The 72,089-nt window shown below is 37.4% G+C and overlaps 1 protein-coding gene and 1 long non-coding RNA gene across 3 annotated transcripts; one reads left to right on the plus strand and one right to left on the minus strand.

Annotated features, from left to right (window-relative positions):
* Window positions 1-34,542: 34,542 nt before the first annotated feature.
* On the minus strand, window positions 34,543-37,005 carry LOC113298762. Of its 2 annotated transcripts, XR_003334363.1 has the most exons (5): window positions 36,737-37,005; window positions 35,909-36,001; window positions 35,614-35,812; window positions 35,083-35,390; window positions 34,543-34,981 (listed from the first exon to the last, which is right to left on the minus strand). It is a non-coding gene; the product is annotated as an uncharacterized LOC113298762 (long non-coding RNA). The 2 variants fall into 2 exon arrangements; XR_003334362.1 differs by having other exon boundaries at window positions 35,083-35,812.
* A 29,561-nt stretch (window positions 37,006-66,566) lies between these two features.
* On the plus strand, window positions 66,567-69,451 carry LOC113293081 (zinc finger protein WIP2-like). The gene is made up of 2 exons (XM_026541847.1): window positions 66,567-67,906; window positions 68,787-69,451. The coding sequence occupies exons 1-2, from the start codon at window positions 66,983-66,985 to the stop codon at window positions 69,270-69,272; spliced, it is 1,410 nt and encodes a 469-aa protein (XP_026397632.1). The 5' UTR covers window positions 66,567-66,982; the 3' UTR covers window positions 69,273-69,451.
* The last annotated feature ends 2,638 nt before the right edge of the window (window positions 69,452-72,089 follow it).

The following is a 72,089-nucleotide window of genomic DNA, read 5'->3' on the forward strand; positions in this document are numbered from 1 at the left end:
ACTTAACGCACAACCTGTGATATTTCTATTATATAACAAAATATAATGCGGAAATGAAATAACCCAGACACTAGAAGTTTTGTTAACGAGGAAACCGCAAATGCATAAAACCCACGAGACCTAGTCCAGATTTGAACACCACACTATATTAAGCCGCTACAGACACTAGCCTACTCCAAGTTAACTTCAGACTGGATTGTAGTTGAGATATAATCAATCTCACATTGATCAAGGTATAGTCACGTTCCTTACGCCTCTAAAACCACGCCGGATTCTGCAACTTGATTCCCTTAGCTGATCTCACCCACAACTAATAGTTGGTACGACCCAAAGTCTAAGACTTGATAAACCAATCTGTCTCACACAAAAAAGTCGATAGAATAGGTAATTCTGTCTCCCACAGATAAACCTATGAGTTTTGTTCCGTCTTTTGATAAATCAAAGAGAACAAGAACCAATTGATATACCAGACTTATATTCTCGAAGAACATCCTAGAAATATCAATCACCTCACAATAATCTTAATCGTATGGTAGCGAAACAAGATATTGTGGAATCACAAACGATGAGACGAAGATGTTTGTGACTACTTTTTATCTTGCCTATCGGAGAATCAATCTCGAGAAAATATTAGAGAAGATAGTACGAAATACGATAGAACAAGGAAAGATCAGAACACCCAAATACAGAGAAAATAGTTGGGTCTGGCTTCACAATCCCAATGAAGTCTTCAAGTCGTTAACCTACAAGGTTTCGTGAAAAACCTAAGGTTAAAGGAGAATCGACTCTAGTCGCAACTAGTGTCACACAGGAGGTGTGTGGATTAGATTTTACAGTTGCTAGAGTTCTCCTTTATATAGTTTTCAAAATCAGGTTTTGCAATCAATGCTACTTTGGTAACAAAGCATTCAATATTCACTGTTAGATGAAAACCTGATTAGACTCAAGCTAATATATTTCAACCGTTAGATCGAACTTAGCTTGTTACACACAAATGAAAAGTGACTTCAATTAGATATGAGTAACCTTACCTAAACGTATGCACCTTGTTGGCTCAACAATAGTTAACCGAAGTTATACATATGAACACTTTCATATCAAACTTATTCATCTTAACCACAACTAGTTCAAATGACTCAAATGAAACTAGTTATATAGTTGTTCAATTTTTTATATTCTCATAAAAGTATACAAGACACAATTGAAGCAGAATCGATTTTGATTCACTCGAATCAAGTCATGAACATTATAGCCACGGTTTGCAAAAGATTGCATTCCTTATTATATAAATGTATTAGTTCATGAACAAACCTATCTTAGAACTTAACTTACTCAAGTATGCAAACGGGTACACATACTTAAGTAGTCGGACTTGGACTGTGTCCGACAGAATGCGAACGGGTACGCATACTATCACACATCCAAAACAACAGTAGTGCGCGTACGGGTACGCATACTATCAGTAATCTATATGTACTGATAGTTTTGTCACTAAAATTGACAAAGGGGGAGATTGTTAGAGCACATATAAACTTTGTAGCTTCTCATCCAAATGCTTGATGTCCTTGGTTCTTCAACATTACTCGAAATCTTTGTCACTTCCAAGTACTCCATGATTCTAAAGGTGTTCAACTCAACATCATAGTTGTTGAAGATCCATATCTATAACAATCAGAAGACATTTGCTCTCTATCATTTTTATACAATGTTATAATATTATTACACAGCATCAAAGTCCAATTGTATCACAACTTTTACAATAATACTGTGGTGATATGTATCACTCCCCCTTAGTCAATACTTCATCTCACATGAACCGCTCCCCCTTACATAATGATCCGTAAACCATATGTATTTGTAGTGTGAACTATGCATTAATTCTCCCCCTTTTTGTCAATAAAATGGGCGAAGGTACGAAAACTAGTGCGATCCTAATGAAATTTCCATAGAGATACTTCATGACCAAAAGAGAACAACATATCAACTTTGTTTAGATGCAATCATATAGCCGAAACTAAATGAATTTATTAAGGAGTTTATAAAGATACAAGATAACTCCTACAATATTCCACAGCCTCACTCCACACAAAGATTTGACAATTAAGTACTAGTTCAAATAAGAACTCTCCCCCATAAAATTTCATTCCTCAAAGAAAAACAAGAGCGACCTTACTTTCACAAGAAAAGAACGATTTCTTTGGACATTAACAAATTACTTGAACCATGAATTTATATCCAAAATACTCAATTAAATTAACCACAAGAGAACCCATGATTAATTTAATCGGAAATGCTCGCACAAGAAGACTTACGGAGCCGCACAATATTTACACAAAGATGTGGATCACGGAAAGACCAATACTGCGGAATATTCAAAGGTTCATTCTATTTTTCGTCAATATTTGCATAGAAACATATAATAGACTTAATCTTTGTAAAAAAAAGTTCATCCTATCTTCCATCAATATTTGCGTAATTATAAAATAGGCTTAACTTTTGTTTGTCAAAAGTTCAATCAATCTTTTATCAATATTTGCATAATGACATATGAAAGACTTAACTTTTGACATGTATGGGACAATCATAGTTCACGGACGCAAACACACATATCCCATAACAATTGCATTATATGAAACCATAAAGATTAATACTGCAAAACCATATTCCAAATAAACTTTAGAATTTAAATAAATAAATTTAAAAACATTGCATGATGAAAATCCTTGGAAATAGCTTTGTGTACTCACAATAATGGCTATTCCAAACCCTAGTTATCCTTCTTAAAACACAAGAATAAATTCTCATAAGAAGTTTCCTTGACATTAAGGCCTCTAAAAAAATTCTTTATCGTCCCAGAACTCCTTTTCGTTAATAGCCATGGGAACATAAGGTTCATGAAGAAATGAGTCAATTCCAACAAACCTTTTAGACTGATGTCGAACCAGGGCCTTCTAAATTTAGAGAGTCCTAAAAACAATAGCCTTTATTTCCTGAATCTCCTTTCTTGTTTCCTTCAACTCTTCAAGAACCCCAAAGAACTTCTGTTGATTAAACGGAATAGCTCTTGGTTTTCTCACATTCCTCCTTTTTCTTTTCAAAGTTGAAGGTACAGGAGATTTATCTTTTTCCTTCATGATTTATGGCTTAAAAATCATATTAACATCTTTTCCATCAGGAGACATAATACTTGGATACTCCATACCAGCATGAGATTGTGAGAGGAATTCACAAATCAACTCAACAAGCAATCTTGTGATAAAAAGAAGTTTTCAGAGAAGGAACAAGGAATGTAGGGTTACAAAACCTTTATACACTCAAACGGATTCATGTATGCACAACTCACAACCCTAAAGAAGGCAGAGTTGTCGATATTAACCCTTTTTTTTATTGATTAAATAGAGTAAACCCCTTTTAATATCAATTTAGATATGTAAAGATGGAAGAATTCCAAACCGACAAAAGCAAGACCAAAAAAAAAAAACCAAAACAAAGAAAACATTTTCTCCTTTTCTAAAGCCTAAAGTGTGCAAACTCTTATCTCTTGAACCAGACACATGAGACAAGATGCAAAACCAACACAATTAAGTTGTGCTAGGGTGAAAAATAATATGTCCACCACAACCTTCTTGAATGGAATTGTTAGAACCCTGTTTCTTAGATAGTTTAGACCGTACTATTTTCTCTATAGGTTTAATTGTTTCTTTGGAAATTAACTTCTTCGGGAAGAGAAGATATTACATACCTCAGACGACTTCTGAACAAGTTTGAGCTTGTTTGTGAATCGATTTGCTTTTCGTTGAATTTTATTGACATATCTTATCTTATGTTTGTACTTGAAACATTTGGAGAGTTCATGACCCTTGAGAGTACAATAAGAACATGTCATTATGGAGGATGGTTCAGACGTCATAGATGTGCATGCTGCTAGACAAATGGTAGAACCTGAAAAATTAGAAATAGAATTCCAGTATACAAAGAGAAATCCATTTTATCCTCTAAAGTGGTTAAAGTTTCTCCCGGAAGAATATCGAGGTTGATGAACGTATTGCTCCAATTATCAAAATCAATATTTTCATAAAAAAGTGCAACACTTGATTTTTCGTCTTCATTAGAATCATAGTGATCAGACGTTTCATCAAGAGTTGCAGCAAGACCTTTGTTTCCAGTGTATTTTCTACAATTTGGACACTCATTTACAAAATGACCAAAACCTTTACACTTGAAGCACTGTAGCATCTCATCATCATCAGTATCATCAGCATCCCTGTTTTTAGGAGGAACACGATTATGAAGTTTAACTGATGACTTAGGTTTATCTCTAGTGAACCGTTTACTTATCTTCAAAAGAAGATCTCTAAACTGTCTTGTGATCAAAGAAACTGACTTGTCAAGATCTTCATCCGAAGAATCAATCTCAGAAATATCATCTTCAGATATGCCAACACTTTTACTTTTATCAAGTAGTTTAGCGTGCTTTTGTGCTTTGAAAGCAATATCATTTCCAGATTTGGATACACGATCATGATCAAAGATATTTAACTTCCTAACCAGAGTATTTTTGGAAAGCACATCAAGGTTATTTCCTTTAATGATGACATGTTTCTTAGAATCGTATCTAGATGGAAATGATCTGAGAATTTTCATTACAATGTCCTTTTCAGGAATAGTGTTGCCCAATGCAAAAGATGCATTAAAAATTTCAGACACTTTGTGATTAAACTCATCAAATGAATCTTCATCTGCCATAAGGTTTTCCCAATCAAAATTTAGGTTTTGAAGCCTAACTCCCTTTTCACAGATATTCCCTTCGAATACGGTTTCTAAGATATCCCAAGCGTCTTTAGATCGAGTGCACGTAGTCACATGGTGCTGAAGATATGGGGTAATGGCATGGATGATTGCATTCAATCCGTCATAATTTTGTTTTGCAACAAGAATGTCGACAACATCATAATCACCAATATCCTTTGGAACAGTTACAGTGCCTATTGTAACAATCGGAGGAATATAAGCCATTAACAACGTAAACCCATGATTGAAAATCACGTTCTTGAAGAAAAGCACACATAGCAATTTTCCACCACAAGTAATTTGAGCCATCAAAGACTGGCGATATGTATATAGAGATAACGCCTCTGTCCATATAGTCAGATCGCTACAAACACACACTTATGAGGTCTTGAACGTGTTTGCCTGCTCTGATACCAAATTGAAAAAGCAGGGGTCTAACAACCACACCCAATATTTCATTTAGCAATCTGTATGGACAACTCCAATAGAATCAAGTAGACGGTCAAACTCAATCATTGGAAATATATCCAAGAGTTCGTATACCGATTTCTCAATTCAATCTGCAATCAAACAAATAGGAATTTGCGAGCCCGATTGAATAAGATAAATAAGTTGGACGGTATCACAAACCAATATCCAAGTGTCAATCAATTCAATCAACAACCCAAAGGTCGGATTCAAGAACTGATTGAACTTAACACACAACCTGTGATATTTCTGTTATATAACAAAATATAATGCGAGAAGAAATAACACAGACACCAGAAGTTTTGTTAACGAGGAAATCGCAAATGCAGAAAAACCACGGGACCTAGTCCATATTTGAATACCACATTGTATTAAGCCGCTACAGACACTAGCCTACTCCAAATAAACTTCAGACTGGAATGTAGTTGATCCCTAATCAACCTCACACTGATCAAGGTACAGTCGCGTTCCTTACGCCTCTAGAACCACGTCGGATTCTACGCACTTGATTCCGTTAGCTGATCTCACCCATAAATAAGAGTTGATACGACCTAAAGTCGAAGACTTGATAAACCAATCTGTCTCACACAGAAAAGTCTATAGATTAGATAAATCTGTCTCCCACAGATCAACCTATGAGTTTTGTTCCGTCTTTTAATAAATTAAGGTGAACATAAACCAATTGATATACCAGACTTATATTCTCGAAGAACAGCCTAGAAATACCATTCACCTCACAATAATCTTAATCGTATGGTAGCGAAACAAGATATTGTGGAATCACAAACGATGAGACGAAGATGTTTGTCACTACTTTTTATCTTGCCTATCGTAGAATCAATCTCGAGCAAATCTTAGAGAAGATAATACTCAATATGATAGAACAGGGCAAGATCATAACACACAACTACATAGAAAATAGTTGGGTATGGATTTACAATCCCAATGAAGTCTTCAAGTCGTTAACCTACAGGGTTTTGTGAAAATCCTAAGGTTAAAGGAAAATCGACTCTAGTCGTAACTAGTATCACACAGGAGGTGTGGGGATTAGGTTTCCCAGTTGCTAGAGTTCTCCTTTATATAGTCTTCAAAATCAGGGTTTGCAATTAATGCTACCTTGGTAACAAATTAAGCATTCGGTATTCATCGTTAGATGAAAACCGGATTAGACTCAAGCTAATATATTTGAACCGTTAGATGGAACTTAGCTTGTTACACACAAATGAAAAGTGACTTCATTCAGATATGAGTAACCGTACCTAAACGTGTGCACCTTGTTGGCTCAACAATAGTTAACCGAAGTTAGCCATATGAACACTTCATATCAACCTTATTCATCTTTACCACAACTAGTTCAAATGACTCAAATGAAACTAGTTATAGAGTTGCTCAATTGTTTATATTCTCATAGAAGTATACAAGACACAATTGAAGCAAAATCGATTTTGATTCACTCGAATCAAGTCATGAACATTATAGCCACGGTTTGCAAAAGATTGCATTCCATATTATATAAATGTATTAGTTCATGAACAAACCGATCTTAGAAATTAACCCACTCAAGTATGCAAACGGGTACGCATAATTAAGTAGCCGTACTTAGACTGTGTCCGACAGTATGCGAACAGGTACACATACTATCACACATCCAAAATAATAGTTGAATTAGTACGCGTACGGGTATGCATACAAAAGATCCCGGACTTTAACTGAGTTCGCCAGTACTCGTACAGGTACGCATACCAAGTCTCCCGGAGTTTACCTGACCTCTTGGATCAATATTGTTAGAGCATTGTTCGGTCGAACTCGCAAGGGTTGCTATCCCGGACTAGGATAAAAAGTGTAGTTGAGCTCTAGACTCCACGTTGTTCATCATACAAAGATGAAGAACTACTCAAGGAACTAGTGAAACTTCATTGACTAAAAGGTATGCGGAGACTTGAACTTATCTATCACTCAATATATAAAGATCTTTGACCATGCCTTGAAAGAAAAAAATTCAACAGATTGCTTGAGAAAATATTTGGCACCTCTCTGTCAATAAAACAGAAAGATGAGAAAACTCTTTAAGGTTATGATTGTGGATATAAACTTTTACAATCTACCGTTAAAGATCGAGAAAAAGACTTACGCTCAAAAAGGTCTGAATGTGATAATCTCCTTCGAAATCTTTTTGATACAGGTGTATCCGTACTCCTTTAGGGAAATTAGTTAACCTCAAGATAAGTTGAGGAAGAATCCTATTTTAGTAAGAATTCCTAGTTGGGGAAGAGTTTTGTTTTAGGAAATACTCTTATTTTAGGAAATAGATTCCTAATAGAAGTCCGTGGTCGACTGAGTACGATGAAGGCTATAAATAGAGGGATTTTTCTAATAGCTTAAGACACACAGATACTAGGCACAGAAAACCTAGGAGAAGCTTGTAACAATATTTGTGCAAGCTAGCAAACAGTTTAAGGTTGGTCCACTGTTTAGAGAGATTGTGAGCGTAACAAAGAGAGAATTGTAATTGTTTTCTTGTTCATAATCTAGAGAAGATATTTTCTTCGAATTACTACTTGTGTTCTGTTTTCTAAGTTTCTCGTCTATTATTATTCTGAATTCCATCTGTATAATAATAGTTACTAAGGTATATAGATCATACTTATCAAGTTGGTATCACGAGCAAGGTTAGTTTTTTAGGGTAAATCCCTGTGGTTTATGGTTTTCACTAGATCTCTCTACATAAAACTTGGTGAGGTACTCGAGAAGCTAGAAGACGTTAAGAAAACAAGGGTATCAAGGATGAAAAATTCAGATGATGATCCTAAGGAAGGAGAACCACAAACTATGTAAGAAAAGGTGGCTACGCTGCAAACAGACATGAAGACAATTCAAGTTACCCTTCAGGAGCCGAGTGAGTGTATTTGTTCTCATACACCCAAGTCGAAGACAAAGAAAAAGATTCTGCCTTCACCTGAAGCTTCGGAAAAATATGATTCAGAAGAAGATGAATCAGAAGAAGAGGAAGAAGATGAGGAAGAAAAGAAGAAAAGTGAGTTTATCAAAAGTCCTACTTCAAAACTTCATGGAAAGAATCTGAAAATTGATTTCCGTGTTGATATTCCACTTTATGATGGAAGTATCGACGTAGATAAATTGGACGATTGGATTGAACGTCTAGAGACGTATTTTTCTTTCTTTGAATACGGTTCAAAGGAAAAGATTTATTTCGCGGCATTGAAGCTACAAAAGCATGCTCTAACCTGGTGGAAAGCTTATCAAATACAAAACCAAGGTAAGGGAGTATTGCCGTGGAAAAGATTCAAGGCAGTTGTAAGGAAACAATTTTATCCGGTTGGCTACCTTGAGGAGAGATGGTTCAAGTGGTACAACTTGAAGCAGTCGTACAACCAAACCGTACAAATGTACACTTCGGAATTTCAGAATCAAGCTACGGTTTTGGATTTAGACTTGGAAGATCATACTATCTATATGAAGTATATTTCCGGGTTCCATGAGTATATACGGAATGATTTGAAGATGTTTTCGGTGGACACTATCTCCGAAGCAAGTATAAAATCTAATGCCATTGAAGGAAGGCTTAAGAAATCTGATTAAAAGGGAAATACCAAGGTGAAATCTAGAGTTACCACTGTGAAAGGAGGTGAAAGGAGCAAAGAAGAAGGGAAGTCTAGTGACAAGGAAAGTTTGACTTGCACCCGTTGCAAGCAAACAAGTCACGTAGTCAACAAGTGTTGGGTTAAGAACCCTCATCTAAAACCCAAAGGATTGCAGAGAAAAGAAATCAAGAAGGCAACACTAGTCGCGCAAACTCCAAAAGAAGTCCAAGGACTAACGGAACCCAATTCAAAGCTTTCTCTTATGACAGGTGCAAAAAAAGACTTTTAAAAGATGATCTTAGGGAGCGACTCTTCACAGTGAATATGCAAGTCAAAACATCACTAGTTGATGTTGTTATTGACCCGGGAAGTCTGAAGAATTTACTTTCAAATTCTTTGGTGCAGAAGTTAGGATTGAAGACTAACAAACATCCAAAACCATACCCTTTAAATGGATTCAAAAGGAAGGAGCCTTACAAGTTTCACAGCAGTGCATGTTCAATTTTTCTCTAGATGAGTCATATATTGATGAAGTTACATGCGATGTAGTTCCTTTGGATGTATTCCAGGTAGTACTAGGTAGTCCTTACCTATGAGATAGAGATGCAACTCTACACAGAAGGGAACAAAAGCATACCTTTACAAAAGATGGGGAAATTTTTGTGATTTGAGCTATAGATTCTCATATTGAGAAGCAAGCTTAATCACATCCACTCAGGCTAAGCGGTTGGTGAATGATAGCACAAAGTTCATTCTCCTTGTGATCAGTTCTCTTGAAGAGGAACCGAGTAGAGTATGTTTAGCAGCCTTGACTGCTCAACAAGAAGGCGACCTAGAAAGGTTGAAGTTGAAATACAAGGATTTATTTTCTGATGTCATAGGGTTACCGCCAAAGAGGAGTGTGGAGCATGAAATCATGTTGACCGGGGAGAGTTCTCTGCCTAATATAGGTATTTATCGCACAATCGTCGAGGAATTTGATGAGATCAAGAGACAAGTACAAGAACTCCTAGAATTAGGAATGATCGTGCCAAGTGCTTCACCTTGCGGATCCGCGGTGTTGTTATTGCCAAATAAAGATTGGGGCTGGTGTATGTGTATTGATTTTAGAGCATTAAACAAGATCACAATCAAGAATCGTTACCCTCTACCTAAGATAGACGACATGATGGATCAGTTGGAAAAAGCTTGAGTCTTTACAAATTTGGATTTCAAATTTGGATACCACTAGATGAGAGTTCTAGAAGATGATACATGGAATACTGCTTTCAAAACCTAACAAGGCTTGTTCGAATGGTTGGTGATTCCTTTTGGTTTGTGTAACGCTCCAGCGACGTTTATGTGTTTGATGAATGATTTGTTACGACCTTTTATAGAAGATTTTGTGATTGTTTACTTGGATGATATCCTAATATAAAACAGAACTTCGGAAGAGCATCTTGTTCACGTTGAGAAGGTGTTTAAAGTGTTACATGAAGGCCAGCTGAAGTTGAACGTAAATAAGTGTGAGTTTGGGAAGGAGGAGTTATTGTACCTTGGATTCATTGTTGGTGGTGGACAATGAAAAATTGATCCAAGGAAGCTTGAAGTGATTAATAAGTGGCCTAAACCGAGTACCGTAGCTGAAATCATAAGTTTCTTAGGGGCTTGCACATACTTGCGTAAGTTTATCCGACATTTTTTGAATATAGCGGGGACCATTACATGGTTTGACAGGAGCTAAGGCAAAGTTTGAATGGCATCAAACCCATGAAGACGCTTTTCAGTTACTAAAAAGGAAGATTTTAGAAGCACCGGTGTTGGCGTTTCCTAACTTACAACGTACTTTTGAAGTTGAGACCGATGCTTCTAACTATGCATTGGGAGGAGTGTTGTTACAGTATGACAAAGAATTTTATACTTTATATCAATGTATCAAGCATTGGCGAGTGTATCTCTTAGATAAAGAAGTAGTGGTACATTCTGATCACAAACCATTGGAGTGTCTACATGCATAGACGAAGATGCAACAAACCCGACACATGAAGTGGATGTCTTACTTGATGACTTTTAATATCCTCATTAGGTATAAGAAGGGAGTAACAAACAAGTTGGCAGATATGTTATCTCGACCTCCAGTTCGAGCATTAATGGTGGACATGAGAATTCAGCCAATTGTTCCTCAAGAGTATGCAGAGTCATACACATCCAACAAAGACTTCAAGAAGGTGTTAGAAGGTGTAAAAAGTGAGTATGAACTCCGAGATGGATTGTTATACAAAGGTCAGTTACTCAAAATACTAGAAGATGGAGATCGTTTACAGTGGTTGAGAAAGGCACACACTTCCCGAGTTGATGGACACTTTGGGATGAATAAAACTCTACTTAAACTCCGGTATTATGTCTTTTGTCCAAAGATGCAAGATGGTGTGGCTAAGTTAGTTAGAGGGTGTAAGTTGTGCAACACATCTAAACCTTCCAACATAAAACGTGGGTTATATCTACCATTACCAGTACCATCAAGGCCTTAGGAGAGTATTTCTATGGATTTTCTTGGTGGATTACCGAAGACCAGGTCTGGTTATGATTACTTGTTCGTTGTGGTCGACCGGTTCAACATGATGATTACATTAATTCCATGTACAAAGATAGTAACGGGAGCCAGTGCAGCAAAGCTCTTCTTTGAGCATGTGTGGAAGCATTTTGGGTTACCTACTTTGATTATTTCTGATAGGGATAGTCAATTCCTTAGTCACTTTTGGGATTCTTTATGAAAGATGATGCATACTAGGCTGAGGAAGAATACAGCTTTTCATCCACAAACAGACGGACAAACAGAAGTGGTCAACAAGACTATGGTTCACATGTTAAGGGGATATAATTCTAAGCATCCTAAAACTTGGGATGAGAGTTTACCAAATCTATAATTTGCTTTCAGTAGAGCAGTTCACAGTTCTTCGGGAAAATCTCCTTTAGAGACGTGCTATGGTTAATTACCACCTAGTCATTTTGATCTAGTATTTTCTAGTGACACCTCGAGGGGGGGGGGGGGGAAGGAAGGAAGTGGACGGAAAAAGGAACAGAAGTTCTTAGAGAAGATATCTCAGATTCATACAACTGTTGAAGCACAATTAAAGAAGTCACAAGCCATATACAAAGCAAAGCATGATAAGCATCTTGTGCCTTGTAATTTCGGTATTCGTGACATGCTTAAAATTAGGTAAGGAACGACTGAAGGGGGAAGGTAAGAAGTTGAATCCATTGAGATATGGACCGTTTCGTATACTCAATCAGATTGGTGACAATTCCTTTCGTATGGATTTACCACCTTATCTAGGAATGTACTCGGTCATAAATGTCGAATACTTGAAGTTGTTTGAACCACCATTACTTGATGACGACGACGATGCCAATATGATCTTACCACGAGTATAAGACTTATGGTTTGATAGAGAGGAACCACTCAAGGAAGACTTCATATTGGAGCGAAGAGTGACTAAAACACGACAAGGAGAGAAGGAATATTTTCTAATTGGATGTAAAGGTCAAGTTCCTAGCAAAGCCAAGTGGTTTAACAAGGTAAAAGGGACTCTCGAGTTCCCTAACCTTCATTTTTAACTCTCACCGGAGTTCAAGTTCTTAAAAGGGGGACCCATGATACATGTGTATCCGTACTCCTTTAGGGAACTTAGTTAACCTCAAGATAAGTTGAGTAAGAATCCTATTCTAGGCAGGAAACCTAGTTAGGGAAGAGTTTTGTTTTAGGAAATACTCTTAGTTTAGGAAATAGATTCCTAATAGAAGTCCTTAGTCGACTGAGTACGATGAAGGCTATAAATAGAGGGCTTTGGCTAATAGCTTAAGACACACAGATACTAGGCACAGAAAACCTGGGAGAAGCTTGGAACAATATTTGTGCAAGATAGCAAACATTTTAAGGTTGATCCACTGTTTAGAGAGATTGTGAGCGTAACAAAGAGAGAATTGTAATTGTTTTCTTGTTCATAATCTAGAGAAGACATTTTATTCGAATTACAACTTGTGTTCTGTTTCTAAGTTTCTCATCTATTATTATTCTGAATTCCGCCTTTATAATAATAGTTATTAAGGTATAGAGATCATACTTATCACTCTTTGTGTTGAAAGAAAGACTTGTGGAATATAAAAAGATATGACTCTCAACAAAAATGTTCTAATTACAGAGAACTCAGTCTCCTCGCCGGAGAAAAATCTTTGGAGACCGATCTCGCTGCTGCCATTAATAAGGTAAATTCACTGGAGGAGAATCTGAAAAGATTCAATTCTATCTCTATAAAATTTATCTTCGATGCTTGGAGAATGTAAAGAACATCGTGATACACGTGGTCTGGGATATAAGGGAATAGACACTCCAAGTACTGCTAAGATCAATTTTGTTCAAGCTAATGACAATTCTTCATGTAAAAAAACCTTACCAGAAGCCGACGGTCTTGGGAACAAGGATTTTACTCCTTCAAATTTAACTCGCATAAGAACAATCAAGAACAAATCCTTTAACTGCTATTATTGCATAAATAAAGGACATCTTGAACGAAGATGTCTTTTTCGACTGAGGAATGAAAAACTTCACAACAATCTTGCATGGATGTCTAAAGAAGTAATTAAACCTGTCTCCCATATTTCTGGAGTAAAAGGCAATGTCTGCAATCAAGTGAAATGCTGTGATGAGTCATTTCTAGATTATCATTTTGAGACAAAGAATGCCTACAATTGTATAAGGAAGAATGCCAGGTGGACAACTGAATCTTTGAATTACTCTGAGAAGAGAAAAAGGCATAAGAGAAATAAAGAAAAGCCAAATTCCTTATCTCCTTCTAAATAAGACAGTGAACCCGAGATGTCTGCTCCAGATTTCATTCATATCAATAATCGAGTCTCGGAGATCAAGATCAGCATAAACAGACTCAAACGGAGCATCAAAAAGGCAAGGAAAGTAACAGGTTCAGGTATTCCTTTTCCCCCATGGTTAAATCTGTTTCAACTAATCCTAGTGATTTTTCTGAAAATCTTCAATAAGGAAAGAGAGAATAAGACAATATTCTTGATGAGCAGAATGCTCATCAAAATACAACATGACTACTCGACGTAGCATCCTTCTTGTAATTTGGAAGGATGCTCATAATTCACAAGAAGATTTTGTGTCTTGAGAAAGTAGTTGTTGTTATATTTCATTTTTTTTACGAAACGATGATCATTAAACTGTTGAGCTTTTCTCCGGTACTTTACATGATGTAATGTTTTTGATTTTTCTCTCTTGAGAATACTTCCTTTTTGATTTTCAAGAACTCTATTTTGTTACTTTGAACTAAGGATGTCATTCGTGTTTAGAATGATTCTTGAGTCTTTCAAGACTTCTTATAAATTTGGCTCCATTATTGTTTTGGTCCCGTACCAAGGTAGTAACCATAAGTGCATCTATACCTGACCCACACGGAACGTATACGAGTATCTCTAGGGTTTCCTATGAAACACTCATATATATATATGTATCATGCTCCATTTTGGTACATACACGTTCCTTAACGTCAAAAGGTTGGCCTGATTTATGTGCGCATAATGGATGGATGCAACAAGGAAGACAATGTTGAGAAGGAAAAGTCTATCGAGTTTCACGAGAACCCTATTTTCATAACCTGCTATCATGTTGTTGATCATGAAAACAATCTACCAATTCAGATGTCATCACAACTGGTAGGAAATCTTCTTCGATATTTTGAGGTCGTACATGAACAACTTGGAATTGCAACAAGGAATCTTGAATTTCTGAAAACGAACTAAAGAAAGCAACTGATGAGCTCGTCCATGTTCAATCTCTGGTTGCTGGCTATGTTTAATATTTTTTGCGAATCATGTTCTCTAAGAGTTGTTTTGATTTTGTCTAGGAAATATTCTTATGAGAATTTTATTCTTGTGTTTTTAGGAAGAATAACTAGAGTTTGGAATAGCCATTCTTGTGATTACACATAGCTGTGTCCAACGATTTTTTTCTTTAATGTTTTTTTACATTTATTTTTTTAAATTCTAAAGTTTGTTTGGCAGATGATTTTTGCAGTATTAATCTTTATGGTTTTATATATCGCAAATTGTTATGGGATATGTATGTTTGCGTCCGTGAACTATGAGTGTCCCGTACTTGTTCAAAAGTTATCTCTATTATGTCGGTATGCAAGTATTGATAAAAGATAGAATGAACTTTTGACTTACAAAAGTTAAAGACTTTTATGTCATTATGCAAATACTGATGGAAGAAAGGATGACTTTTGTTTACAAAGATTAAGTCTATTATATGTCATTGTGCAAATAGTGATGAAAGATAGAACGAATCTTTGTCTATTCCGCAGTATTGATCTTTCCTGATCCATATTTTTATGTATATACTGTGTGGCTCCGTAAGGATTCTTATGATGAGCATTTCCGATTAAATTAATCATGGGTTCTCTTATGGTTAATTTTGTTGAGTTTTTTGGATACAAATTCATATTTTTATGTGATTTGTGTTGTCCAAATAAATCCTCCCTTTGTTATGAAAGTAAGGTCACTCTTGTTGTTCTTTCGGGAATGACATTTTATGGGGGGAGAGTTCTTAATTGAACTTGTGCTTAATTGCCAAATATTTATAGGGAGTGCGGCTGTGGAATATTATAGGGGTTATCTTGTATCTTTCTAAACTCCTTGATGAATGCATTTAGTTTCGACTATATGATTACATCTAAAAAAGTTGATATGTACTTTCTTTTGGTCATGAAGTGTCTCTATGGAAATTTCATTACGATCTCACTAGTTTTCGTATCTTTGCCAATTTTATTGACAAAAAGGGGGAGTGGTTTCCATGTGAGATGGAGTATTGAATAAGGGGGAGTGTTACATATCACCATAGTATTGTTGTCAAAGTTGTGATAGAATTGAACTTTGATGCTGTGTAATGATACTATGACACTGTGTAACAATGATTGAGAGCTTTTTTTTTCTCATTGTTATAGCTACGGATCTTCAACAACGATGATGATGCATTTAATATCTTTGGAATCATTGGAGCACTTGGAAGTGACGAAGATTTCGAGTAATGTTGAAGAACCAAAGAGATCATGCATGTGGAAGAGAAGCTGTAAAGTTTATTTATTTTGTATTCCATATATATTGATAATTTTGTCACTAAAACTGACAAAGGGGGAGATTGTCAGAGCACTGCTCGGTCAAACTCTCAAGTGTTACTATCTCAAGCTTGTTTGTCAAGTTTAGTTGCCAAAACTATAAGTCTTTATTTCTAGTCTACTTATAGCTAAGTCTCGGACTAGGATAGAAAGTGTAGTTGAGATCTAGACTCCACGACGTTCATCATACAAAGACGAAGAACTACTCAAGAAAATGGTGGAACTTCATCGAATAAAAGGTATATGGAGACTTGAACTTATCTATCACTCAAAAGTTTATCTACTCTATCACTATATTGAGAAAAAATTCGTATTGCTATATAGACTTCGATTATACACATTTGATATTTCGAGTCGATTTTATCTCGCTTATCTATTTCTCGAAATATGTGTTGGTAAGCTTTTGCTTTGGCCAAGTTCATCTTTACAAGTGACGAAAGTCATGTTGATTGTTTCAATCTTTTGAAAATCGCTTTGATGAAAAATGGAATGTGAATAACCTCTATATAACATCCTCTAAGAATGTTTCAATGATTGAAATAGCAAGTTTAAAATATGTAACTATCTTTGGATATAAGCATATAGTGTTTTTGCACATTAGTGTATAAGTCCAAAACCGGGAACCAAATGTATGCATACTTGTGTGTGTACTAAATGGTTGATGGAGACTAGCATACTAGAGGAAATTTCACGTCCGTGAAATTTTTCTGAGTTTGAAAACCAAAACAAACTCAAATCCGGTTACTCAAGTACGCATACCTGTACGCATATTTAAGTGTGTTACTTTCTAAAATTGGTTTGTTCATTAACTAAAACATTTATATAATAAGGAATGCAATTTGCAAACCGTGGCTATAATGTTCATGAATCGATTCAAGTGAATCAAAACTGATTTTGCTTCGATTGTGTGTTGTATACTTCTATAAGATCTAAGCAATTGAACAACTATCTAACTAGTTCTTTTGAGTCATTTGAACTAGTTATGGTGAAGATGAATATGGTTGATATGAAAGTGCTCATATGTCTAACCATTTGGTTAACTACTGTTGAACCAACTAGGTGTACACGTTTAAGTACGGTTACACAAACCAAAATGAAGGTGTATTTCATTTGTGTATAACAAGCTAAGATTCGATCTAACAATTGAAAGAATTTAGCTTGAATCTAATCAGGTTTTCATCTAATGGTGAATATCAAGGAGTTATATATCAATTTCTCGATTTAATACTTACTCAAGCAAATAGAAATCTGCGATTCTAATTGAATACAAGAGAAATTAACTTGAACGATACCAAAGACCAATGTTCAAGTATCAATCAATTTCAATCAACAACCAAAGGTTGGGTTTACCAATTGATCGATTCAACGCACAACCTGTGATATTTCAATTATATAACAAAATATAATGCGGAAAATAAATAACACAGACACCAGAAGTTTTGTTAACGAGGAAACTGCAAATGTAGAAAAACCCCGGGACCTAGTCCAGATTGAACACACTCTGTATTAAGCCGCTACATACACTAGCCTACTACAAACTAACTTCGATCTGGACTGTAGTTGAACCCCAATCAATCTCACACTGATCCAAGGTACAATTTCACTCCTTACGTCTCTGATCCCAGCAGGATACTACACACTTGATTCCCTTAACTGATCTCACCCACAACTAAGATTTGCTACGACCCAAAGTCGGAGACTTTAATAAAAAAATTTGTATCACACAGAAAAGTCTACAAGAATAGATAAATATGTCTCCCACAGAAATACCTACGAGTTTTGTTTCGTCTTTTGATGAACCAAGGTGATCAGGAACCAATCGATAACCCGGACTTATATTCCCGAAGAACAGCCTAGAATTATCAATCACCTCACAATAATCTTAATCGTCTAGCGAAATAAGATTTTGCGGAATCACAAACGATAAGACGAAGATGTTTGTGACTACTTTTCTATCTTGCCTATCGAAGAAATTAATCTTGAGCCAATTTTACAATTGTACTCAATACGATAGAAATAGCAAGACCATATCACGCAACTACAGAGAAAATAGTTGGGTCTGGCTTCACAATCCCAATGAAGTCTTGAAGTCGTTAACCTACAGGGTCTCGATAGAAACCTAAGGTTAAAGGGAATCGACTCTAGATTATACAACTATTATCACACAGGAGGTGTGGGGATTAGATTTACCAGTTGCTAGAGTTCTCCTTTATATAGTCTTCAAATCAGGGTTTGCAATCAATGTTACCTTGGTAACAAAGCATTCAATATACTTTTTTAGTAAGATTGAGTCTGACTGTCTAGTTGATTCTCTTAAAAGAATATTGGAGTTAGCCCATACAGATTGTTAAGCGAATTATTTGGTGAGATTGTTAGACCCCCACTTTTTCAAACATATATGCAAGTACGCATACTATGTCTATAATCCAATTATGGTTAAGTGTTCTAAACTCTATTTCAATCATTGAAACTTTCTTACAGAATGACAATAGTTGTTTTCACTAACTATTAACATCCCAGCAATTTTCAAGATATTGAAATAATCAATACGAAACATTCCGAGTCTACATCAAATGACTGCATCACACAAATCATGTAACATGTTACCAGGCGTCACATGATCATCTTTTGACTTTCGTCAAGAATATAAGATGAACTTGGTTAAAGCGAAAGCTTACCAACACATATTTCGAGAAATATGTAAGCGAGTTAAACTTAGCTCGAAATATCAAATGTGTATAATCAAATACTATATAGTAATACGACTTTTTTCTCAAGAAGGGAGATATAGTAGAAATAGACTTTTTGAGTGATAGATTAGTTTCAGTCTCCACATACCTTTTGTTGATGAAGTTCCACAAGATCTCCTTAGTAGTTATTCGTCTGCAATCGATGAATGTCGTGAAGTCTAAAGCTCAACTACACAATCTATCCTAGTCTGAGGCATTACGATAAGTAGACTAGAAATCAAGACTTATAGTTTTGATCACTAAACTTGACAAACAAGCTTGAGATAGCAACGCTTGCGAGTTCGACCGAGCAGTGCTCTAACAAATTCGTTCATCTAATTGTGGCCCATTAATAGACTCGTTTCTTGAAGAATTCGTATCTTGAAAGGTAGATAACACGTTTAATTACTTAGCGGAATTCCGATTGGATTATTTTTATACGATTAGACTGATCTTGGATATTTATTTTTGAGATCATCCAAGTACTCTTCTTAATATTCAGGTTCACAGACTCTTGTTTATATACATACCGGTTGAGAAGATGTTAGGGATATAAACTCTATATACATATTTTTAAGGATCATTCAGTTGGTCTACTTGCAATTATGTTAGGTTTTTTCCACAGAGATTTTCGAACGAAAAAGTTGGTGATATACTTGGTACCCCTATGTTTTCAATTCCAGAGTCATCCTTTGTAGATTTAGGTTTCCTCAGAGATACATAATTAGGTATACGACTAAAAGACTTCATTTTGGGAATTCGTGAAGCCAGAGAGGACTATTTTTACCTTAGTTCGTGAATCCTGATCTTGCTTATCTGCTACCGAGGTTTCCGTAATATCTTTCAGGCAAGATAGATAGTAATCGCAAAGTTCTCTTCGTCTCAGAATATTTGATTCCTCAAGATAAATATCTGAAAACTGATCTTTTGAAGATTGTTCTTGAGAGCTGGTTAAGAATCTAGGATGCTCTTCAGGAGTCGTAAGTTCCGGATTTTTGAGATTTGCTAGCTTTGTCTATTGCAAACAAATTTCATCACCTTGATCTTTTGATATCAATGAAAATAAAATAGGATTATCTATTAGAGGCAGATTGGTATCAAAATTCTTGACTTCGGCTGAAGAAAACTCTTAGGATGTAAAGGACGTCAGAATCAGTTTCGTAGAGCATTGCGAGGTTTAAGAGATGTAAGGAGCGTGAATGTAACTGAATCGCTTAGAGGGTGGTTCCGGTCTCAATTACATTCCAGTCTGAAGTCTCAAAGGAGGCTAGTGTCTGTAGCGGCTTAATATAGTTTGGTTTTCAAATTTGAATGAGGTCCCGGGGTTTTACTGCAGTTATGGTTTCCTCGCTCACAAAATTTCTGGTATCTTGTGTTTTTCCTTTTCCACATTATATTGTTTATCTTTATAATTATATTTGCGCAAGTTGTACTTATTCAATCTTAGTAGATACATCCATCTAATTGTGATCGATTACGAGACTCATTTCTTGTAGAATTCGTATCTTGAAAGATAGATAACAAGTTTAATCACTTGGAAGAATTCCGAATGGATTATTTGAGTACGACTATATTGATCGTGGATATTGATTTTTGAGATCGTCCAAGTACTCTTCTTAACAATCTGGTTCACGGACTCTTGTCTATATACATATTGATTGAGAAGAGGTTAGGATATAAACTCTATATACTCAAGGATCATTTAGTTAGTCTACTTGCAATTGTATTAGGTATTGTCCATATAGGTTTCCGAACGAAAAATTTGGTGGTGAACTTGGTACCCTGCGTTTTCAAAATATACGTCAAGTTCACCCATGGATGCTTGGGATAGAAAGAAGACTCTTTATTTATATTCTTAAAGGACATTGAAAATTCGAGGGTACCCAAATATACCTCAAGCTAAAACTTTTCCTACCTATAAGTCCTTTCTCCGAAAGTGATTGTCTATGGACTGAGTCGAGACAATACAACTAATCGGTTCACACTTTGTGTGATCGTCTATGGATACGAGATCGAGACAATACAACAACGAAGTATGTTTACTTGATATAAAGGTTCGGACTTAACCAAACACAATAAGATTGCTTATCAAGTAAATAGGAATTAACGTTTGTGTAATTTACTTTAATTATAATAAAATAATTATAATGAGGAAAATAAAATTAAATGACACTGTAATATTTTGTTAACGAGGAAACCGCAAATGCAGAAAACCCCCAGGACCTAGTCCAGAATTGAATACTCTCAGGATTAAGCCGCTACACAAAATTACACTTAACTTCGTATAGTTGAGACCAAGTAACTAACCCTATAGTTCACCTAGTTCCGTCTGTATTCCCACGCCTCTGACTTATGAGTAAGTCACGTACTTGGAACAATCCCTTTGATTCGTGTTCCAAACAGTAAAGGAACAAGAAATCTGTTTGGTATCAACTCTATTCAACCAAGTGATATGATTCGGACAAAGGCTCTTCCGTTTATCTTAACATAAACTCCTTCGTCGGGTCTAGATCTATCTTATGTTTAATCACCCGAAGGTAATCAATTAAGATTAAGCCAACAACACCTTTAATCCAAAGAACCGTGTTGATGTCGATATACTCAATTAATCAATCCAATCTACCACAAGGATAAACCGATTAGTAATTTGATCCTCTTTTACCCAAACAAGTATTGTGCACACCAAAGATTATAAAACCCAAGTCATATCTTCAATATCTTCTTTGTCTTCAAATCTTCTTAAATCTTCAATAAAAACCTGCACACAATCACTTGAATATCTTATGTTCAATCACGTACAAAACGGAGTCTGTTAACAATGGATTATCACAAGATCGTCTTTAGAACTAACAACATTCTAAAGATCCTTGTCGAAACTCTGAACTAGTTTGAGTGAATCTTATATCAGAAGAGAATATTCTCAAGAATAAACAAACTAGGTGCAATCAGATTTCAATCACCGTTAGTCAATCAAATCAATCGAAAACAAAGATAAACCGCAATTATCTAGTTTACCACCAACGGGTCGTGCTAGAGCTTCTCAATCCCAAAGAACACTTTAAAATGAGCGGCCGTAAGAGATTTCACCTAATTATATTACTCTCCTCTCTGATAGGCGGCTACACCAGTAACAAAGACAAAAGAGGAAGTCTATTGTTACGAAGGATTAGTTTGCTAGAAAGGAAAACTTCGTGTATTTATAGACAAGGAAAATCTAATTAGTAAATGCACATTACTAATTTTATAATTTCCATACAAAGTGAAATTAATAACCTTAATTAAAAGATTCTTAACTTACTTATCTTTGAACAATTATAGAAATAAACATTCACAACACGTGTTCAAAGTTTGTCGACATCTTTACTTTGTAAGCTCTCTTTCACACTTACAACCTTGAAACTGATTTGCCACACTTCCAAACAAGTTTAGAATTGGTTCATCTGACTTTCAAGAACTATGATTGATCAAACCAACATTCAATCACAATCATGGGTTTAACGGTTCTACCAAAACAAGTTTCGGTTTTACCTCCATGTGAGTACTACGCATAGTCACACCAAAGATTCGGCTGACTAGGTACTAGGATCGGTTCCCCACATATATATGGTATCTAAATTATATGTGTTGCACATGTCCATAGGATCGGTTCCCCTTTCTTCTATAAACCTTGCTGCACCCTATACAAGGATCGGTTCCCCTTGATGTACTGCACCCCTTATAAGGATCTATTACCTTTCCCATACTAGGATCGGTTCCATCGGTTCCCTTTCCCTTACTAGGATCGGTTCCCTTTCCCCAAGAAAGACATAATCCGATCATACTACAGGTTATTACTTAATATTGGTTTTACTAATAAAAGTTATACCAATACAAAAGTCAGGAATTTGTGAATAGTTCTACCAAGAACACAACAAGTTGTGAGCGGTTATACTCTATCACACATATCGGTTGTTCATAAGATATGCAATGAATAACAAAACCAATAACTCCTGGAAATTTCCTTTTCGGTTCACAAACAAGTTTATGAACTTACTTCCTTAGAACACATGTAAACATTGTTCCCTAGAATGAAATCCTCACCTCATACCCATACATAATCACAATAGCATTCAAATGATTATGGCGATGTCTTATCTACAAAGTTTAATGGTTAAGCAATAAACCTATTATTTTATTCCTTAATATTATATCTATCTAGAGTTTATATATGCTTCACAGTTATGTTTTCAATATGCACAACTTGAAAGATACGTTAGGGAATGAAACAGTTCAAGTCAAATATCACTAACCTCAAGTGGAAGGATGATTGTTGTCATTGTAGCTCCTTGCTTCTTCACATCTTCAAGACTTCGCAATACTTGTAATGTCTCATATCCTAATGCTTTCAAGCTAACCATACAAATTTTAACTCTAGTACATAATCAAGCGACTCTTAACATGAGTTTTGATTCACTAAAATATGACAACCAAACTTGACATGCCAACGCTTGGTGGGTTCAACCGATCAATGCTCTAACAGACATACAAGTAAAAAAAAATACATTGAATTACATGAAATGAGAAACAAGAATATCTTCCTTAATGTATGCGTAATCTTATTTCCATTAATATCCTTGCTAGCTTGCTTATTGTAGTTAGAGTGTATTAGTCATACATGTCGACACAATATCCTTGACAGATTTGTTGTTCAAACAACAATGGGTACGATGTCGTCTCTACCAACACCAATCAAGTATTGTCGAAGATTCTTCATATACATTAATCATTGTCGTAATAATTTTCTTATTCATCTTGAATACATATTGATATTTCTTCGAAAACTTATCCAACATTTTAAAATCGTTTGTTAGAGCATTGCTCTGTTGAACTCACCAAGCGTTGGTATGTCAAGTTTGGTTGTCATATTTTAGTATCAAAACTCATCTAGAGTCGTTTGATTATTTACTAGAGTCAACTTTGTTTAGCTTAGACTAGAAAGACTAAGAATGTTGAGACGTACAAGTATTACTCTAAAGACCTGAAGAATGTGAAGAAGTAACGACTGTAACGAAGACATCATCCTTCCACTTGAGGTTAGTAATACTGAGTTGACTTATTTCTATTCCGAAGGTATCTTTCAAGTCGTATTATATTGAAAAGATAACATGTGAAGTATATACATAATACTCTTGTTATGACACTTGGTTTTAGCTTTATGATCAAAGTGTCAAGGAATTATATTACGAAGTATAATGCTTATCTTTTGAAAGCAAATACGACATCAGCATAATCTATGTATTTAGTTACTTGATTATGTGTAGGGTATACATGTGATTTCTTAGGAAACTATGTATTATTGCATTGGTTTAAGGAAGTATATTTATGAACTTGTTTCATAATCGAACGGGAAATCATGAGAGTGTTTGTCCGTTTCTTCATTGAATATATTTGGATGACCAATACAAGATGACAAGGTAGAACCTATTGACTTATGTTGAGAATCAAGGTATAACAGGTCATAGCCTATAGTGTTCAGCAAGTTGTAACCAGTCACAAGCTAATTTGGAAAGAAAGATGTAATTGGTCACAAGCTACTTTGGGAAGTAAGGTGTAATCCGTCACAAGCTACTTCGGGAAGCAAGGTGTAACTGATCACAAGCTACTTTGGGAAGTAAGGTGTAACTGATCAAAAGCTATATTGGGAAGCATGGTGTAACCAGTCACAACCTATATTGGTGAGCACCGTATAACCGACCACAACTTATATTGTGTGTCATGGTATAACCGGTCCCAAGAGTAAAACCGAGTTTCCAAAGTTGACACATTCTTCATGTTGTGTGTGAATTAGGAATTAGGGTTTGCTAAGATGAGAAACTTTTAGATGTCTACATTATTTGAACATGTGTACAACTCTTATCATTTATTGTTGAAAGATATTCCTTGATGCTCAAGGTGATCCCAAACCGAAATATTAATTATGATTTTCAAACATATATGTTTTAATTACCAGTAATTAAAGCATATCCTCAGGAAAAGGTTTATTGGTTAATGTGCTAAATATGGTTTGAATTTAATTGGAAATAGGAAAATCGAACTTAGGTACTGTAATGAATATCTTGAGAATATTTTAGGTTTTGGAATTTCCTTGTTTTCCAAACAACCTTGGTCTATAAATACTTGAGTTTGCATCTCTTGCACACCATCCTAAAATCCAGGCAAACTTCATTCGTGTTGTTTCTGGTGGAGCCGTCTATCCAGGGAGGAAAGTACCCTAATTAGGAAAAATCTCTTACGACCGCTCGTTTAAAGACCCTATGGGATCAAGAATCTTTATGAGTACCGTTGGTGGGAAACTATATAATTGCATTGTTATTTTAGTTTTTGATTATTGATTTGATTGACTAATGGTTGTTGAAACTTTGATCGTATTGTTGAGACCAAGTAGGCTACCCCTAGATACTTATTTTCCACAGTATCCACGCGTCTTCGACTTTTTGGTCACGTACGTGAATCTCAAGACAGGAGTCACTATCTCAAGTTACTTTACTCATTTTGATCATATTCCAAACAGTAAAGGAATGAATTTGTTTGGTAACCACTCTATTTAATCTTTGGTTAAAGATGTCTTTGAGTTTTTGACAAAGACTCTTCCATTTAAACTAATAAACTCTTTTGTCGGGTATGATCAATCCAAATTCGAAAGTTCAGACCTAGATTCACAACTATCAAATCGTAGAAAACCACTAAATGATAGTTGCAGATCAATACAACTATATGATCAAATCTACTAATTATAAATCTAATCTTAGTCAGATCCCAGCCGATCAAGATGTGTGCACAAATTCACAAGCTACGAAAACTAATAAGAAAATCTTCTTCGTCTTCAAATATTCAATTGCCTTCTCAGTAACATGCACAACACAAACTTGAATCCTCTTGTGATCAATCATACACAAGACGAAGTCTGTTAACAATGGATTATCACAAGATATCTTTAGATATTATAAGATATAGGCAACTATCTTAAGTCGCACTTGTTGTAATGACTTCAAGCACTCAACTCATTTGGATTGAATTCTGGAACAGTAAAGGACTAATCCATTTCAACAACCACTCTATTATTTTCAGGTTGAGTTACAAAGCTTCTTTCGTTAATCAATATACACTCCTTTGTATCTGTTAGATCAACTAAGATCAAGATTACCAAAATATCAATCTTAGTTCACAAACTATCACTAGTGGAAAAAGAGGTATTTTAGATATTATGCAACAACACAAAAAGGATATTTAAAAACCGTTATGCACATAACGCGTCATTGAATAAAGTCAAGTCGTCGTTATAGTTGGACTATAATTGACTTCTATAAAGACACAACATACCATGACGCTGACTAAAGTCAAGTCGTCGTAGTGGCTGGACATTCGTTGACTTATGTCGCGACACTTGGGTAGGATCGTTACACTGAGAGTTGTTTTTGGCGCGAGTGTTCCCCCCACTTTGTGTGGTTAGGAAAGAACCTCGTCATTATCGAGGAATACAATTTCTTATTTACTTCTTCTCTTTTTATCCTTCCCATCTCTCTCACTTCACTTTTCACTCCCATATCTCTCTCTCGCTCTCTCCAGCTCTCACCAGCTCTCACCCAAACCCAAATCAGAAAAATAACACCATTGAACATATTTATCTGAAATCCTCCATCATCAAAACTTGTTTCAATCTTGATTTTATTTCAGGTAGAGTTAGGGTTTGTAATTTCAAAGTTAGGGTTTTGCAGAAAAAAGAGATTTAAACATTCATTCACCTCTTGATGTTGTCAGGGAGATGATGAAAACTCAGATGTAGGTCCTTAGGTAAGAATGTTCGTTTCATTTTAATGGTACCGTTTTCCCCTTGGTTGTCTGTGTACTATTTGTGTCGCATGAATGAAGGTACACTGAACTTTTTTCTTTGGTTAGCTTGAGGAAGTGGTTTTAAATTATTTTTATCTTCCTTATGTACAGGGAGATTGCTTCTTTTCTTGATACTGTCAGGAATTAGCTGAATATGGAGATGATGAATATTCGGATGGAGATGCCTAGATAATAATGCTCGTCTCTATTAGAGCATTGCTCGGTCGAACTCGCATGCGTTGCTATCTCAAGCATGTTTGTCAATATTAGTGATCAAAACTATAAGTCTTGATTTCTAGTCTACTATAGCTAAGTCTCAGACTAGGATAGAAAGTATAGTTGAGATCAAGGACTTCATGGAGATTCATTATACAAGACGAAGAACTACTAAAGGAACCGGTGGAACTTCTCGAAAAAAAGGTATGTGGAGACTTGAACTTATCTATCACTCAAAAGTCTATCTAATCTATCTCCTACTCTTTGAGACAAAAAGTCGTGTGCTATATATAGACTTTGATTATACACATTTGGTATTTCGAGCCGAGTATACCTCGCCTATCTATATCTCGAAATATGTGTTGGTAAGCTTTTCTCTTCAACCAAGTTTATATTTACCTAGTGACGAAAGTCATGATATGTTTGAATCACTTTGAAAATTGCTTTGAAGAGAAATGGTGTAACAACTATATAACGTCCTCTAAGAATGTTTCAATGATTGAAATGAGAGTTTAGATTACATAACCAATAGTGGACATAAGCATTGTTGTGGAAAAACATTTATGTATAAGTCTTATTCCTTGAACCAAAGTTTGCGAACTTTGTTGATCAAGTGAACCAGAAGAATGGCGTGAGCCAAGTCCGCGAACTCAATCCGCGAACCACCAAAGTTCTCAAACCCGAGAATTTCTGTTGGAGTTGACAAACTATTTCCGTGAAGCTAAGTCTGCGAACTCAGTCCGCGAACCTAGTCCGCGAACCGGCGAAGTTCTCATACCCGAGAATTTCTGCTGGAGTTTGAAAACTATGCCCGGTAACTTAAGTCCGCGAACCTAGTCTGCGAACTTGAGAAGGTTATGTATCTAAAGATGATTTATGAACTTAAACTTAAAAACACTAAGGAACGCAGTTTCCAAACCGTGGATATAAAAGTTCATGAACCGATTCAAGTGAAACAAATCATCTTTGCTTCAATTGTGTTTTGTGTAGTACATGAGATTTCCTTCAATTGAAGACCTCTCTAACTAGTTCATCTTGAAGTCATTTGAACTAGTTATGGTGAAGAAGAACATGGTTGATATGAAATGCTCATATGGATAACCTTTTGGTTAATTATTGTTGAACCAACAATGTACATGTTTGGGTACGGTTACACAAACCTAGAAGCGTGCATTTCATTTGTGTGTAACAAGCTAAGTTTTCGATCTAACAGTTGAGAAATATTAGCTTGAATCTAAATCAAGTTTTCATCTAACGGTGAATATTAATTGCTTTGTTACCAAGGTAACTTAATTGCAAACCCTGATTTGAAAGACTATATAAGGGGAACTCTAGTATATGTGCAAAACTAATACCCACACCTTACGTGTAATACTAGTTTGCGTGCTAGAGTCGTTTCTCCTTTAACCTTTGGTTTTCTTCTTCTAAAACCAGTTTAACGACTTAAAGACTTCATTGGGATTGTGAAGCCATACCGATACTACTTTTATCGTAGTTGTGTGATCTGATCTTGCATCTTCTATCGTACGAGTACAATCATATTGGTTGGCTTGAGATTGATATCTCCGATAGGCAAGATATAAAAAGTAATCACAAACATCTTCGTGTCATTGTTTGTGATTCCACAACATCTTGTTTCGCTACCATACAATTAATATTGTTGTGAGGTGATTGATAACTCTAGGCTGTTCTTCGGGAATATAAGACTGAATTATCAATTGGTTCCTGTTCACCTTGATTATTATCAAAAGACGGAACCTTTTAGGGTTTATCTGTTGGAGACAAATTGATCCTTTAATAGACTTGTCTGTGTGAGACAGATTTGTTTATTATCAAGTCTTCGACTTTGAGTCGTAGCAACTCTTAGTTGTGGGTGAGATCAGCTAAGGGAATCAAGTGCGCAATATCCTGCTGGTATCAGAGGCGTATGGAGTACAACTATACCTTGGATCAGTGGTAGACTAATTGGGGTTCAACTACAGTCCAGTCCGAAGTTAGCTTGGAGTAGGCTAGTGTCTGTAGCGGCTTAATACATTGTGTGCTCAATCTGAACTAGGTCCCGGGGTTTTTCTGTATTTGCGGTTTCCTTGTTAACAAAATTTATGGTGTCTGTGTTATTTCTATTTCCGCATTATATTGTTTTATCTTTATAATTGAAATAATACAGGTTGTGCGTTTAGATCATCAATTAGAAGAATCCAACCTTTGGTTGTTGATTGTCATTGATTGATCCTTGGATATTGGTCTTTGGTACCATCCAAGTTATTCCTTGTATTTGATTAGAACTCGCAGTTCCTGCTTGAGTAAATCAAATCAAGAGAGAGATATAAACTCGTTGATATACTTTTAATTGATTGAGTCTTGTTGATTCTCTTAAAAGTATATTCGAGTTTGTCCATACATATTGCTAAGCAAAATATTGGGTGTTGTTGTTAGAACCCCGCTTTTTCAATTGGTATCAGAGCAGGCAAACACGTTCAAGACCTTACAAGTCTGTGTTTGTAGCGATCTGACTATATGGACCACAAAATCTCAATTGACGCCTCAGCAGGTTTAAAAACCAATCATAGGAAAAAGTCTGATAAACTGGTTACTCTTCAAAAAGGGTTGAATGAACAAATCCGGATCAACTCTGTTCTTGTTGCAGAAATGGCACTTCTTAAGGATTTGTTTCCTGCTAATAGTCCCTTGATGGATCTGAGTAACTCCAGTTGTTCCTCTTTAGAGAATAGTCGTAAATCAGATGGTAAACAACGATCAAGTGTTGTGAAAACTGATATAACTAGGAACCACTCAGACAAACTTCAAAGTATTGGCCCGTGTTGGTGTTGTGATCCCTTCGATCACATTCAACAAGTTCATATGTCTTTTGAAAAGAGTCTGAATGTTGCAAGTGATCCTTGTAAGAAAACTAAAAAACTTTTTGTTACTCTAAAAAGACATACAAAACTATCAGGAAATTCTAAACAAAAAAGTACTGATAGTATGTGAGAAAGCGGGGGTCTAACAACCACACCCAACAATTCGATTAGCAATCTGTATGGACAAACTCCAATATAATTTTTATGAGAATCAACTAGACAGTTAGACTCAATCAATAAAAAGATATATCAAAGAGTTTATATCTCAATCTCTCAATTTAATCTTACTCAAGCAAACTGTGAGTCTCTATTAAAGAGAGATAAACTTGGACGGTACCAAAGACCAATATCCAAGGATCAATCAATATCAATCAACAATCGTTAGGTCGGACTCTCCAATTGATTGATCTAAACGCACAACATGTATTATTTCAATTATATAACAAATATAATGCGGAAAAGAAATAACACAGACACCAGAAGTTTTGTTAACGAGGAAACCGCAAATGCAGAAAAACCCCGAGACCTAGTCCAGATTGAATACACACTGTATTAAGCCGCTACAGACACTAGACTACTCCAAGCTAACTTCGGACTGGACTGTAGTTGAACCCCAATCAGTCTCCCACTGATCCAAGGTACAGTTGCACCCTATGCCTCTGATCTCAGCAGGATACTGCGCACTTGATTCCCTTAGATGATCTCACCCACAACTAAGAGTTGCTACGATCCGAAATCGCAGGCTTTGACAATAAACAAATCTGTCTCACACAGAAAAGTCTATCAAAGGATCAATCTGTCTCCCACAGAAAAACCCTAAAGTTTTTGTTTCGTCTTTTGATATAAAATCAAGGTGAACAGAAACCAATTGATAATCCGGTCTGATATTCCCGAAGAACAGCCTAGATTAATCAATCACCTCACAACAATCTTAATCGTATGGTAGCGAAACAAGATGTCGTGGAATCACAAACGATGAGACGAAGATATTTGTGATTAATTTTTATATCTTGCCTATCGGAGAGGTTAATCTCAAGCCAATCAATCTGATTGTACTCGTACGATAGAAGATGCAATATCAAATCACACAACTACGACAAAAGTAATATCGGTCTGGCTTCACAATCCCAATGAAGTCTTTAAGTCGTTAACCTGGTTTTAGAAGAATAAAACTAAAGGTTAAAGGAGAACTGACTCTAGCACGCAAACTAGTATCACACGTAAGGTGTGGGGATTAGTTTGTAGAGTTTCTAGATGTCCCCTTATATAGCCTTTCAAATCAGGGTTTCGCCTTGCTCACAAAGCAAACACTATCCACCATTAGATGAAAACCTGATTTAGATTCAAGCTAATATATCTCAACCGTTAGATCGAAATCTTAGCTTGTTATACACAAATGAAGTGCACGCTTCTATGTTTGTTAACCGTACCCAAACGTGTGCATTGCTGGTTCAACAATAGTCAACCAAAAGGTTAGCCACTTGAGAATTTCATACCAACCATTTTCTTCTTCACCATAACTAGTTCAAATGACTTCAAGATGAACTAGTTAAAGAGTTGTTCAATTTCAAGGAAATCTCATGTACTACACAAGACACAATTGAAGCAAAGATGATCTGATTCACATGAATCGGTTCATGAACTTTATAGGCACGGTTTGCAAAAGCATTCCTTAGTCTTTATAAGTATAAGTTCAGAAATCATCTTCAGATATATAACCTTTCTCAAGTTCGCAGACTAGGTTCGCGGACTTAAGGTACTGGATAGAGTTTATAAACTCCAGCAGAAATTCTCGGGTTTGAGAACTTCGCCGGTTCGTGGCTGGGTTCGCGGACTTGGCTCACGCAAGCAGTTTGTTAACTCCAACAGAAATTCTCGGGTTTGAGAACTTCCGCAGTTCGCTGACTGAGTTCGCGGACTTGGATACTATCGATTCTCCCAGTATAGGACTTATGCACATATGTGTTTCCAAAACATACTTATTTCCGTTATTGGTTACGTAATCTAAACTCTCATTCCAATCATTGAAACATTCTTAGAGGACATTATATAGTTGTTACACTATTTCTCGTCAAAGCAAATTTCAAGATGACTGAAACATATCATGACTTGCGTCACTAGGTAAAGAAAAACATGGTCAAAGCGAAACTCTTACCAACACATATTTCGAGATATAGATAGGCGAGGTATACTCGACTCGAAATACCAAATGTGTATAATCTAAGTATATATATATAGCATACGACTTTTGTATCAAGAAATAGGAGATATAATAGATAGAATTTTGAGTGACAGATAAGTTCAAGTCTTCACATACCTTTTTGTCGAGAAGTTCCACCGGTTCCTTGAGTAGTTCTTCCACTTGTATGATGAATCGCCATGAAGTCCTTGAGCTCAACTACACTTACTATCCTAGTCTGAGACTTAGCTATAATAGACTAGAAATCAAGACTTATAGTTTTGATCACTAACATTGACAAACATGCTTGATATAGCAACGCATGCAAGTTCGACGGAGCAGTGATCTAACAATCTCTCCCTTTGTCAATTTTAGTGACAAAACTACCAATACATATGAAATACAAAAAAGATAATGAACCTCTAGTAGATCCTATTCCACATGTCTAATCTTCAACATTCCTTGAAATCTTCGTCCTTCCAAGTACTCCAATGATCCCAAAGGTTGTAAGTTTAGCATCACCGTTGTTGAAGATCTGTAGGTATAACAATGAGAAAGCATTGGTCTCGATCATTGTTATACAGTGTCGTAGTATTATTATACAATGTCAAAGTCCAATTGTATCACAACTTTAACAATAATACTATGGTGATATGTATCACTCCCCCTTAGTCAATACTCCATCTCACATGGAAACCACTCCCCCTTACATAATGATCCGAAAACCATATGTATTTGTAGTGTGAACTACATATTAATTCTCCCCCTTTTTGTCAATAAAATTGGCAAAGGTACAAGAACGGGATCATAATGAAATTTCCGTAAGAGATATTTCATGACTAAAAGAAAACAATACACATCATCTTATTTAGATGCAATCATATATCCGAAGCTAATAACATTCATCAAGGAGTTTAAAGATACAAGATAACCCCTCTAAAATTCCTCAGACGCACACCCCTCAAGATATGACCATTAAGCACAAGTTCAAAAGAACTCTCCTCCATTTGATGTCATTCCCAAGGGAACAACAAGAGCGACCTTAATTTCGAAAGAAACAAAAGATTTTTATTGGACACCAAAACCATAAGAATGATTTTGATATCCAAAAATCAATCAAATTAATCACAAGTAAACCCATGATTAATTTAATCGAAATACGCATTCAAATTAAAAACTCAAGGTGATCAATTTAATTGATTATGCTCAACATAAGTAAACTTACGGAACATATGACTAACATAACCATTAGAAAATGATTAGGATAGTCGTTCATATACTCAACATAAGAAAACTTATGGAATATATGAATACTCAACTAGACTAATTACAAGAGAACCCATAATTAATCTAATTGGAATACACAATTAAATTAATCACAAAAGTAATCAATTTAATTGTCAATTGTTTTGCTCGACATAAGAAAACTTACGGAGTAATAACTAAATAACCAAACAATATGATTAATTTAGTTCACAAATGCTCAACATAAAATACCTTACGGAACAACCAACCAAGCTAATCAAAAATTAATCAACTTAGTTGTATCGTGCTCAACATAAGACACATTACGGAACCTCACAATAATACATAATATATGGATCAATGAAGATCAATATTGTGGAATACACAAGGATTCATTCTATCTTCCATCACTATTTGCATAACGATATTTAATAGACATAATCCTTGAACACAAAAGATTTTAACCTATCTTCCATCAAAGAATTGACAATATAGGCTTAACTTTTGTATTTGTCAAAAGTCTATTCATCCTTCAATCAATACATGAATACCAATCATGAACGACTTTACTTTTGACAAGATATGGGACAACATAGTTCACGGACGTATAAATACCAATATCCCATTGCAATATAACAAATCATAAGATTAAATAATGCAAATCATCATCCTCCAAATATTTTTAGAATTTAAAACCAATAAACCTAAAAAATAATACAAGAAGATGAAAAATAATAGCTATGTGTAGTCAGAATCATTGCTATTCGAGCACTAGTTATTCTTCCAATTAAACCAAAGAGAAGACATACTAAGCAACAAAAAGAACACGAATTACTCATCTTCTTCCTCATCGGAGATGCTTGAATTGCATTCAAATCTTCCTTGAGCTTGGGAAACTTTGTTGCAAACAAAGACAATTGTTCTTGGACACACTTAACTCTTGAATTAACCTTACACACACCCTTATGAATTTTTTGAAGAAGGCTCACGGTGGTAGGGTCACTGAAATCAAGAGAAGCGATTCTTTGTCGCTTGCAAGCAATTTCCCTTATGCGCTTGAAGGTACACGGACGAACCGGTTTAGGAACCCCAAGAGAGTTGCCAATTGAATCAAAACCACAGTCACGACAGATTTGACTAATCAGGCAAGGGTAACCTAACGTCTTGGCGGGTGAAGTCATCGAAATCATTTGAAAGATGATGAAACCACAAATATCGAGACTTGGAATACCCGATTCAAGGAAATAGACCAATTCCGCAAACTCATGACTCCACCAAGAATTTTCAATTGTGGAGGGACAAAGATTGGGGATACCAAGTTTTCCAAAAGCCATCAAAGCAATACTAAGATCAATAGTAGGGAACTTTCCTTAACTCCAAACAACCTTCTTTCCACAAAGCCCAACTGATATATCATCACATGATGGACGTTCATCACTTGTTCTAGGAAGCCGTACGTTCCCCAACGGGATTTTGGTAATCCTTGAAATTAATTCTCTATCAACAAAAAACCTTTCTCTACCAATCACAAGTGGAGTGCACGTGCGTTGCACGTCGGCAAACCATAGCTTTTTCACATTTATCTTCCATGTTCGCAGAAAGATGACACTCTGCTACCCCAGTTAGCCAATGTACTTTCTCTTACACAAAAATTAGCAGTGAATTAAAATTGTTTCTCTTACATAAATATTAGTAGTGAATTAAAATGCAAAATAAGACTGTTCAACAAGATAACAAACACCCAATTGTAAAATTGGATAAGTTTTTCTGTCACCATATTTGGGGTATCCCTTTGGATACTCGAGAAGCCTTTCATCGAAACTGAATCAATCATACAGAAAACCTATCCGAACTGGAATGCCAATAATTAAAACATAGCCTCAGAATAAAAGAAAGAAAAAAGAAAGGAGTAAAAGGAAAAGAAGAAATGAATCCAATCAGCAAGTTGCTTACCTATACCTGCCAACTCTCTGGGGATCGTCCACACTAAAAGACTTCACTTCGTGTATCCTAACAAAGTCTGCCGTTCTTTCTATCAGTAGCACATCATCGACTAAACCTTATGAAAATCAACCATGAGCACGAAATGAAAAGTACAGCCTATGAAAAAACTCTTATATGCCGTGGAACATGTCGTTCAACTGGAGGGGATTTAGTGAGACATGGGTACCGAGTTTGTGTGGTGAATCATTTATTAAATTGGTTCCAACTTCGCAGGCATTTTCAAGAATAAATGCATAAATGTGCATTCAAGAATAAACCTAAGAAGATTATAAATTTCGTCATTCATTGCTGTGACAACTGCAAACATATCACTTGCAGGGTAGTCTAGAATGGGAAATCACACTTTTTCTTACTAAATCCTGGGAACTATAAACAAAGCTAATGGAAGGAAAAAACAATAAAATACGTGGCACTAATCAACGAACAGACACAAAAACTCATTTCAAAGTGAATAAGGGGTGTAAGTGAGAGACATAATACCATATTCCAGCTTTATATGGTCTCATGGAAAGAAAAACAACGGACATCCCACTTTCGTAAATTCATCCCCAACCACAACCAAAGATTATTTCAGAGTAAGACTAACGGCAACTGCAATGCATGGCTATTGTCGCATACTTGGATTTTTGGAAGCCACAGCGAGAAATGTTGTTCTCAAATAAGTCATCATCTCCCACTCCTATCCCCAACTCCAAAGAAAATAATTGAGTAAAATGAATGATAGATATAAATTGGTAAATTTAAAATGAAATGAACAGAAGGAAACCGAGAATACCGAAGTAGAGGCTTCCTTAACAGCCTTAACCAACCACTGCGGGTTTATTACTTTATTGAAGTCATTCTCTACTCTCTCTAGTAGCAGCCAAATCTGCAAGAAGCAAAGGAATGCAGACCACAAATTAACATATCTATACAGGGACTATCAAACAATTCCCCAAGGACTATCAAAAAAGTCGAAACAAATTAACCATGTACTTTCATTTCCATCGACAGTGTTCAAAAATATAATTCAATCATACAGAGGGAAAAACATATGTCAGTTCAGAACTTTGTTTTCAGAAAGTTCTGGAGGTCTTTCGTAGTAGAAATGGTGGATATAAGAGATAAACTGATCACAAATAGCAGTCACGCATTAGGTCTTGCTGTTTAGTGCTTAAACAGCATAAAATCGTTAACATTAAGCATAACCATTATAGGTGGGTACCGAGAATATTTCAAAGGCAGGGAGATGTAGAGTTTTGAAATTTGAAATTGCAAACCTTGAAAAATTATAAGATCCACCAGAGAGATGAAACTCTTAGCCCTTAAAAATTCAACTGATTTCACACAATTCTCCAAATTATAATTCCACAAAAAATTGCAAATTATCAAATTTTTTATGTCACACCAAAACACTGCCTATAGCAAACAAATTTCAAATTCGCAAATTAACCTAAACCCAATTCACATTTCAATCAAAATTGACCTAATTAACTCTAAAAATTTGACAAACCTCATAAAAGTTTCAACCTTAAGAACCCTAATTTTCAATTCCAATTCTGGAAGATTGTAACATGTATAATCAAATTTAAGGAGAGTGATAATATAAAGCGATGTAACAAACCTTTGTAGTGAATAATATTCCATGATATTGATCGAATTGATCAAAATTCTTCTTCTCTAAATCGACTAAAAATGACGGTGGTGGTTGTAAAGAGAGGAAGAAAAGAAGGTGGTGGTTATGGTGGTGCTGATGCAGATGACGGTGGTGGCAGTTCATAAATGGATTTGGTAGTGGTGATGGTTTTGGTGGTGTTGGTGTTTCAAGTGAAGTAGAGATTTTCTATGGAAACACGGAGATATATGGTGGTGAGTTTTGACGGAGAAGAAGGATTTAGAAAGATACGGGAAAAGATGGGAGGGGCATTTTTATCGAGTAACCAAAAAAAAAGTCCTGACAGGAATCTTTTAAGGAATATTCTTTCATCTGACGGTCTTTATTTTAAAGAAAAGAGATCTAGCCGCTGCTATCACTTAAGTCTTTGACTGTTGAGTAGTCTTGCTCTCATTAAAGGGGGAGATGGAGTTGAATTCCATCTTCTTGTAATCAACATCGTGAATGTTGGCATAGAAGATTCTTGTAAGAGAATCAATTCCTTGACTAAGACCATCAAAGATATTTCCAAGATTGTATTTTTTGAAGCAAACCAAATCCTCTTCATGCCCATTAGAGAAGTCCAATCTCTTTTCTAGAATGAATCCTCTTGAAGCAATCTTATCAAACATTATATCACAAGAATCATTCACAAATCTAATTCTAAGAGAATTTTGGTCACAAGGAGAATTCAAGCTAGGGACTTTTGAGCCTTTTGAACACCTTTTTGAGCTTCTAGAATTCATCATAGATCTAGAAATAAGAAAGGATCAAGAGGAAAATACTTACTTGAAGAGAGCCTTAAAAACCCTTCCTTTTGATTTCTCCAAAGAAGCTTTAATGGAGGAAAATAATAAAATCCTAGAGGTTCACGTACGCGGACTGTTTGAGAAGATGAAGACGTCCACGAACTTCTTTTATATACCCTACATGTGCCTTGACCCGTGCACGAACCGTGACCCATTTGGGGAGTATGATTTTTTAAAGGTACAGACAACAAACGAAAAGGTACCTATTGAAAAGCTCATATCACAAGAATATAAGAAAAAAAAGATTAAAACAAAAAAATCAACCTGTTACTTGCCCCATTTCAAGTTATATACAAATGGGGTAGAGCCAATCCTGAAATCAGGTGTTGGAAACTGCATAGAATTTCCCATGCAATTTTTCTGGTTGATATTTGTACCCAGAGTCAGGAGTATAATCGTAATGATAATACTTAGAAACACGTGGGCTCTTTTCTTATGACAAAGAGGTGACCTTTTCTGACAAATGGTTCCTCTGCTCAATTCATATGGATTCTTTTTATCGGCTTCACATGAATTGGTTTCGAGAATAGCTTGTGCATCATTAGAAAATGATTTGACAGGCACAAAACTCTTGTCAGAACAATTCAAATTCTCTATGGAATTAAGCTTTTATAAGAATTACAAAACACGTTCAGACGCTCTGAACAATTCCTTATCAATGGAACCTTTATGGTAGTATTCCTCAAATAGATTAAGAGTAATTCCACTGAGAGTCCATACCCTTGAGCGTTGACCATGTTTTCTTCGACAATTCTTTTTATTATTTTCCTTAGATCGTTTCTTCACCTCTAGATTTTCTGACATGCTAGATGGTATATGATTATCATGTAAATCCATAGGAATGAAGTGTGATAATCTCTGAACAACCTTTAAGGAACTCTGGTGTGCATTACAGATGCTATGAGCAAGCCTACCAAAAAGATTTCCCATAGGAATAGACTTTTGAGGATCGAGAAAACACAAACTTATAAGGTTTGATGTGTTTTCCTGCTCTGATACCAATTGAGAAAGCGGGGGTCTAACAACCACACCCAACAATTCGATTACCAATTTGTATGGACAAACTCCAATATACTTTTTATGAGAATCAACTAGACAAGTTAGACTCAATCAATAAAAAGATATATCAAAGAGTTTATATCTCAATCTCTCGATTTAATCTTACTCAAGCAAACTGCGAGTCTCGATTAAAGAGAGATAAACTTGGACGGTACCAAAGACCAATATCCAAGGATCAATCAATATCAATCAACAACCTTTAGGTCGGACTCTCCAATTGATTGATCTAAACGCACAACCTGTATTATTTTAATTATATAACAAATATAATGCGGAAAAGAAATAACACAGACACCAAAAGTTTTGTTAACGAGGAAACCGCAAATGCAGAAAAACCTCGGGACTTAGTTCAGATTGAATACACACTGTATTAAGCCGCTACAGACACTAGCCTACTCCAAGCTAACTTCAGACTGGACTATAGTTGAACCCCAATCAGTCTCCCACTGATCCAAGGTACAGTTGCACCCCTACGCCTCTGATCCCAGCAGGATACTGCGCACTTGATTCCCTTAGCTGACCTCACCCACAACTAAGAGTTGCTACCACCCAAAATCACAGGCTTTGACAATAAACAAATCTGTCTCACACAGACAAGTCCATCAAAGGATCAATCTGTCTCCCACAGAAAAACCCTAAAGTTTTTGTTTCGTCTTTTGATATAAAATCAAATTGAACAGAAACCAATTGATAATCCAGTCTTATATTCCCGAAAAACAGCCTAGATTAATCAATCAGCTCACAAAAATCTTAATCGTATGGTAGCAAAACAAGATGTTGTGGAATCACAAACGATGAGACGAAGATGTTTGTGATTACTTTTTATATCTTGCCTATCTGAGAGGTTAGTATCAACCCAATCAATCTAGTTGTACTCGTACGATAGAAGATGCAAGATCAGATCGCACAACTACGATAAAAGTAGTATCGGTCTGGCTTCACAATCCCAATGAAGTCTTGAAGTCGTTAACCTGGTTTTAGAAGAAGAAAACCAAAGGTTAAAGGAGAACTGACTCTAGCACGCAAACTAGTATCACACGTAAGGTGTGGGGATTGGTTTTTAGAGTTGCTAGATGTCCCCTTATATAGTCTTTCAAATCAGGGTTTCGCTTTGCTCACAAAGAAAACACTATCCACAGTTAGATGAAAACCTAATTTAGATTCAAGCTAATATATCTCAACCGTTAGATCGAAATATTAGCTTGTTATACACAAATGAAGTACACGCTTCTAGGTTTGTTAACCGTACCCAAACGTGTGCATTGATGGTTCAACAATAGTCAACCAAAAGGTTAGCCATTTGATCATTTCATACCAACCATTTTTTTCTTCACCATAACTAGTTCAAATGACTTCAAGATGAACTAGTTAGAGAGTTGTTCAATTGTAAGGAAATCTCATGTACTACACAAGACACAATTGAAGCAAAGATGATTTGATTCACATGAATCGGTTCATGAACTTTATAGCCACGGTTTGCAAAAGCATTCCTTAGTCCTTATAAGTTTATGTTCAAAAATCATCTTCAGATATGTAACCTTTCTCAAGTTCGCAGACTAGGTTCGCAGACTTAAGGTACTGGATAAAGTTTACAAACTCCAACAGAAACTCTCGGGTTTGAGAACTTCGCCGGTTCGTGAACTGGGTTCGCGGACTTGGCTCACGCAAGAAGTTTGTTAACTCCAGCAGAAATTCTCGGGTTTGAGAACTTCGGCAGTTCGCCGACTGAGTTTGCGGACTTGGCTACTAGCCATTCTTCCAGTATAGGACTTATGCACATATGTGTTTCCACAACATACTTATGTCCATTATTGGTTACGTAATCTAAACTCTCATTCCAATCATTGAAAAATTCTTAGAGGACATTATATAGTTGTTACACCATTTCTCGTCAAAGCAATTTTCAAGATGACTGAAACATATCATGACTTGCGTCACTAGGTAAAGAAAACATGGTCAAATCGAAATGCTTACCAACACATATTTCGAGATATAGATAGGCGAGATATACTCGTCTCAAAATACCAAACGTGTATAATCTAAGTTTATATATATAGCATACGACTTTTGTCTCAAGAAGTGGGAGATACAATAGATAGACTTTTGAGTGACAGATAAGTTCAAGTCTTCACATACCTTTTTGTTGTGAAGTTCCACCGGTTCCTTGAGTAGTTCTTCCATTTGTATGATGAACCGCTATGAAGTTCTTGAGCTCAACTACACTTACTATCCTAGTCCGAGACTTAGCTATAATAGACTAGAAATAAAGACTTATAGTTTTGATCACTAACATTGACAAACATGCTTGATATAGCAACGCATGCAAGTTCGACCGAGCAGTGATCTAACAGTATGGGTACCTTTGCTTTAAGTCCTACATCTCCTTTCAATGTTTTATTGACAGTAGATGTAGTTATTTATTACATATGATAGGAGATTCTCCATGGTGTGTGTCATCTATTGACTATGAAGGTGGAAGATATTCTACAGCCAAAACAAAAGGACAACTTCAAAATATGTGCAAGTTTGGTTGTTATCTTTCACAAGTAGAACCAGGAAATTCTGATGAAACTCTGAACGATCCCCTTTGGGTGAATTAAATGCATGAAAAGTTAAATCAATTTCAAAGACAAGACGTGTGGGATCTTGTACCATGTCTTTCCAATATAAATATTATTGGTTCTAAATGGGTATTCAAGAATAAGTATGAAAATTAGGTACAACTGTCAGAAACAAAGCCAGACTTGTTGCTCAAGGATATTCACGAATTGAAGAATTTGAGTTTGACGAAACCCTTGTTCATGTGGGATGACCTGAGTCCACTCAACTTTTGTTAGCTCATGCTTGTTTTCTTAAGGACAAGCTGTTTCGAATGGATAATTGGCATAGGTCCTATGAGACGAGTATTTCCAGAATCAAAAGGAGGAACTTATGTTCACACAAAAAATCTTGAAAATTCACGATGTGATAAACAAGGGGAGCTTTTGGCTCAAAACGTCTCTATCTAACTCCATAGACGTTCGCATCCTCATCTTTAGCTTGAGAAAATGGGGTTTTACGTCTTTTTGGCTCAAGTAGTATTTTCTTGGTTAAAAAGTTTTGTTTAAAACTATATAAATAATGAATCTTTAAAACTACAAAAGTCTTGTTGTCTAGGGTTTTAGTCGTTTGTAAAAGTTTTGTTATTCCCAAAGGAATATTGTTTCATGGCTCTTGTAACTAGAGGCAGCACAAGCAGAGATGCAGTTAAAGCAGCTAACGTACGTCGATGTACATGAATTTCCTCTACAAGGGTGAAGAAAGTGAAGGCTGCAATTAATGGTAAATGTCCTTCCTCAAACTGGTTCTTGTCCTTTTATCAAAGTGATGTTAACTTCAGGAACCTGGTGTTTGAGGGTGAAAACGGTTTCTGCTGATTTCGGTAATTTCGGGTGTGTGGGTGAGAAACGAGTTTAAACCCTAAAAAATGTACTGCAAGGGAGTACTTTAGATTCAAGAGATCAATCTGTACAAATCCGGCCTAAACCAAGAAATGGCCGTTCCAGACTTGCTTCGGTCACAAAGAGGAGGAGAAGGGTTGGTTTTGGGGAGGGAAGATAAGAGAGTGTTGAGACCAGAATAGTTGATCCTGGAAGAGCAGTTGTTTTTGACTTGCATCAGAAAGTGGGAAGCTAACAGATGGGAAAGCTAGCAAACATTTTCTGAGTGTTGTATGCTCCAGACCAGAACTTGTTGTTCGATAGAAATAGGTAAGACCTATTTATACAAGTCGAAGTGAAACGTACTCTGGTCTCATAAGAAATGGAACATGAGTAAATGGGAGGAGGTGGTAACCGGTAACGCCTGGAATTGATGTTCCATAAAAGAACGTGTTTTACTAGTACTCCCTGTATTTACTAACCGCCTCATCCTTATGACACTGTCTTGTAACGGGCGTAGTGTAAGCCGCATGCTGTAAACCGCAAAACCAATACCCAATGAGCATCCCCCAGTTTGTGACATGTGTTGATGTCTCGAATGTTTTCATGGAAAACATGTATCATGTTGTTGTTGTTTGGCAAGTTGAGCTTGGGAGACTTGCAGGCTCGGTGGTGACCTTTGACGGTCGGGATTTTGCATCTTGAGAGGAAGGGTAGCCGTTGATTATTGCAACCCTTCGTTTGGTAACCAGTGGCATGAAAGCATGGCCGACATGGCTTTAATATGGCCTAGTTTAGGCGTGGCCAAAAGCTAGGGTTTTGGCATTGTTTGGGCGCGACCAAAACTAGGGCTTGGCGTCGAGCCAAAAGGTTGCCCTACGTTAGATGGTAACCTTGGACGGCTAAGATCTGCGTCTTAGATGGAAATGTGGCCGTCGATTGTTGCAAGCCTTCGTTTTGGAAGCCGTGAAGGGAAGGCCGGCATGGTATGGTTTAGACGCAGCAAGGTGACTGGCACGGCATGCCATTGGCACATGTGGCATGGTCGGCATGCCTTGGCGCGGTTTAGGCATGTCCAAAACTAGGGTTTTGGCGTTGGGCCAAAGGTTACCATGTGTATGTTGGTGACCTTGGACGGTTAATATTTGCATCTAAGATGGAAGGGTGGCCGTTATTGTCGCATGCCTTCGTTTTGGCAGCCGTAAAGGGAAGGCCGGCATGGTATGGTTTAGGCGCGGCAAGGTGGCTGGCATGGCATGCCATTGGCACATGTGGCATGGCCGACATGCTTTGGCGCGGTTTAGGCGTGGCCAAAACTAAGGTTTTGGCGTTGGTCCAAAGGTTACCATGCGTTGGCTGGCGAACTTGGACGGCTAAGATTTGCATCTAAGATGGAAGGGTGGTCATTGATTGTCGCACGCCTTCGTTTTGACAGCCGTAAAGGGAAGGCCGGCATGGTATGGTTTAGGCGCGGCAAGGTGGCTGGCACGGCATGCCATTGGCACATGTGGCATTGTCGGCATGCCTTGGAGCGGTTTAGGCGTCGGCATGCCTTGGCGCGGTTTAGGCGTGGCCAAAACTTGGGTTTTGGCATTGGGACAAACGTTACCATGTGTTGGCTGGGACCTTGGACGTCTAAGATCTGCATCTTAGATGGAAGGGTGGTCGTTGATTGTTGCAACCCTTCGTTTTGGCAGTCATCGGCATGTAGCGGGGCCGGCATGGCTTTGGCATGGAATCGTGGCTGGCACGGCATGCCATTGGCACATGTGGTGCGGCTTGCATTGTTTGCCATTGGCACGGTGGCGCGGCTGGCATCCCTTGGCATGGAGATGTGGCTGGCACGGCATGCCATTGTCACATGCAGCTCGCATGGTTGCCATGCCTTGGTGCGGAGACATGGCTTGCATGGTTTGCCATTGGCACGGTGGTGCGGCTGGCATGGTTGGCATGCCTTGGCGCGGATACGTGGATGCATGGTTTGCCATTGGCACGGTTGTGTAAGAATTTAGGGTATGGTGTAGGAAGGTGATGTCGGTCAATATTAATGGTTCTACCGTGGAACATGACACATATATATGTAAAAAAAAAGGTACCCTGGTAATTCTTACGTAGGCGTGTTGAATGATTCAATAAATGTGCTAGTGGTCCTAGTGACGTCATGTCAGATGTAAGGTTTTACGATTTTAACCCTAAGCTAAAAACCACCATCAACATTAAGTCCCCTGCTTAGGTCGGAACAGGAGCATTGTTGCGAGGTAAGCATAAGATGGTGACGGGCGAGGAAAAAATCAAAATGACAAGTCGTGAAAAGATGGTTAAGAAGACCCGACTAGCCTTTTTCGAGAGGTAAGGAGAGTTCGTGATTCTCGTGTTGGCGTACTTGCATAGACTCTACTTGTGGTGTTGCTGGCTAGACCGTGAAGTGGTGAGATGTAGATTGTCGGCTTGGAATGGGAGCCGCAGGCGTTGGTCGGCTTGGAATGGGAGCCGCAGGCGTTGATCGGCTTATAATGGGAGCCGCAAGCGTTGGTAGGCTTGGAATGGAAGCCGCAGGCATTGGTCTGCTTGGAATGAGAGCCGCAGGCATTGGTAGGCTTGGAATGGGAGCCGCAGGCGTTGGTCGGCTTGGAATGGGATCCGCAGGCGTTGGTCGGCTTGGAATGGAGGAAACTGGCTTCAGTCCGCAGAATGGTGTAAACTGGTTTCAGAACTTCGGCTACCAAACGATGGTGATGACTCTGGAACTTCGGTTATCAAATGGTAGTGATGGCGCCTGACAACTTTGTCGAAATCAGGGTTTGGGATACCGAAACCCTAATTAGCGCTCCTTACTAAAATCGTTGTAGAATTCTCGTAAGAACTCGGATTTGATGGTCCGACTCTCCATATGACCAGATAGAATTTCTTATCTCCTTTCGCGGAATATTTAGGTTTTGAGCTCGTTTAGCAGGTGAAAACGGCCCGACAGTGAAACTCAGGAGGGATGTTGCGGGCCCGGGGTAGCATAGTCGCGCCGAGTCATCTGTTCCTGTTCATCAAGCAAGAAGGGAACTTTATTCTGTGCGAAACTCTAGAAACTCCGTCTGTATGAAAAGAGGTATTGACCTTCTTCTGTTTCCCGTTGCTCATTTGTATCCGCGCTTTCGTCTGCAGTGTCTCTCCAGTGGATTCCAAAATTTACCAAACTCCATTGCATTCTTGGGACGGATGGATGGAATATATGCTCGGCAACGATAATGCCAGGGTTAATCTTGGAGATTGTGGTTGCGATGTCGGTCCATCCTCGGCTTTAGGTTGTTCAGTGCCTGGACCTTCTGATCGTGATGATGATGTGTTGTGAATGTTTGTATGGTCGAAAACTTCTGGCGCCCCCGGATGAAATAGGGAGACGTTTCGTTGCCGATGTGCTGCTATCAAGTCTTCCAGGACTTTGTTCCAAGCGACATCCTTCGAACCATCTTCTGAATCTTGGACTATCGTATGGAATGAGATGTGGTAAGAAGTCCCCAGTTATACTTCGATTTGATCTGATGGCATGGATGAATATGTGAATGTATATTTGTGGCGTGCTCTTGAAGTCTTCGGTGTACATGTACGGCTTCGTGTTGAGAAATTCCGGCGGCTCGTGAAACTTTGACATTGATGATGCTGAAATCAGAAATTACCTGGTTGAGGGGAGTGAAAGCGTCTCATGCTGGTAGTCCCCATGTGTATCCTATTTTCATTGCATCGTGTTGAATCCACGTCCACGTGATTTGATACAAGTTTATCGTACTCTTCTGGATGTGACGCTGAGATGCTCAGGATATCATGGACGAAATATTCTGGATAGCGAAGATGTAGGAATGAGAGAGTTATGTTGTTTATCATGGCTCCCTCTGTTTCTTCAAGAAAATGTTTCAGCCGCGTCTCTGGAGTTATCTCATGAGTCTTTGATGGTCGTCGATGGACTGCGAAGAGAAGTCCCCAGTCGCATTTTTCTTCAGTTTCTGAAGTTGTTTTCCTCTGACCAGGCTTGGGATCCTCCGCGGCCTCGTAAAGTGTTGAAGGCGTCTTCTAGAAAGAGAGGTGATGATATTCTTGCGCTGTACCCTTGAAGAGTATATGACCTTGTTACGGCCATGGCCTTTTGGTTGACTGTGTCTTCTGAGCTTTGACAGTAAAGGGATTCCATGTATATCCTCAGTCCTCAAGTATGGTTTATATGTTTCCATCTTTGTAGTGATTGCAAATGTGGTGAAGCTCTGGATGGTATCAACAAATGAGCGGCAACAATTCTTGGTAGCAGATATAATCAGAAGAGATTATATTGTCGTGGTAACAAAGTATGTTGGCTGGAATTGTATGGGCATCCGTGGAAGTAAAAGGATTGGCTGGAGTTGTACGGGCATCCGTGGAAGTAAAAGGATTGGCTGGATGCGTAAGCGAGCAAACTGTCCATGACTACGAAGATTGGTTGGATGTGATCATGATCCTTGACATGGGGAGCATGGTGGTACGACCCTTTGTAGGAAGAAGTGTCGTTGAAGAAGCTTTGGCTCTTGGAGAATATGTTGAAACTTAAGAAGCAGAACGCTGAAGCCTCGTCTTCGGATACTGGAGAAGCTTATGGAGAGAACGCTAAAACGGAGCGGCTGCTGGAGCGAGCGTTGAAGCGGAGCGGCTTTCGGAGTGATCGTCGAAGCGGAGTCGCTGCTGGAGGATGTTAAAGCGGAGCGGATGCGTGAATCATTGTGCTGTCAAACTGGACACTCTTCAAGCGAACAATGATTACGAGTCCCCAGTTCCATCTATCAATCGTGCTTTCCAGGAGAGGTTGGGGTTTGGGAACGACTTCTCTGGTTGGAAACATCTGCTTCCCTGATGCAGTGCGGTTGAGGGCTGCAAATATTCCTTGAAGTTTCGCTTTGGGGAAATATAGAATCTCACATAAATGTTTCATCATAGACTGCACGATTTTGCGGGCGAAGTCCCCAGAAATCATGCATCTCCTGACAAAGAAAAGAGTCTTTGTGAACTCAGAGGGGTTGCTGATTTTTCTTTGCTTCGATTTTGGAGAAGTCGTTCCTGATATTTTCGTGTAATGAAATTAGATTATTGATTCCCTTCTACTGGGCGTTCAAGAGCAACGCTGGAAGGATACAAGCTGCTGGCGCAGGGAAGATGCAAGTTGCTGTAAAGATGCAAGATGTTAGCGCTGGAAAGGATGGAAGCTGCTGGCGCTGGAAAGATGCAAGCTGCTGTAAAGATGCAAGATGTTAGCGCTGGAAGGATGCAAGCTGCTGGTGCTGGAAAGATGCAAGTTGTTAGCGCTGGATCGGCTTGGAATGGGCGCTGGCTTGGATTTGGTATGGCACGGACTGTCGGCTGGGCATGGCGCGGACTTTTGTCTTGGCAAGGCGCTGGATTGGCGTGGCGCGGACTTGTTCTTGCAGGCCCAGTTTCCTCTTTCCATACGTAGCTCAAATAGGAAATAATTTCCTTATTAAAAATTCAAAAGTGTAATGCGTATAAAAGGGGTTGGCTCTCCTTTTTATCTCGTATCTTTGTTCTCACGTCCTGGTGTTAGCGGTAGCGCGGTAGTAATAAAGTGGGCAAGCATATTCCAGCTATGTACTCCAGCGTTTCTCTTTCAATTTTTTTTCTTGTGTTGGTCCAAACCCTAGCCATAGGTATGCCTTCCATAAATCTGTAGAAATATTGTTCTTCTGAACTGGTATAAACCCTAGCCGTGGGTATGCCTTTCATAAACTTGTAGAAACACTTCGTCATAAAAAATTCCTCTTCGAATATCACCGTAGTAACGTCGAATACCTCATGAACAATAACGGGTAATCATTATTATGCAAAGTAGGCACATACGGGTAGGTGATTATTATTTTTATTATTTTGAAAGGCAAATAAAGCGCTTGGTTTATGGTTTTGATTTTCTGGATTTTTGGGTTGATAGACAAGTATTAACCCTGAGGGTTTTGGATTATTATTTGGAATGAACTGTTTTAGAATATTGATGTTTTTGGTTATGAATATAAGTGGCATGAGTACCCCAGGGAAGTCATGCAATTGTGAATTTTGTGCGATAGTAGAAAGCATGAAACACAAGAAAATTATGGATATCGGTTTTTTATCTCCCCTGTGAAGATTTGAAGTAGTAGACCATGTATTTTGTCTAACAAGACTTACTCGGTTTTTCGGATCTCCTGATGAAAAGGAATCTCCCAGGTGTAAGACCGCGTTTTGTGGGAAGCACCGACGTGAGTGTGGAAAGTCCCCAGTCATCCCTTGTCGTGTCATGACTGGTAACCGGGTCGTCTGGTAACTAAGCCGTCGATCCCTGGGCGGGTCGTTTGGATTCTATCTTTCTGACTTCTGGGTCGAAATATGAGATCGGGGATTGAAGTTGACATTGTAACCGAAAGATCAATCTTCCACTGTGGTCGCCAATTGTTTGAGGGTGAAAACGGTTTCTGTTGATTTCGGTAATTTCGTGTGTGTGGGTGAGAAACGAGTCTAAACCCTAAACAATGTATAGCAAGGGATTACTTTAGATTCAAGAGATCAATCTGTACAAATCCGGCCTAAACCAAGAAATGGTCGTTCCATATTTGCTTTGGTCACAAAGAGGAGGAGAAGGTTTGGTTTTAGAGAGGGAAGCGAAGAGAGTGTTGAGACCAGATTAGTTGATCCTGGAACAGTAGTTGTTTTGTGACTTCCATCAGAAAGTGGGAAGCTAACAGATGGGAAAGCTAGCAAACGTTTTTTAAGTGTTGTATGCTCCAGACCAGAATTTGTTGTTCGGTGGAAATAGGTAAGACCTATTTATACAAGTCGAAGTGAAACGTACTCTGGTATCATAAGAAATGGAAAACGGATGAGTAAATAGGAGGATGTGGTAACCGGTAACGCCTGGAATTGATGTTCCATAAAAGAAAGCGTTTTACTAGTACTCCCTGTATTTACTAACCGCCTCATCCTTATGACACTGTCTTGTAACGGGCGTAGTGTACGCCGTATGCTGTAAACCGCCAAACCAATACCCAATGAGCATCCCCCAGTTTGTGACATGTGTTGATGTCTCGAGTGTTTTCGTGGAAAACATGTAGCATGTTGTTGTTGTTTGGCAAGTTGAGCTTGGGAGACTTGCAGGCTCGGTGGTGACCTTTGCGAGATTTTGCATCTTGAGAGGAAGGGTAGCCGTTGATTATTGCAACCCTTCGTTTGGTATCCAGTGGCATGAAAGCGTGGCTTTAATATGGCCTAGTTTAGGCGTGGCCAAAAGCCAGGGTTTTGGCATTGTTTGGGAGCGACCAAAACTAGGGCTTGGTGTCGAGCCAATAGGTTGCCCTGCATTATCTGGTAACCTTGTACGTCTAAGACCTGCGTCTTAGATGGAAATGTGGTCGTTGATTGTTGCAAGCCTTCATTTTGGAATCCGTGAAGGGAAGGCCGGCATGGTATGGTTTAGGCGCAGAAAGGTAGCTGGCACGGCATGCCATTGGTACATGTGGCATGGTCGGCATGCCTTGGCGCGGTTTAGGCATGGCCAAAACTAGGGTTTTGGCGTTGGGACAAAGGTTACCATGCATTGGTTGGTGACCTTGGACGGCTAAGATTTGCATCTAAGATGGAAGGGTGGTCGTTGATTGTCGCACGCCTTCGTTTTGGCAGCCGTGAGGGGAAGGCCGGCATGGTATGGTTTAGGCGCGGCAAGGTGGATGGCAAGGCATGCCATTGGCACACGTGGCATGGTCGACATGCTTTGGCGCAGTTTAGGCGTGGTCAAAACTAGGGTTTTGGCGTTGGGCCAAAGGTTACCATGCGTTGGTTGGTGACCTTGGACGGTTAAGATTTGCATCTAAGATGGAAGGGTGGCCATTGATTGTCGCACGCCTTCGTTTTGGCAGCCGTGAGGAAAGGCCCGCATGGTATGGTTTAGGCGCGGCAAGGTGACTGGCATGGCATGCCATTGGCACATGTGGCATGGTCGGCATGCCTTGGCGCGGTTTAGGCTTGGCCAAAACCCAAAGGTTACCATGCGTTGGTTGGTGACCTTGGACGTCTAAGATTTGCATCTAAGATGGAAGGGTGGCCGTTGATTGTCGCACGCCTTCTTTTTGGCAGCCGTGAGGGGAAGGCCGACATGGTATGGTTAAGGCGCGGCAAGGTGGATGGCATGCCGGGCATGCCAGCGCCAAGGTATGCCGACCATGCCACATGTGCCAATGGTATGCTGTGCCATCCACCTTGCTGCGCCTAAACCATACCATGCCGGACTTCCCCTTACGGCTACCAAAACGAAGGCGTGGCCAAAACTAGGGTTTTGGCGTTGGGCCAAAGGTTACCATGCGTTGGATGGCGACCTTGGACGGCTAAGATTTGCATCTAAGATGGAAGTGTGGCCGTTGATTGGTGCACGCCTTTGTTTTGGCAGCCGTAAAGGGAAGGCCGGCATAGTATGGTTTAGGCGCAGCAAGGTGGCTGGCACGGCATGCCAATGGCACATGTGGCATGGTCGGCATTCCTTGACACGGTTTAGGCGTGGCCAAAACTAGGGTTTTGGCGTTGGGCCAAAGGTTACCATGCGTTGGCTGGCGATCTTGGACGGCTAAGATCTGCATCCCAGATGAAAGGGTCACCGTTGATTGTTGCAACCCTTCTTTTTGGCAGCCAGCGGCATGTAGCGGGGCCGGCATGGCTTTGGCATAGAATCGTGGCTGGCATGGTTTGCCATTGGCACGGTGGCGCGGCTGGCATGGTTGGCATGCCTTGGCGCAGAGGTGTGGCTGGCACGACATGCCATTGGCACATGTGGTGCGGCTGGCATGGTTGGCATTCCTTGGCGCGGAGACGTGGCTGGCATGGTTTTCCATTGGCACGGTGGCGCGGATGGCATGGTTGGCATGCTTTGGCGCGGAGACGTGGCTGGCATGGTTTTCCATTAGCACGGTGGTGCGGCTGGCATGGTTGGCATGCCTTGGCACGGAGATGTGGCTGGCACGGCATGCCATTGGCACATGCGGTTGGCATGGTTGGCATGCCTTGGCGCGGAGATGTGGCTGGCATGGTTTTCCATTGGCACGGTGGTGCGGCTGGCATGGTAGGTATGCCTTGGTACGGAGACGTGGCTGGCATGGTTTGCCATTGGCACAGTGGTGTAAGAATTTAGGGTTTGGTGTACGAAGGTGATGTCGGTCAATACTAAGGGTTATACCGTGGAACATGACACATATATATGTAAAAAAAAGGCACCCTGGTAATTCTTACGTAGGCGTATTGAATGATTCAATAAATACGCTAGTGGTCCTAGTGACGTCATGTCAGATGTAAAGTTTTACGATTTTAACCCTAAGCTAAAAACCACCATCAACACCTGGTAAAAGAATTCATCAACAAAAGAAACGATTTAAAATCTCAAATCGCTTCGTCTTTGGAAGAGCTAATTCACTATGAAAGGATGTTGTCTCTAACAACAAACATTGTACGTAAACTGAAAATAGAACTTAGTAAGTTGACAGTTATTTCCAAAGAGTTGGAGGAATTGAATGATCCCATTATCAATGGGTTTTTCAACAACGAGAAGGAATTCTCTGAAGAGGCCTTGGGAAAGTTTCATGTTGCCTAGTATGTCTTCTTTTTGGTTTAGTTGGAAGAATAACTAGTGCTTTGAATAGCAATTATTGTGACTACACATAGCTATTATTTTTCATATTCTTGTTCTTTTTTTTTGGTTATTGGTTTAAATTCTAAAACTATTTGGAGAATGATGTTTTGCAGTATTTAATCTTTATGTTTGTTTGCAATTTGTTATGGGATATTGGGTTTTACGTCCGTGAACTATGTTTATCCCATACTTTGTCAAAAGTAAAGTCGTTCGTGTTCGGTATTCATGTATTGATTAAAGATGAATGGAATTTTGAAAAATACAAAAGTTAAGCCTATATTGTCAATCTTTAATGGAAGATAGGTTGTGATGTCTGTTGTAATGCAAATAATAATTGAAGATAGAATGAATCTTTTCTTCTTCTTTCCTTTTCTTTTTTCTTAGATTTTGATATGTAGATCAAAACTAAGATGAATATCATTGATTACAGGAAACACTAATAAGATTAATCAACGGTAAAGAAATAAATAATGAAGAAATTAACTTATACCAAAATCAAATCGAAGAAGAGATTAACGTGTTTCGGTCGATTCGACGCAGTATTGATCATTCCTGATCCATATTTTATGTGTATACTGCAATACTCCATAAGTTTTTCTTGTTGTGAGAATATGAATGGTTAAGCTAATAATTTTATATGGTTAACTTAGTCGTAGCTTCGTAAGTTTACTTATGTTGAGCATAATCAATTAAATTGATCACTTTTTGTGTTTAATTTGATTACATATTCCGATTAACTAATCATGGGTTTACTTGTGATTAATTTAATTGAGTTTTTGGATATAAAAATCATTCTTATGGTTTTGGTGTCCAATAAAAATCCTTCTTTTCTTTCGAAATTAAGGTCGCTCTTGTTGTTCTTTCCGGAATGACATCAAATGGGGAAGAGTTCTTTTGAACTTGTGCTTAGTGGTCATATCTTGAGGGGTGTGCGTCTGTGGAATTTTAGAGGGGTGATCTTGTATCTTTAAACTCCTTGATGAATGCATTTAGCTTCGGCTTTATGATTGCATCTAAATTAATTGGTATGTATTCTTTCTTTTAGTCATGAAATGTTTCTATCGGAAATTTCATTATGATCCCGTTCTTGTACCTTTGCCAATTTTATTGACAAAAATGGGGAGAATTAATATGTAGTTCACACTACAAATACATATGGTTTTCGGATCATTGTGTAAGGAGGAGTGGTTTCCATGAGAGATGGAGTATTGACTAAGGGGAAGTGATACATATCACCATAGTATTATTGTTGAAGTTGGACACAACTGAACTTTGACACTGTGTAATAATACTATGACACTATATAAAAATGATCGAGATTTATGTTTTCTCATTGTTATTGCTACGGATCTTCAACAACGATGATGCTAAACTTACAACCTTTGGGATCATTGGAGTACTTGGAAGTGACGAAGATTTCGAGGATTGTTGAAGATTAGACATGTGGAATAGGATCTACTAAAGTTTCTTTATATTTTTTGTACTCCATATGTATTGATAGTTTTGTCACTAAAATTGACAAATGGGGAGATTGTTAGAGCATTGCTCGGTCGAACTCGCATGTGTTGCTATCTCAAGCATGTTTGTCAATGTTAGTGATCAAAACTATAAGTCTTGATTTCTAGTCTACTATAGCTAAGTCTCGGACTAGGATAGAAAGTGTAGTTGAGATCAAGGACTTCATGGCGATTCATTATACAAGACGAAGAACTACTCAAAGAACCGGTGGAACTTCTCGACAAAAAGTTATGTGGAGACTTGAACTTATCTATCACTCAAAAGTCTATCTACTCTATCTCCTACTCTTTGAGACAAAAAGTAGTGTGCTATATATAGACTTTGATTATACACATTTGGTATTGCGAGCCGAGTATACCTCGCCTATCTATATCTCGAAATATGTGTTTGTAAGCTTTTCGCTTCAACCAAGTTTATCTTTACCTAGTGACGAAAGTCATGATATGTTTCAATCACTTTGAAAATTTCTTTGACGAGAAATGGTGTAACAACCATATAACGTCCTCTAAGAATATTTCAATGATTGAAATGAGAGTTTAGATTACATAACCAATGGTGGACATAAGCATTATTGTGGAAACACATTTATGTATAAGTCCTATTCCTTGAACCAAAGTTTGCGAACTTTGTTGATCAAGAGAACCGGAAGAATGGCATGAGCCAAGTCCGCGAACTTCCGAAGTTCTCAAACCCGAGAATTTCTGTTGGAATTGACAAACTATTTGTGTGAATCTAAGTCCTGAGAATTTCTGCTGGAGTTTGTAAACTCTGCCCGATAACTTAAGTCCGCGAACCTAGTCTGTGAACTTGAGAAGGTTATATATCTAAAGATGATTTCTGAACTTAAACTTAAAAACACTAAGGAATGCAGTTTGCAAACTGTGGCTATAAAAGTTCATGAACCGATTCAAGTGAATCAAATCATCTTTGCTCCAATTGTGTCTTGTGTAGTACATGAGATTTCCTTGCAATTTAACAACTCTCTAACTAGTTCATCTTGAAGTCATTTGAACTAGTTATGGTGAAGAAGAACATGGTTGATATGAGATGCTCATATGGCTAACCTTTTGGTTAACTATTGTTGAACCAACAATGTACACGTTTGGGTACAGTTACACAAACCTAGAAGCGTGCATTTCATTTGTGTGTAACAAACTAAGTTTTCGATCTAACGGCTGAGAAATATTAGCTTGAATATAAATCAGGTTTTCATCTAACGGTGAATATTGATTGCTTTGTTACCAAGGTAACTTAATTGCAAACCCTTATTTGAAATACTATATAAGGGAAACTCTAGTATCTGTGCAAAACTAATCCCCACACCTTATGTGTGATACTAGTTTGCATGCTAGAGTCGTTTCTCCTTTAACCTTTGGTTTTCTTCTTCTAAAACCAGGTTAACGACTTAAAGACTTCATTGGGATTGTGAAGCCAGACCGATACTACTTTTATCGTAGTTGTGTGATCTGATCTTGCATCTTCTATCGTACGAGTATAATCATATTGATTGGCTTGAGATTGATATCTCTGATATGAAAGATATAAAAAGTAATCACAAACATCTTCGTCTCATTGTTTGTGATTCCGCAACATCTTGTTACGCTACCATACGATTAAGATTTTTATGAGGTGATTGATAACTCTAGGCTGTTCTTTGGGAATATAAGACCGGATTATCAATTGGTTCATGTTCACCTTGATTATTATCAAAAGCTGAACAAAACTTTTTAAGGTTTATCTGTAAGAGACAGATTGATCCTTTGATAGACTTGTCTATGTGAGACAGATTTGTTTATTATCAAGTCTTCGACTTTGGGTCGTAGCAACTCTTAGTTGTGGGTGAGATCAGCTAAGGGAATCAAGTGCGCAGTATCCTGCTGGGATCAGAGGCGTAGGGAGTATAATTGTACCTTGGATCAGTGGTAGACTGATTGGGGTTCAACTACAGTCCAGTCCGAAGTTAGCTTGGAGTAGGCTAGTGTCTGTAGTGGCTTAATACAGTGTGTGTTCAGTCTGGACTAGGTCCCGAGGTTTTTATGCATTTGCAGTTTCCTCGTTAACAAAATTTCTGGTGTCTGTGTTATTCCTATTTCCGCATTATATTGTTTTATCTTTATAATTGAAATAATACAGGTTGTGCGTTTAGATCATCAATTAGAATAATCCAACCTTTGGTTGTTGATTATCATTGATTGGTCCTTGGATATTGGTCTTTGGTACCATCCAATTTATTCCTTGTATTTGATTAGAACTCGTAGTACCTGCTTGAGTAAATCAAATCAAGAGAGAGATATAAACTCGTTGATATACTTTTAATTGATTGAATCTTGTTGATTCTCTTAAAAGTATGTTCGAGTTTGTCCATACAGATTGTTAAGCGAAATATTCGGTGGTGTTGTTAGACCCCCACTTTTTCAGTCCCTTATTATTTTATCTTCTTTATGTGCATGGAGATTCATTCACTTCTTGATGTTATCTGAAACTAGATGAATGCGGATTGTGAAATATTTAATCACAATGTTCTGTCGAGGTATGTGTCTTTGAATACTCATCATGCCTATGTTTTTCACTGCCCATGGTTTATTTGTTCATCTCCATGTTGTAGTGTTGTTACTGTTGTCTTCAATATCTTGATGATGGGTTTATTAGATCACCTCTGTGTATATTATGAAATCTGATAAGTCTAAACTATTGTTAGTTTTAGTAAACTGCTATTATTGTTGACTGTTGTTACTAATAGGGGCCTAAGTCGTGGTCCTTGTACGATGTTTCTGAAGTTACGAATTTTCAATCACAGTGAATAAATGGCTTTCTACTTTGATCGCAGGAGAAACAGAGGAAATGAGGAAACAAAAGGAGTAGAGGTAAATTTACTTGTTCTATGTTATCTTCCTTCGAGCATTGGTAATGTTCTTATTTGAAGGGCTTTGTGAAATGTGTTCTTTGCCATCTTCAATCTGAAGGAATTAGGATCTAAATCTTCTTTTTGGTTTGCATAATGAAGCACATCTTTATCTTTCTTAACTATTGGCATAAAAGTGTGTCAGTTCATTCAGAAGCATTAGTTGGTTCAACAATCAAGCATGACTAGGATGTCAACCTTCTCTTTAGGAAATGTAGGCAACATTTGAAGAGTCAAACAGGTTTCACTTTGTTGTAGCATGTCCACGGTATATCTTAAATATGTGTTTGTTTTATGTCTGATTTAGTTTATGTAATGTTTGTTGATAGATTATGTGACTGAAGGAGTAGGATCTTTGTTATGAAAATAATTGTAGGTTATTTATGATAACATTTTACTGTTGCAAGTTGAACTATATTATAGTAATGAGAGAAATTCATGGCTGACTCCGAGGTGTCAGGTTTTTATATGTAGAAAGTACATTATATTATACCATACATGCTCATGCATCTATTTTTACCACTGATAAACTAAGTACTGGTTAAATGTTCATCTGTTCGACTAGTCAAGTAACCTAGCATATAAGGTCTGACATTTTGATCTTGTCTGAATGTAGTTCGATACCTTTACGGATGCCGTCACTTTCTTCCCAATGGTCGCATGAGGGACACTGATATTGAGGTTGATGGTAAAATCGTTGTTGCTGGTGGATAAGGAAATTTTGGAATGGGTTGTGCTTCTGCTGTTATCTTCTCAAGCAAGCTGGTGCCAAGGTCATAATGACTGAAACTGTTGTTAAAATGTTTAAGACAAGTATCACTTCTCTTTAAGAAACCTTGAACTTATTAATTAAGTGTTGAATCTTTTTTCTTTTTCTTTTCTTGAATGATTTTGGACTCAATTTATGAGTACAATTCAATGTTATAGATTCTGTCATTTTGTATTGGATGAACCAGGGAATTTGTATTTGAATTTAATTTTAGTATTTTATTGTTAATTATCATTTCAATTTGAATATGAATTTCAATAATTTAATTTGAATTTCAGTGTAATTTTAGTATTTTAATGTTAATTTCAGTTTCAATTTAGTGTAATTTGAATTTGAATCAGAATCATTTTCATCCCAGTCAGAATAACCGCAGTCAACCAACAAAATCTGACATGGTTTTCAGATATTAAAATATATTAAATCTACGACGTTATCAAGGTTTAGAGCTTAGCGGCATCTTATGTTTATCGTAATTTATCGTTAAACTTAAAGTGTCATTCCAGAAAAAGACACTAAATCTACGGCACTTTTAACGGCACTCTGAAAGTATCGTTTAAGCTGTTAAAACGACACTATACAACTATCTTAAAACGTCTTATTTCCACTAAAGATAAATATCGAGATTTCTAATAGAAATACCCAATAATATATTGTCGATGTATACAACAATCTATAAAAAAGTATATACGAGATAAACAATCTTATCGGGTCACAGTCAATCTAGTGTGCATGAAATTATCACAAAGATCATAATACCAAAAAAAAATCTTTTAGTCTTCAAAGTACTTGTACAAACAATTTGATTCCACTTATAACCTATTATGCATATAAATGAGTTTGTTAGCAATGGATAATCACAAGTCCTATCTTCAGATTTATATGCAATAAAGCATATCTGAAATCGTCGATCCATGAACTAGTTCGAGTGACCTTATATCAGAAGAGAAGGATCACAAAATAAACAAGCTAGATCTATCAAGGTTGGACACATCAATTGTCAATCAAATCAATAATCTAAATCTAAATAACAATACGGTTAGTTTCCCACCAACGATATTACTAGAAGCTTCTTGATCCCAAATAAGTTTTTAAATGAAGCGCACATAAGAGAGTTCACCTAATTAGGATACCCTCCTCTCCAGTGAGTATTACGAGAATACTGCTAGTGGGATTCCTCATACAAACATAAAGTTTCGTGTGTTTCTGAATAATTTTGCAAGAAACACAAACTTCAATATTTATAATGACCAAGGTAGTTTGGACAACAAGGAGTTACCAAAACCGAAAACACAAAAGATACGCAAATAAATGCCTATTTTCAATTTTGTAAATATTCTAAATGTAAGCCAAGTAATATACCGAAATCTCTCTTGGATGACAAATAAATATTAGCTAGCGTATAACATATACTTTAGGAATATAACAACCAAATACGTGCTTATCCACTGGATATGAATGGCACATCAATAGAATATCACAAATATATTTAGTATATTTTGGTTTGAGATCTCACCTTGAGTATCAAGGAAAATACATGAATATTAAGTAATAAAAGTTTAGTATATGTTCAAATACTATGTCGACATCTTGTGAACTTTTCAAATCATATTTCTGGTAACTATACAAACCCTAAGTTAATAGCCGAATCGAAAGACATCTTATTTGGTTAACATAAGGATCGGTCTTGTTAAGGGACGATCCTGTTAGAGATCCTTGAGACCGATCCTAGTAAAGATCCTTGGTAAGGGACCAGTCCTTCTAGATATCCTTAGGATCGGTTCTAATATAGATCCTTATTTAATGGATCTGTCCTTGAATTGATCATTTGATTCCCTTAAACCATGAAATAAGTTTCGCAAGTCTATTTCCTTAAACTCATGTAGTTAAACATAGTTTTCTAGGTATGGAGTTAAGCTGGAAGTTCAACACAGTAACTAGTAACGAATTACCAAGCAATGTTATGTCGAATCTACGAAGTTCAAGTGATAAACGTTACACTTCGTAATCCACCATGTACGAAAGTTTTAAAGTAAATGCTTCCTTAACACTTTGACCATCATGAAATGATCAAGTCACTAATACTAGAGATACATACATATACTTCATATGTTATGTTTTCAATCTAAACGACTTGAAAGAAACATAGATAAGAATGGAACAAGTCAAGTTTGTATTACTAACCTCGAACAGAAGGATGATATGTTCGATGATGTCGATACGTCTTCAGGTTCTTTAGAGAAACACGAGCAAGTCTCAACATTTCTAATGTTCTGAAGCTGAATCTAGTAATCTAATCAAGCAGTCTCAAGTTTTGGAGCTAAAATATGACAAACAAACTTAACATACCAACGCTTGGTAGGTTCAACCGAGCGATGCTCTAACTTTCTGGTATGCTAATTGTCCAGATAATTTGATTGTTATGCCAAGTTTGATTAATGATACTTTGGAAAATGTGGGTAATATTTTTTCATTGTCTAATTTTGCTTTGAAAAAATTACTGATTGTCTGATTTTACTTTGAAAAAATTAATACCATTCATGATTTACTTTACTGACTTAGTGACTCACTTATCTAGTTTTTGTGTTAAAAATAGTTGAAAAATATCGAACTTTAAAATTTGGTCGATCCTTAATGACCAAAGTCACATGAGTTATCGCTAGTAAAGACATGGGATATAGATAAGGGTGGGGTCAGAAATTTGAGCTTGGAAAAACAACATCTGATGTACAAGTGTGTACAAATAGGCTTTGAAGCCCACCTTTTATAAAATTTTAGGCTTGGAAAGCCAATTGGTTGGGCATAAAACTACATTCTCATGCTTACATCAGGCTCTGCCTCTGGATATAAATAAGAGAAGTCAAAAATATATATCATGGTTCGTAAAGCGGATGGTGACCACGAACTTAACTAAAGTTCTTTAATTTTGGATGAAAATTGAAATCTACAATCTTTTTTGAGAAAAAAATATATCCCCCTTTCCAAAATAGATGATTTATTCATTTTTTTCTTATTTTGTCGCACTAATAGATGACTTATATTATTAAATAATGAGGAGATATTTCTAAAATTAACCTTTTAATTGATTATTGTTAGTATAAAAAATACGTATAATTTGGTTGTCATGTTTACATTCGTTATCTGTGTGCTTTAAAATACTTTTCAATGATATAACATTTAAGAATATCCGAGATATAGTTTGAGAGATACATCATTTTTAGATTTTATTAATTATTATCCATAAGGGTGTGGCTTTAGAAAAAATACTTAAAATTATCCACACTTCCTCCTTGCCTAGAGAATTATGCAAATTTGAACGAGGCCCACCTATCTAGGGAAGGAGGGAGTAGTGTTTTTAACATGTCTTTTCGGGATTTCACAGCTAATATAATAGTATAGGTACAAACTTTGTTTTTTTGAGGGAGAAAACTTACTTTTTATTCTTATTATTTTTTGTAAATTTGTTTAGATTGCAAGTTTTTATTCAAATATGTAGGCATGTTTGGACCATATACATTTGGAATGCGTTTAATGGGGTCATCAGCTCATTAACCTTAAACATAAATCTTGGTTCATGTGTTAAAGCTTAAGACCATAAAAAGTTAAGAACCAAATCTGTTAGCCTTTATTAAAGGTGACTACATTCATTTTATTTTGAAAGGGGATGAATCTGTTCAATCCAAGAAGTTAGAATCAATCTAGATATATATTTGGTCCAAGTATATTATTAACCTGGTCACCCTGAAATGAGGGAATGGATAAAGGTTAATTATTGGGACAAGTACATTTATAAATGTCTAGATACATAATTCTGATTTAAATAATAATGAATCTGGATGGTATTTGGTCCAGGTGCGTCATCAAAATGAATGCAGACAGGTAATTGACTAATGCATACCCTATATTACCTATAAGTAGAGGAGGGATTTCAACAATAAAGGTACACAATTCTAATCCTTTTCTCTCCACTAAAACCTGTTTAGATCTCCTTACTCATTGAGACATCGGAGTGTCTTTGCAGGTATCCCCCTCATTTTCTACATTCATTAAGAGTATTAGAAAGCCAAGAGAATTGAAGAGCTGAGTAGGATCTTTCCTATCATCAAGGACGCATCACGAGGAAAAGTTGTGGATCATCTCAACGGTCTACAAATCATCCATCAACTATTAATTACGTTATCCAACGGTTCAGATTATATCATTTCTGTACAAATCTCGAGGAGCGTTGTAGGAACATTTTTGCTACAACATCTTTTGGCGCCCACCGTGGGGCAGAGAAGGATTCTTCAAAAAACAAACAGATCAAGATTCATGGCAACATCACAAGAAAATCGAAATGATGGGAATGTCAATATCTACACCAGAGTCCGAGGGAATCATAGCGACGTCGATCACCCATTTCAGGAAGGAGTTGAAACGTCACCAGCAACAACGACATCAAGGTGTCCTTCTACAAGAAATTATCCCCAGGGGATAAGTAGAGGAAAACGATGGGTACGTATCTCAACTCCACTTTTAAGTGATACTACCAATCTAAATGTATCTCCTAGGGTGGTAACCAACCCCAAATAAATATGCTAAACTCGCGTCCGAACTCCCTTGTCAATAGGGGCCTTCGTTTGGCCTCGCGTATTGTGCAAGTGGATAGGGCAGTGGAAAACACCCGTAGATTTGACTCTGCGAGAAATATTGCAAGAGCTAGAAAAAGAAAACATACTACTGAAAGCGTCTTTGGAAAAGAGACCACAAACTGGTAGCACCCAACATTCAGAAAGTGTCACTCCGCACCGACATGCACGACCTTCACATGAGGGTTGGCGAGCACGACAGGGAGGAATGATCGCGACGGGAGATATAGATCACCCGAAAGGCAATCTACTAAGGATCGTGGGCCTAATCACCGCTTTGAAATCAATCAGTTCACCGAAGAAGCGGAGCGATAGTCTGGACCAAGCAACAGGCAGAACAACAGGCGTGAAAGGGAGTACCTCAACGATCAAAGAAAGGAGTACCTTGATGGGAGAAAAAGAAAGGAGTATTATGGCGAAAACTGACGCTCGAAGAAAGCAAAATCGAGGAAGAACAAGGAGTTAATCAAAAATGAACGAATCCGTCGAGAAACTGAAGGAGATTCGTCACAAATTTAGGAACTCAATAAAATAAAGCCAGGATAAATGATCGAGGGAAGAAAGTCTACAAGCCTTAGAGATGAAAAGGTCGATGGACTCACCTTTCGCCGAAGAAATAAGGTGGTTCCGCCCATCAGCAAACTTTGTGCAGCCCCAGTTCAAGGAGTTATTTGACGGAAAGAGCGGCGATCCAGTGGAACATGTGCAATATTTCCAAGCTTCAATGAGTCTGTGGGGATATAGCGATGAGTTGTTATGCAGAACCTTTCTTGTGACACTGACATGTAAAGCTTTGACTTGGTTCTCACAACTGGAATCAAATTCAATTGCGAACTTTGGGATGCTGTCAGACACATTTTCGAGCAATATAAGATCAATCTGGGAATCGAAAAAGGTAGCAATCACTTATTTGGATTGCATCAAGAAACAAATGAAAGTATGGAAACTTTCAACCAACGGTTTCGCCAAGAAGTTGGAGAAGTCAGCGCGGTTGATGCTGGGCTCATCATTGAAGCATGCAAGAATGCCTTTCCTTATGACGAATTCGGGACATTCAATTCCTTAACCGTACAGCCGGTAGGAAACCTCAAAGAATTATATGCAAGGGCAGAGCAAAGTTGTCACTGACGAAGGGGACAGTAGAAATTCCATCCAAAGTGAGACATCATCCGGATGACGACTCCAAGAAGAAAAATCGTGAGGGTTCGGAAGGCCTCACTGGATAAGAGACACAAACAAGTAATAAAAGTATTATTCTACACCAGCGTGCACGATCTTCACATGAGGGTTGGCGAGCGCGACGGGTACGAAGTGATCACGATATGACACTTGAATCATCAGAAAGGAAAGCTCTTGAAGAAAGTAATGTATCCAAGAAAAACGATCGCTACAAAAGGCATCATGTCATCGTAGAATCTGAACGACAATAGTTATCTAGCCATTGGCTGAACAACAGTTGCCAGCGATAGAGATACCTTGACGACCAGAGTCGAGGGCAATACCTCGAAAAACAGAAGGACTATTACAAAAAAAAAAAAAAAAGAAAAAAAAAAAGTTTCAAATTCAAATAAGAGAAAATTTCCATGGATGTTGTTTATGGCAATAGTCCCATGCCAACACAATCAACAGATTCAATTCGCACACATTCTCTTAGCCTAGCCTCGCAAATATCAGCAATCTCAAGTTGTATCTCACAACAAATCAGAGGAAACATCTTCATTATGTCTCTACTCCAATTCCAGAGTTACTTTCTTGCACATTCGCCCTTGGTCCATCAGATGGATACAACTTAAAACTTTCACGAGTTTAAAACAAATGGAGCTACACACCATTGCGAGTTTTACTCACGATAGTCAAACACCTGGGGGCATCTAGGGAAGACCATACCTGATAAATAAGCTAGCAATAGGAAGTTATATTGAGTGAAGAGCAGCAAAATGGATCCCAAAACTTGGAACTTCGACAACTTGGAAATAGGTCACAATTGACTGCGGAATGCATATTTACGATGTTGGATCCATTCACGCCTCATAAGGTAAACCTAAACGATTGCTTAATTTGTTTGCAATATTCGTATTTCATATACAATTGCACAATTCATAAACAAATGCATGATGCACATACTTCGATACTAGCCAGAGTCGTTTAAAAATAACACTCGCATAGCTAAGATCGGACATAAACTCCGGGCATACTGGACAGAGATGTCAGGCAATGACTCTCGCATAGCCAGCACTGATTTCAACTCAACTTTGATTAGAGGAAACATTTTCCTTGCACGGTCTTAGTCAATACTTGCACAATTTGCGAGCAAGCTAAACCGGTTTAGCGCAGGCTCAAAAATTGCAAGGACCTCGTTCCATGGGCAATTGAACCCCATCTCAGGGCAGTGAGAACTAAACAAATTGTCTTTGATTAGAGGGAATATAACTCTCGCGTAATCTTAGTCAATCTTGCGCGAATTTCTAAGCAAGCTAATATTAGCGCAGGCTTAGAATGAGCAAGGACCTTATTTCATAGGCAATGGAACCCCGTTTCATGGTACTGAAAATTCAGAATTGGAAAGGCTGCACATTCTAAAAAATAATAATAATAATTTTATTTCAATAAAGATTCCTAAGGAACAAACCAAAAAAAAAAAACGAAGAAACTTGGATGGAGTAAAAAAAAACATGCAGAAACTTTATTGGAGCAGGAGCGAAAATGGAAAAAATATATATATATATATTCAAAAGGAAGCTTTACTGGAGCGGGAGCGAAACGAGATAAAAAAAAATCAAATCGATTATTATATCATGAAGAGGCTTTCTTGGAGCTGAAACGAGGAAAAAAATATATATTTGCATGAAGAGGCTTTGTTTGACATGGATGCAAAAAAAAAAAGAAAGAGGAAAAAAAATTAAGATATATTGAAGCATCACTCGAAAAAGCATCAGAAGAACATCACTTATCAAGCTCTCAATGCATGAGCAGTTGTGATATTCTACAACCATCTAAAATGTGTAGATAATGATTTGGCATAACCATCATTATTGGAACATCAATCGGAGTATATTTATACAACATCATACGGATGTAAGCACAATGGTTTATACTCCACAGAAGAAAAAAGCCAGTTTTTTCCGTACTATGAAGTTATACAACAACTATAGTACGAGCAGAAAGTATTACGTTGTGTTGGCATCTACGGCCTCAAATCACAAGTGAAGAGTTAAGTCTTGCACTCATCGCAAGCGTAAGATTTCACCAAGTTTTGCGCCAGTGCAACCACAAACTCTTGCCTCAAAAACGAGATACAATTATCCAAGAGACGTGTCAACATTTATAGCATCCAGTGCAATAACTGTCGCAGCGAAAAAAATAATATATTGTGCTGCAAGCAAGAAGACCTATTACAGCAACAAACACATAACTTGAAACTCGTGATCTAATCATGAAGCATCGTTCATATTCAACTATGGAAAACTCTCGTCCGGCAACACCAAGAGAAACCTTGTTCGCAAGAATACTGCCATACTGTTTCAATACGTAGCTTGGGGGCGTCAGAGTACAACTATGATACAACTGATCCAGGACACTCTTCTTAATCCACCAATAAATTGGAAATTAAGAGGGGCGATGTTTGGACCATATATATTTGGAATGGACTTAATAGGGTCATCAGCTCATTAGCCTTAAACAGAAATCTTGGTTCATGGGTTAAAGCATAAGCCCATAAATAGTTAAGAACCAAATCTATTAGCCTTTATTAAAGGTACCTACATTCATCGTATCTTGAAAGGGGATGAATCTGTTCAACCCAAGAAGCTAGAATTAATCTAGATATATATTTGGTCCAAGTACATTATTAACCTGGTCACCCTGAAATGAGGGAATGGATAAAGGTTAATTATTGGGCCAAATATATTTCTAAATGTCTAGATACATAATTCTGATTTAAATACTGATGAACCTGGACGGTATTTGGTCTATGCACGTCATCAAAATGAATGCAGACAGGTAATTGACTGGATGCATACCCTCTATTACATATAAATAGAGGAGGGATTTCAACAATAAAGGTACACAATTCTAATCATTTTCTCTCCACTAAAACCTGTTTAGACCTCCTTACTCATTGAGGTATCGGAGTGTCTTTGCAGGTACCCCTCCTTTTCTACATTCATTGAAGTATTAGAAAGTCAAGAGCATTGAAGAGCTGAGTAGGATCTTTCCTATGAACAAAGACGCATCACGAGGAAAAGCTGTGGATCATCTCAACGGTTTACAAATCATCCATCAGGTATTAATCTTACGCCATCCAACGGTTAAAATTATATCATTTCTGTACAAATTTCGAGAAATGTTTTATGAACATTTTTGCTACAACAATACCCAACACCCATTTTTCACACCATAGATGAAACAAAGTTAATTGCATTTTCATCTGAGAGAAACGGTCTAGCCAGACTGACCTGGTCAGAGGGTTTGATAACTCAATAGCCATAAAGAAAGGGTGACGGCAGGAACAGTAACCTGGATGTGAACGTAAGAAAGTATTCATATCAGTGTGCAGAAGAGACCACCAGTAGATCAGATAAGACAATGATGATAGAGAACGAGAAGTGGAGAGGAGAGGGGCTGTTGGTACGTGCAGTCTTTCTCCCCATCTAACTCTTATTACGAAGCAAATGCTGGGTCGGATATGAAAGTAGGTGTAGTTTCCCGAGCTGACATTACTGTAGTATATCTAGCCAAGTTAAGGGATGTTTCAATTGTTCATATTCTCTTGTACTTATGTGTTTGTGTATCGTATTGATGCAATATATACGTGGTCAATTAATTCTGTACTAGTATAATGGTACAAGAACCCCACCACTCTCTCTCACAAGAAACACTCAAATCTAACATGTAGTGTTTCATGAGAGACAACCTTCAAGCCTAATGTCTCTCCGAGCTTGTCTTTGAGGAGAAAGATTTTTATTAATTATTATTAATATATATTAGTATAGGATTCTCAAGTATGAATGGAGCTTGTTCTTTCAAGTCCCAAGATCATACCCCCATTCCCTTTTGTTTCTTCATTTATTAATTATTTTACTGGACTCTACTCTGATCAATCTCTTATGTGGGATACTTGATTACTCTTGATTTGGTAACTTTTTCACTCTCCACTACTTGTTTCTTGATATTGCTGATTTTAATTTGGCCCCCTTAAATTAGAACATTTGATCATCTTCTCTCTGTCTCTCTCTTCACATACTTTTTGGTCTTTTGGGGTTTTGGTGTTATCACTCTATCTTTTCTCTCACTCAAATCTGAATTGATCTTCTATATAGTCATTACATTCTCTACACAAGTATTAATCAATCCTTCTATAGCTTATTCCATATAATCTCTGACCTCTACTCATCTTCTGTTTCTCTTCTTTTTCTTTTCCTTTTTGCTCTTTCTTTATTGTTGACCTCTACAATGTCAGACCCCTACTCTAATTTCTTTCCTGGATGGTTTAACCTCAACAATGATCATCAACTCCAGCAACACTATTCACCCACACCTTCATCCTCTAGTTATCCTCTTCCTCCTCCTAATTATCATTATCCACATCACTTATACGCAGCACCGAGCATCACTGACAACAGTTCTATCTTACAATATTATCGTCATAATTATGATAGATCTGCTTCATGTTTATCCACACCGCCCTCATCTCCACCTCTTAGAGAAGCTCTTCCCCTTCTGAGCTGCTTAGGCCCAGCAGGTGGAAATGGTAGTCGTCATGATCAAGATTTTAACGACGCATCCTGTAGTGCTATGGAGTTGGAAGACTACGACAGTACTGTTTACAACGGTAGTAATGAGATGGAGAAGAAAATAAGCAGTAGATCCGAAGATTATGATGATGGCGATGATGCCACAAAATTCTGCTTATTCTCTTCTAATAATAACGCTACAACTACTACTGCTACTAGTACCGCAATGGCGTCTTCTGATACAAAATATCCTCTTGATCAAACTGTAGCCTTTTCCCTTCATATAGGTCTTCCTAGCAGCCCAACTACTACTACCACTACTGCTGATCTGATCTCTAGGGTATCTTCTTCCTGTTTTACCATGAGTAGCAGCACTAGTAGCGGTAATAGCCATGAGTTCATGAACACAACTAAGCAGCAGCAGCAATTAGGTGGTGTTACTGTAGCAGCAACTGGCTATCCCACTACCGCTACCACTACTACTACTACCACTACTACTAATACCAATACTGATTGTATTAGTGGCTGTAGACTCAATAAGGGACAGTACTGGATCCCTTCCCCATCCCAGATTCTCATTGGTCCTACACAGTTTTCATGTCCTGTTTGCTGGAAGACCTTCAACAGATACAACAACATGCAGGTTGGTTCTTTTGCTTAATTTAATTAATTCATTATATATATATATATATACACTTTTTCTAAATAAACTTACATATATATGTACACTTGATCCTGCTTGACTGCATCCGCGTGATCTGGATCGATCTAGTTTATTCTTTAACTAGTTTCCCCCTTTTCTTTCTGATCTGGTTTGGGTTTTCAAGGACATAAATTAATTAAGAAGAAGGCAGTCTATAACTCTTGTGCTATACTACAAAGTATAGTTCCGATCACTAACGGCCTGACATAATAATAACAATAGTAAGAATAAAGATAAATTACGTACTTGATAATCTTTTAGTTGGTTTTATTTCTTGTTCATATCTGTTAATCTCAATTCATTTAATGAGATCCCTTGTCAGGTGACGGTCAAGTTTCTTTCAACAATAGAAAACTTGGGCAATATCTAAGGGATAACTCATGTAGCTAGCAAGAACTACGTCAAAATCCAGTATTCCTGCTTTCTTTTGTGTGATGTATATTGAAGTAGGTCTTTGGCATATACATTAAATTATCATCTTATGATATCTCGACTCGTGATGTATCATCATTTCCTACTTTCCCTTTTGGTTATGATAGCTCCAACTGAATTATATCAGTGACGACTTTCCTTGTATGAAGTACTGGCCTTTCCATCCTCAATTTATGTTATCGAAATGCAGAATCCTACACAATGCTAGACAGACACAATCACACAGCATTTTGAGCTTCCTTATTGTCCTTTTTACTGACTAGAAGATTGATTAGTAATGGCATGGGCATTGCATATTCTTGGAATTTGTGCACAACTACATGTCCGTGTATATATATTTATAAACAACTCAATAAATCAGTTAACAAAACATGACCTAATATTGCAGATGCATATGTGGGGGCATGGATCCCAGTATAGAAAAGGGCCAGAGTCTCTAAGGGGAACTCAACCAACGGCTATGTTGAGGTTGCCTTGTTATTGTTGTGCACCTGGTTGCAGAAACAATATTGATCACCCTAGGTCAAAGCCACTCAAGGACTTCAGAACACTACAAACCCATTACAAGAGGAAGCACGGAATCAAACCCTTCATGTGTAGGAAATGTGGGAAGGCATTTGCGGTGAGGGGTGACTGGAGAACTCATGAGAAGAACTGTGGTAAACTCTGGTATTGCATATGTGGATCAGATTTCAAGCACAAGAGATCTCTTAAAGACCATATCAAAGCCTTTGGTCAGGGACATGCAGCTTATGGAATCGACGAGGTTATATGCTTTGAAGAAGAAGAAGAAGATGATGGAGAGGTTGAAGCAGAAGATGATGATGAACCTGATGCACTATCTGAATTAGAACAAGACGACCCATGCCCATGATTGCTAGGCATGCACGTACTATGGTCTTCACACTAGATAACAGATGTACTTGGCTACAGCATATTCATATATGAGCATATGATACTAATTAACTCATGTGTACGTGCATGATCAGCTATATTGCCGACTCATTTTAATTAGTTAACTCCGTGGTCTGGCATAAGTAATGTTTGTGAGAAATTAAGGTATACCATAAACATGTTTTAAATATATTATAGTTGGAGATTAACGATTTGAAGTACCTCACTCATCGATTGATGTGGATCTTGATGAATTTAGTTATGATCTCAACAAAATGCACAACCATGGATCTTTAGTTTGATCAAATCCATTTCCTAATGGATGAGAAATTGTAAAAATTAAGTTTTACGCAAAAACATATTATGTGGTATCTCTGACCCATAAATATATATTGAGAGCTCGAAATTAATTTAGAACAAGGGTTGGATAATCTTCTTGAGATGTGAGGTAGAGAGACAAAATTTATCTCACACGTAAGTTCGATCAAGCCGACTAATATACACTTTATAACCTGATTCGTACCATAGTGATGAAACACCAGCCAAATATTCCCATAGATGTAGGCGTTAATGATGAGCTGAACCACCTAAAGTTACTTGTGTAATTGTGACCTTAGCTTTGATAATATAGATATCATCTCTCTCTGGACGGTTAGATCTTGAGATATCTAAAACATTGTAATATATTGAAAATGTACCATTTCCGTGGTATTATTACTAGAGGTAACATGGTGATATTCAGTCATGACTGATCATGATGTTATCTATGACTAAAAGTAACAACAGCTGTCGTTGCAAAAATTTGATCTTTTTGGCTAGTATATTTTTAGGGTGTTCGTGTGAAAACATCTGTATCTGCAATCCACGGAGTGGCCCATTTTCCAAGCATTGGGTTAATAATGCTTCTCCACATAGATATATAGAGGTGAAACATGGTTCAGAACTCTTGCTGATGAGCACTATTTGGTGTCTTCTTACAGTTGAGATTTTCATTCAGAACACCACATCGCAAGATACCAGGGAGGCTAGGTGGTTGTTCTTAAATATTTAGAGATTCAAAATTTGACTGAGTTCGAGGATAACTAACTAAGTACCGAACTTTGTGTTTTGCAAATAGAGAGGTCGATCTTCAAGAAGTTTGATAAATAAAACGATCTTTACAAATAAACAGAGGCGCATCATTACAAGTATATATATAGGATTCGAGCAGAGAAAGGAATCCTATGCTAGTAACAGTGATTCAAGAAACCGTTAGAACAGACGGAAAACAACTGAATTAACAGACTAACCCTACGGTTACACTGAGAGACTAACACTGACACCTCCGTTACACCAACACAAATTACATTTCTGTTACACTATTATTAGGTCTCAAATTGAGATTGTGTTGCGGACCAATCCATCTGGATTTGTAATGTCAAACCAAAACCAACCGCATGGATATTGTGGCTTTTGGTTTTCTCGGCTTCTTAATTTTTTGGTCTATGGTTTTCTGATTTCTTCTATCGATTTGGATCAGATTCGATCTGGGTTGAAAACTAAACCACGTTGCGGCCCTATCTTTATCTTTGCATACTTTATAAACCATGCATTTAAAAATACCTTGTACATGTGTTGTTGTACGACCCATATATGCAAGGTCTTTATGTCCGTGCATTGCGACTTGCGAGGACTAATCCCAAACCTTGTAGTACCTTGTCAACAATGTTGCATCCGTGGATGGAATTTAAATATGATGACCAAAAAGATTTCATTTACTTCTTAAAATGAAAGAGATTTTCCATTAGAATTAATCGATGTATATGTTTTTTTTTCTAATGCGCAACTGTTGAAAAATGTTGTTGATTTAAGGAAAATTTGCGAAAAGACACGTCTATTATTTGGAAAAATAACTTAAAAATGAATGTTGTGTCCCTTCATTTTAAACTCCATGTCTTGCCATAAACCACTTCCATTCGTGTTAAACCCATTTATTTGTTACTTAAGTTTATTTGCCACACATTACTCTAAATTACTAGAGAATGAGTGTAGTGCTCCCATGTAAGAAAAGAAATTAGACTAGAGGATTCTCTTTTATCCAGTAAGCATGTCGATGGAAGCAATATCCTGAGAGACAAGCCCATTTACCCTTGCAAAGAATGTTTTTTTGGGCACCACTCCTTTTTGGAGGGGGGCCATGATTTTTTTAATAGGTCATTTAGAAATAAATGAAACACCCATCATCCATATATTTAATTTAGTACCAAAGTTATCCTTTTTAATTAAGATGAAGACGAGGGTTTTGGAGAGAAAAAAAAGTTAGATATTTTTCTTTAAGAGCCACCAGAAGAGTATGGCATTTTGGGTACTCATGGATACTTCAAATTTAGTTAATGGTGTTTGAATTGACCAAAACATACATAAAAAATGAACAATTTACAAATTGAATTCGGTTTGGTTAAAAAAGTTCGGCTACGACATCTGAAGAACAGGTAGCCGAACACAGTATATAGGTTTTCCAGAGAAAAGTTCGGTTAGGATAAAAAAATTGCGACGTAACCGAACTTTTGCGATGTAATCGAACTTTTTGCGACATAACCGAACTTTTTGCGACGTAATCGAATGAAAAGTTCGGTTGGGAATTTTTTTGTTGCGGCGTAACCGAATTTTCTCTGAAAAAAGAAACTCCATTAAATTTGAGTTCGGCTAGTTCGATAAAGTTTTCCCCAAAATTCCTAGCCGAAATACTCTCTGCAACTTCCATTTTCAACTCGTTTTGATGATTCCTTCTCATTTTTTGCAACCAAAACCGAATGAT

Source organism: Papaver somniferum, chromosome 7 (assembly GCF_003573695.1).
Source record: "Papaver somniferum cultivar HN1 chromosome 7, ASM357369v1, whole genome shotgun sequence".
NCBI lineage: Eukaryota > Viridiplantae > Streptophyta > Magnoliopsida > Ranunculales > Papaveraceae > Papaver > Papaver somniferum.

What these genes read in the sequence shown, in the direction of transcription:
- LOC113293081 (XM_026541847.1), top strand. Translation starts at nt 66,983, where the DNA reads ATGTCAGACCCCTACTCTAATTTCTTTCCTGGATGGTTTAACCTCAAC. An exon ending in ACAGATACAACAACATGCAG is followed by an intron (nt 67,907 to 68,786) that starts GTTGGTTCTTTT and finishes CTAATATTGCAG; the next exon opens with ATGCATATGTGGGGGCATGG.